This window comes from Vicia villosa, linkage group LG7, assembly GCF_029867415.1.
Source record: "Vicia villosa cultivar HV-30 ecotype Madison, WI linkage group LG7, Vvil1.0, whole genome shotgun sequence".
Taxonomy (NCBI): Eukaryota; Viridiplantae; Streptophyta; class Magnoliopsida; order Fabales; family Fabaceae; genus Vicia; species Vicia villosa.
Genome location: NC_081186.1, coordinates 32,622,423 through 32,694,511, shown reverse-complemented (window position 1 = coordinate 32,694,511; position 72,089 = coordinate 32,622,423). Strand labels below are relative to the sequence as shown.

At 35.5% G+C, this 72,089-nt stretch overlaps 2 protein-coding genes across 2 annotated transcripts; both read left to right on the top strand.

The window, feature by feature from the left end:
• The first annotated feature begins 23,047 nt into the window (after nt 1-23,047).
• LOC131620429 (indole-3-acetic acid-amido synthetase GH3.6-like) lies at nt 23,048-25,518 on the top strand. The gene is made up of 3 exons (XM_058891502.1): nt 23,048-23,489; nt 23,629-24,557; nt 24,663-25,518. The coding sequence occupies exons 1-3, from the start codon at nt 23,185-23,187 to the stop codon at nt 25,247-25,249; spliced, it is 1,821 nt and encodes a 606-aa protein (XP_058747485.1). The 5' UTR covers nt 23,048-23,184; the 3' UTR covers nt 25,250-25,518.
• A 5,315-nt stretch (nt 25,519-30,833) lies between these two features.
• Nucleotides 30,834-31,476, top strand: LOC131618836 (uncharacterized). The gene is made up of 2 exons (XM_058889994.1): nt 30,834-30,908; nt 31,009-31,476. Exons 1-2 carry the CDS (start codon nt 30,834-30,836, stop codon nt 31,474-31,476), a joined length of 543 nt encoding a protein of 180 aa, XP_058745977.1.
• The last annotated feature ends 40,613 nt before the right edge of the window (nt 31,477-72,089 follow it).

The following is a 72,089-nucleotide window of genomic DNA, read 5'->3' as shown; positions in this document are numbered from 1 at the left end:
TATACGACTCCCTACAAATAGTAGAATATGACTTTGAGATCAAACAATGGATAAGCTTTAGTGGGATTTATCCCCTTGATTATTTCTTGAATAAAGTTTAGTTATCTTTAACACTTTCTAAATTGAGAGGAACTTCTTGAATCTACTTCTTTCTTGTTGAGATTCCTTTAGGAGATAACAATTTCCCCTTAGGAAATATTTGGACGAACACTTTTTAGCCTCCTTGCACTACTAGAAAAAGTATATATAACAACACCATAGTTACAACGGTATCCTATACACCGTTGTAATATGTTAAGGTTGAAGTACCCCGTGATTAGAAAAAGTAATTTAATGGCGTTTGTTCTTGAAAACCTTGATGATAAATTATGCGTAACAAGCTTCGATTCCCAAAAACTACATTTTCCCCATTTTTTCGAGTACATTAAGCTTGTGTCAATTAATTCCATTATTGAAAACATAAATTAAAAATGATTTAACAGCGGTATATTAACTCAACCATGGTTAAAGGTTTTACTGATAAATTAAAACAAAACTTATTCTGTATTTCTTTCATAAGATGCCCTAGGCGAACAAGCGAACCAGAAACAACAACGGAAGCGTAGTTTGTATCATTATCATATCCATTCATTTGGAACTCAAATATTCACCCTCTTCATTCATTTGAATCGCAAATCTTCAAAAACTTCATCTTTGTTCTTGTCCTCATCTTTGAAGTACGGTACTATTCATCTTCGGTTTTCATTCCTTTTTGGGGTACATGTTGTCGTTTGTATATGGTTTTGTTTCATATTTACTGTTCAATGGTGTATATTGTACATGTTTCATATGCTTTAGGTTTTTCTATTAGATATAGAAGTGAACAAAAATATTATATTTCTGTTGGTTTTTCTGCTGCGTATTGTATCACAATTTTCCTTCATGGAATTTCAGCAGAAGTACTCATTTTGATTCTTCTTCTTCTCGAATTTATTTGGATGAATTTCTTTTTGTATTTTGGTTCAAAGAGGTTTTTAGCTTTTATATTGTTCTTCTGACTCTTCCACTTCTCTGGTCTTTGAAAGTCTAAAAGTTAAAAGATTTGCACGCATGTCAAGTTTCCTTCTAATTATTGCTTTTTTAAATCTCCATGTTTTCTTCTCTTGGAAGTTGGAAAGATCTTTTGGATGACCAGCTACCTTGAGCTGTTGAATAATTACATCTAATTTGTCTTTTCAAATTTCTTTTTCCCTTCTTTGATATTCCTTTAACTCCTTCTTATGCAGAATTTGATGTTCTCGTTTATACATTGTAGGTTGTTTAGTTCCTAATAGAATTGTGTCATTGATGTAATACAAATTTTGATATTCAATTCACAAATGGGTGTATAATTTTAAAAGCAGACGATTCCTTTTTTAAATAGCATATATTTTGACAACGGTTATAAAAATTAATTGTTGTTGTATATTGAATGCCAGAATAATATAAACTCCAAAATATCGCTGCTGAGAATCGAACCTAGGACCTTTAGGTCTATCACAACGGTTGAGTTAACTAACTGTTATGATATAATGCGTGTTTTCCAATATACTACAACGGTCCCAAGACCATGATTGTAAGTAACGAGTTTACAACAACACTCTACATAATAACGCCAGGACCTGCATGATTAAATATCTTTTCCAAACATTGTTAAATTTATTTTTCGTAGTAGTGTTGATTTTTTTTGCCTTGGATTTAGATTAGGCTCTAGGCATACGAATTTTTGCATCTCTTTTGCTTTTCATTCTCATCCCTTTTCTGAAAAACATTCTTAACTGAAAGGTAATAAAATAATTTAAATGACTATGCATTATAAGTTACCATTTTTTAGAGGATTGATTAGAGATTTCCAATTATTCACCTATATTAACTGTACTACCTAAATCCTAGAGATAACTTAAAAAGACTCCTACTTGAGGGAATGACGAGCAACCGTCAAGAGTTCATTTCCAAGAATCACTTGATACGAGAACTTGCTAAACATCATTTGAAGCAATAAAATCACCTTAGACCCTTAGACTCCAAAACCATAAAGATTATTAAGACTACAGAGCACCACTATCAATGCTAATGAACAACTAGGTTAAAAAAACTTGTCGAACACCACCATCATTGCTTTAACAAATAACTTGATTACAAAGTAATCTTTATAAAAAAATCCCCCTTTCAAGGAAACAACAACATAATGTTGCGTGTTCTTCCTTATGGATCGTTGGATATCAGAGTTAGTTAAACTTGAGATAGATATATCTACTTTAGACTAATCTTGTATACCTACTAAGAGGTTAACTAATCATCAGAGATCCGAGATGTTGATACCATCCTCAACGATGACTTGCTTTAATCATGGTCGTTGATATACACTATCATTGAACATCCTTGGATCAAAAGCTTTAATTCAAAACAAATCCTATTGTATAATCTAAGGTATAGACTCTACTTTTCTACACTTCATTTAATATACACTAAGGCTCCATATATATCATCCTACAAGACACACTATATTTTCACCTTTGGTATCCAAATTTTCTTGGGTCCTGGTGCATTAGTAACTCTAAGTGGTCTTAGGTTATTACCTCTAGACCTTCTCAATTTATCAAAAACGACTTTATATGGCTAAATCTATTGCAGTGAGAACATTTATAAACACATTGATTCACTTTCTTCCTATTTAATTATTTGTTATGTGTTCTCTTGGACTTTTACCCTAATCCATATTTATTTAAGAAAGGCCTTTGATTTGATAGATTTAACTCAAGGTTTTCATTCCCTTTAGTAAATTTACGTGTGGTTTCATGCAAATCTTTTACTTCTTTCTTCACCTAGATACTGGTATCACATGTTTTGGATAGGTTTGTGATATTGGCTATTTTGTGCTTAAGCGTTTCATTACTCTTTTCTAGAAACACTAGATAATCTTTAAGATCTAAGTTAAGCTTCTTAATCTTATCATTTTCTTCGATTAACTTAACTCTTAATTTAAACACCAGCTTGTTTGACAAGTTTGTTACTTCATTATTATCTTCTTCGTGAGATACTTTTAAAAAAACTTCATCTTCTTTATTGCACAAAGATTCTTCGAAGGTTCTAGCTGAGGTTGACTCTTCAAGGTTCCTCCTTGATGTTGAATCTCTATTATTTATAGAGGCTTCTTCTCTCGAAGATTCCATTGGATGAAACTTCTTCTTCACATCCTCTTATAGATGAAGTTTCTTTATTTGATGTTTAATTATCATAGGATTATTCAACCACCGAGAATGTTCTTTCGAAGGATATCACTGGAGTTGAGTTGTTTTCGCAGGAGATTATTGATGAAGTTGCTGAAGGTTCTTTAAGATTTGAAAACATACCATCATCCTTTAGTAATTGAATTAATTCATTCAACTTCTCGAATATTTCTTCCTTCTTATATTTTTCCTGAAATTCATAAACATTCACATCTCTTGATTTAAATATTGAATCTGATTTCTTATTCCAATTATTAATTCTTTGATATTTGTTAGCAATGAAGGTTCTAACATTATTTATGAATAAAATATTCATCTTCTTCGCCTCGCGTGTTCATTTGCTCATGTTTGACACATGGAGAGACTATATATATCATTTCAAGATTGTCCCAAATTTCCTTGGCAGAATTACAATTATAAACATCAAAAAGTTTATGATCATCTAAAGACATAACTAAGAGATTTTTTATTTTGAAATAAATTTCAAACTTTCACTTTTCTTCTTTGGTCCAAAGGAAATATAGTTTATCTTCAACTTCTCCATTTATATGGTGAGTAGGGATAACCGGGTAGTTAATTATAGTTTCCCTAAATTCAAGATCAAGACTTTGAGTGAAAGTTTTATATCTAGCTTTCCATATTTCAAACCTATCACCATTAAATGGTGGAGGTGTGTTTAGGAAAGTCCTCTTGTTAAAAGTAGTGTTGAATTCATCATCCTCCTGAGACAATAATTCTTTGAACGGGAGTTAGGCTCTGATATCACTTGTTAAAGACGTGATTCCATACGCAAGAGGGGAGGGGATGAATTGTGGAGGTTTGAAAAACTCTGATTTAAAACAAAATTATTTTCTATGTCAGAGTTTGAAAAAATTTTAAGAAAAAAGTTTGGATAAGCAGCGGAAAGTAAAAAAGTTAAAACAAGAGAGATAACACCATATATTTAGATAGGTTCGATATTATTGAAGTAACCTACTCCTCTACCTAAGAATTGATCTTGAGAGTATCCAATAATGCTTGAAAGCTTTTAGAAGGTTAAGCCTATGAATCCTCTTACACAAGGAAAATGAAATTTCAGGTGACCTTTTCGCAAAACAACGAACAAAGAAATGTAGCGATTAGTCTTCACGCCAAACCACAAATAGATCTTTGAGCGATTAGTCTCTAATCCATACAAATATTTTTTACATTTAAGCGTGCTTGACTTGGAGCGATTCAGGGATGAGTGACCTTCTGGGAAGTTTCTCGGAAAGCATGTGAGTGAGGTCAAAGCATGCTAAAAAGACCCGTGTTGGTTTGTGGGGTCAGTCAATCATCCCGAAAATAATCTGGGGCGTTACACTACCATTTAAGTTCTCTTTAATCCTAAACACCCATTTTAATCATATGGTTTTCCTGTGTGGTGGTAATGATGTGTAGATCCAAGCAACATATTCAATTAGGGAATCATAATCAATGTTTAGGGGTTTAAACCATTTAGGTTGAGTAAGGGATTATTTTACAGTTGTGGGTTCATATTGCTCTAGAAAGATCTTAGGTTTGGACTTACATGTCTTAGCTCTTTTAAGCATATGGTGAACGTTGACTACAAGAGGAGCTTGAATTGTTGAGTGTGAAAAGATGGTGAGATTAACTCAGTGGAGTTGGTCAAACTTGTTGGAGGATAGGAGGACGATGCAATATGCTGAGGTGCCTTAGAGTTTAATTTACCTATAAATTTAAATTAGGAAAATGTTGGACAAGTGACTTTAAGCACAAGAGAGAGGTGAATTGTGGTATTTAAAATTCGCGATTGTTTTTATGCCTTTCTTGATTAAGATCGTATTAGTAGTTTCTTAAGATTAAATTGCAGCAGAAATAAAGACAATGATAGTAAATAGCATAAATTAAGAGGATAGTGTTAGAAAGATGCATCCATATATTTATACAGGTTTGACTGAACATTGGCCTAGTCCTATCCCCAAGAGGTCTTCTTGAGAGTTTGACTATAAACTTTTAGCTTTTGAAGGTTATGCCCACGGACCTTTATACAAGCTGGTCTTGAGATATTTACAGGCTTATCCCTACCCAAGATAGCTTTTACACTAGGCTAAGCTAACGAACCTACTTAAAAATTTCCAAGTTGATTTTAATAACCAAAAACATAACTATTTCCAACAAAGTTCAATAAACCAAAACAGAGATTTTATGACTGGTTTATCTCAAGAACCAAACTCAATTTTCTCGAGAGAATCACATTCTTAAGAGTTAACCAAACATTACAACCACTTACAATATATTCCTCAGAATCAAAGTTTCACTCAAAAGCACCATGACAAATTTAAGTAAAGTAAAAGTGTTCTTAGAGAGAGAAAGAAGATAAATAGAGAGATAAATTCCAAAGAAAATCTAAAGCTTTGGAAATTGGCGTGAAATAAAGTGGAGGCGGGCCTCCTTTATATAGGATTTGGAAAATTCATAAAATAAAATAATCTATGGGCCGAATTGATGAACCAATTCATTGGAATAATGCTCTGATCGATTGGCTAGGTCATTTTTAACCGATTACCATGCCTAAATAGGAAAATCATTTATATAATGGATTAAGTCCTTGTTGATAAGGAAAATCACCTTGGTGGATGGAATGGAGTAACTTCGTTAATAGTGAACCAGGATAAAAATAACTATGTTATTTATTTTTATTCACTTGTTAACTTTGTGTTTGAGTTGAGAAAAGAATACATTTGGTGCAACCCAATTCAAACCCCCCATTTATTGTGTTTCTAGCACCTTCACATACAACTCATTTATATAATACAACTCAATTATGCAACTCGATGCATATGCATGTGGTACCAAATCAATATTTGGTCCTCTTAGGAACCGGGTCCCCTCTCTGAACCCATGAGCCCCCTCTCTGAGCTTGGGACAAGCCACTAGTCTCCTCTCTAAACTAGCAAACATGCCTCTTTACACAACTCACATGATGCATTAATCATACATATCAATATCAATGCGTTAAGACCCCTATTTGATCCTAACAAAATGCACAGACAACTCTCATAAATCCACTCTCCGGATTACCACACAACAACAATTCATATATGCACAACACAAAATAATTCAAGGAAACTCAATCATACAATAACTCTGCTCAATCAACCCATTATCTCATACATATAACCACACAACAATTACGATTCACATACTCAATGTATCATCATATTATTAAAACTCATAAACCTCTCTAAATACAACATTAAGACTCGTATGAATCGACATTCATTCGATTAAATAATTTAAAATTATTAGTTTTCATCATCTCAGCCCCAACAACGGTCAAACAATCATCTAAAAGTAAAATAATCAAAATCTGCATTTATACTCTAGGCTGAGCATAGTTTGAAGCATCAACAAAAAAATAGAAACTTTCGTGCTAAGCACGATGCTGTGACACAACGACGATGAGCACTACATCCTGGGATGAGCACAGACGTGTAAGACAAAACACGAATTCTGCTATTGAGTTCAGATATGAAACTCCAATTTCTCACTCCCAACACCCAAAATCGATTCACAATACAACATACATATTATAACATATTCATAATGCACGTTTTCATCCATTTTCATACATTAAAACCCCTTTTTCCCCAAATTATGTTCATCCCAAAACCTTTAAAAGTTCATAAATGGAGGAAAACATCAATAATTCCAAAACAGAAAAATCATACATAATCATGCACAAAAATTCATCATCAATTCATCCCAGAATATCATAATAACACAAAACTCAGAATTGATCAACGCAAAATATCCTATTGGAGGTTAAGGACTCCTCTACACTACCCCTTATGCATATACCATTTATTAAGGTTATTCTCCCCCTTACCTTAATTCCTAGCAAGAAAATTTGAATTGGATTGAATGGTTTTTTCTCTCCCAAAGCTCCAAGTTCTCCCTTAGCCTATAGCCTTTTTCTCTCTTCTTTCTACGTACTGACAAAATTCTCCCAATTCTAGGTTTATCTCCTAAACTTATAGTTAGGGTAAATCTCCTTACAATTTTAATTTTGAACCAACTAAACATAAGTCTATCTCCACTAACCCCCTAATTCTCTATTGTCCACTTTTTAACCCAATTCCTCTATTTTTCTTATTTTAATTAAATAAATCAAAATAAACATTATTATTTTAATTATTAAAATAATTCTAAATAATTCTATCCTCCTCTAATTACTTTCCACACCACACCATAAGGTCACACACTCTTCCTATCACCCATATTATTTAATTATTATTCGTAGTAATTAAACAAAATACACAAAATTCAAAAATAATCTAAATGGGGGTGTTACACCCCACGGAGGAGGCCACTTTACTTGCAAAAAAAATACAAATGCGTAACAATCCTAAGCTGGTAGTGGTTGTTAGAGGCTTTAATGTTTTCTATGGGGTAAGAGCAAGCTCACGATGGTGAGAAGCTATGTTTTAGGGGTATTATCTATATGCGTATTAGATTTTTCTCCTCATTTTAGGAAGGATGTATTTATAGAGACTTACGGACCTAGAGTTAGGGTTTCATGGAAATAGAAACCACTAGTAAAAGAGAGGGGACCGTTGAATATCTATTTTTCTAGGGAGTTTGAGTTAATTCCCAAACTCTTTCTATGCACCAACTTTGACTAAGACACATCACTTCCCATGTTTTCACATTCCGAGAGAGTGGTGTCATCCACTCGGGGCGATATCATCCCCTCATATATGTATGATTCTTCGTCCCTTTTGGATCTTATATATATATATATATATATATATATATATATATATATATATATATATATATATATGAATGAGTTAGGAAGTTGGTCTCTTATTGTGATGTTTCAAGTCTCTAATGCTATGGGTCACAGGGGTGAACCTGCAATGTTATCACTCAAACACCCAAGTTACTGATTGAGACCAAAAAGGGGTGGAGTGAAACATGGAAAGTATGAAATGTACCTGTGATTTCACGCGCACAAGATTATTTATCTTTGGATTAGGTCAATTGGCCTTCCTTGAAGCGTTAATGGGATCCTTCTTCCCAGATTGTCATCTAACCCAAAATAGTTGCGCCAAATACTTTTTGCGAAATTTTGAACGAGAAGTATTTCAAAAGTAGTGATGACTTGGATTTGAAAAATTGTCTGTGGGTGAAACTCTTGTTTGCTTTTCTGGCTTGAAATTTTCTTTTGTTTTCTTATTTTTTACATATAGTATCTTGATTCTTATAATAGTAAAATCTTCTCACTTATTTAATTGTTATTGAATCATGAATCACTTTAATGCATTCAACAAAGGCCTTAAATATCTCAAAACGTTTCCAGGTCGAGGCATAATGTTTCACAGAGACTCAATAATTCAACAGAATGAATGCTGTGATGCACATTGTGAATGATGTATTGATACTCGAAGGTTCATTTTAAGGAAATGTTTCTTCCTTGGCAAGTCATTGATCACATGGATAATTGATAAAATTTGACAGGTTCAAGATGATCATTTGAAGCTAAATATCATGTCTTTGCAACCACAACATATGAATTGCAATGGCTACTTTATGTTATGAAATATCTTCAAGTTAAATGTGTAACACCCCATATTTTCTAATTTTAATTTAATCGGAAATTAAATTATTATTTAGAATTATTTAGTATTTTCGTGGAACTAATTGGAGGAATTATAGAAGATTGGTCTTTAGGCCAAGTGTGGTATTTAGTAATGAGGGGGTGTTAAATTGTTGAGCCCATTATTAAATAAGTTATATTTTCATAAAACAAGGAAATAAGAGTAAATTGGAAATAGAAGAGGAAAACCTAAGAGGGAGCGAAGAAGAACTCATGGACAAGACCATTTTCGTATTCATGGTGCAGCCCTCACAGAATGAGTCATAACTTTCTGCTCGTAGCTCTAAATCAGGTATTTCTTAAAGATTCGGATTCTACACGAAATTTCCTTCGATTTGATATATTAATTCGTGTCAGGGAAGTTCTTGATGAGGGAGATAAGCGAGTTTGAAGATTGGAGATTCTTGCTGAATTAGGAGTAAAAGGGCTTACGGGTTTGATGGAGAAGAAGGGGAAAAGTCCAGATTTTTGATTAATTGAGAATGAGACTCACCCTTACTTGTTGACATTTTTCATATTTGAGAAGTAGCGGCATTAGCGCTCGGTGAGGATGACTCGTAGAGTTTATCCGTGATTTTAGTTCGAGTCGGGTCATACTCTGATATTGTAACACTGGGGGAAATGCTAGTATAGAGTCTTGATTATAACTCTATCTATTTGTTTGGATTTATTTTGTGGGATATTGCATAATGTAGCAACCTGCCCTAAAAATTAAGATTTTAGAGTCGCCACCTATTCTACCATGGCGAATAGGAAACCCTACGAAGTTTTAGAGAAATCCGGGTAAGATATTATATTCAGGTCAAGGGAAGGTGTTAGGCACCCTTAACCCTTTCCTAAGGTTTTGAATTTAAAGGCGAAGGTTTATGGCTAAATGTTAAGGTTTATAGCTAAGGAGATGAATAGGGCGAAAAGTGAGATTCGAATGAATTGAGGTTTTGGGGAAGGGGACTCGCCTTGGTTATCCAAATGCCTACGTACCTCCTTATGGAGGATCAGAGTCTACATAGTTTGGGGCAGGGTTGTACGCCTTAGAATGATATGAAGTTGTTGAAGGCATTTTGAGTTACCTTATCGTAGTTTTAGAAATTTGTAATTTGAAGATGAAAGGAGTGTTTTAATTATAGCGTACAACCCTAGTTTAATATGTTTTCGTTAGGTGCGATGATCAATAGGTTTGATCACCATAGTTAACGGATTAGATGAAGGATTTCTGACCATTCTGATCAATAGATTCGATCATCACGAACAGCAAATAAAATGTATTTTAGTTTTAGATAATTAAATTAATAGTTTTATCATTATCTCTCATAATCAATAGATTTGATTATTACATGATAACGAATTTCATTATTGTATTTTATTGCTTTATTTCTCGCCAATGCGATCATTAGGTATGATCGGATCGAAGAGAAAATTAACCAAGGATCAATTGAATAAGAATTAATATTAACAAATAAATTAATTTTTATTTTATTAAAATGGGGGTGTATTTTGTAACTAGGCAGTAAAACTGGGGTGTGTAATTAGTACATGGGCCAGCCCAATTATGTTTCAGGTCCGTTATGATTCAGTGTGGTGCAGGCGCATGGCCTTGTGGCGCATGTTCAGGATCTAGACCGTTCATTCTAAGCAGAGGGCTTGCATGTTCTCTTGATTGGGGGAGTATGATAAAGGTGGCGCACTGAATCATGTTCAGTGGCGCGGACAAGTGGCCATAGGAGGGCCACTTGTCATCATCCTGTGAGGCGCATACGAATACAAAATAGGCTTTCTCTCCGATCCCCTTTCTTCTTCCTTTCTCGTTTCTCTCTCTAACTTCTCTCTTCTCCTCTCGTTTCTCGCCTCTCCTCTCTCAAACCTAGAAACCCACCAGCCACAACCGTACACCACCGTCCAAACACCATCAAACCACCGTGCATCCCCAGTTCCCGGTTGATCTTCAACCGGAGAACTCATCCCAAAACCCAGATTCACATGAACCATATCAATTTAAACCCTAACCCTAGCTTATTAAGAACCCTAACCAGCACAACGATGAACCCTAACCCTCCAATCCAAACAAAAGCAACCAAACAAAGTGCATGCAATCAATTAAACGTCTTAAAGCCCTAAACTAAGTGCAATTTGGTACCTTTTGTCTTGTATTCTGGTTCGTGTATGCTCCGATCCGTCTCCTAATCCCTCTTTCTCTGTGTATTTGCAGGTATGAAGGTGAAGATCCAAGCTTTGACGTTCACGGCGCTTAGGGTTTCGTTCTCCCAAAATTTCTCCTCAAAAGTTCATCCCCTTCTTCTGATTTCTCCTAATCCCTTCTTATGATTTAGTTATGTTTTGTAAAGATTTGATTTGAGATTGTTGTGATGCTATGATCCATGGGCCTGAGAAACATAGGATTAGGGTTTGGGTGTAGCAGCGGCGTAGAGAGGAAGCTATGAGAAGATGAACAGGATCTGGGTCGGTTTGGCCCGGTCCACTACCCTGACCCATACGGAAACAGTCCAATACCAATAACCCAGTTGGCCCAACGTGTTTCCTGGCCCAATCCTTGCTAGTCCGTTTGGCCCACACAAAATGATCCATTAGTTTTAATCAGCTCATTAACTAATCAACCCCATTAATTGACTAATATTAATAATAACACCAATACTTAAAGGTAGTAATAATACTCTTAATAATAATAACCTAATATCTATTAATAATAATCTAATCATAATATATTACATAAAAAGATTAAATCATAACTTGTGCAAGTAAAATAAATGGATAATAATATTAAACACCTAGTTAGCTTAATAACCCCACCCTAATAATAACCCAAAAATGAATTAATCCAGCCATTTAATTAAATAAATAATTAATGATATATAAAAAAAAGAATTGTAATGGACTATCAAAGTGATCAAAAAAACCCTGTAATAAGATAGATTGGGCCATATGGTTGGGCCAGAACTACCTGTTAACTACACACCTAATTTAAATTAAAATGTTCTATAAGAGGTGAGGTTTAACAAATGGATATGTTAAACCCCATAGCCCTTAGTTTTAACACCTTTAATTAAAAGATGTGAATCGTGTCGGGTAAATTTTGGGGTATGACACATAGATGATGTTATGTTTATCTGTTGAAGAATGTTTCGCTGTGTAGAACATGATTATGATCATTTGATGATTTCTTCCTAAGTGTAGCATGACAATTGATTTATGATAAATTGATTTATTTAAATTGTGACACCCTTGTTTTTATGTTTCACTCTGAATTTTATTTAATTGCCGCGGGGTTTAGAAGGGTGTTACAATAGTGGTATCAGAGCAGGTCGGTCCGTCCGGTCAATTGTTGAGTCAGTTGAGTTGCGCGACAGTTGAATACTGTCGGCATATTATTACTTGGTATGCGACATGTGAGTGAATCACTGTCGGTACTTGTTTGTTTCGTTTCAGGAGTTGGTTTGAGCGAAGTGGGGGAGAAGCCTTGCTTCTCGGAAGAGGTTCAGTTGCAAGTTGGCAAAGAGGATTTCTGTCGCGATGCTTCAGAAATCGAACTTCGGAGAAGGAATGTGTCGCTCAAGTTATAAGAAGTTTGAGAGAAAATAGATGTGATAAGGTGCTGTTTGGAATGTGATTGATTTGAAGAGGATGAGTTTTGGAGCGAAATTTCCGTAAGCAAAACGTAGAAAAATTGCTGAATCGTTATGAAACTTCGAAAATTCTTATTTGGAGTTCTGGACATCCAATTTGAGTTCCGTTTGGAGCGTCGGAAAGCTAACAAGATGAACTTTGTTATCAAAATGGTTGCAGCAGCTGAAACATATTTAATTGTTATAGGATGATGTTGGAAAGAGGTGAAGTTGCGGTTACGCTTGTTCTTAGAACTGGACTTGTTGTTGGTACCGCACGAGACGTCAGTGTCAGAGTTGAGCGGATTGAAGGAAAAATTAAAGGCTGTTAAGAAGCAATTTAAGAAATTAAGTATACCATTTGAGGAATTTTGGAGATATCGCTTAGAGTGTCGCTGCATGATGTCGATGTTGCATTTCGAATGACGTTGGAAAATTCATATTTTGAGTTCCGAGTGTCGGATTAATGTGCCGTTTGAACCTATGAAGAGGAGAGATTATGTTCTACCTTATGGGAGAGTTATAAATACAATAGAGGTGATCCTATGAGGAGAGAGTCTGAGGTCAGTTATAGAAGCGTGAAACTTATTGAATAGGAATGGTTATTATCGCGATTGTTTGAAACGAAATTGAGTAGATCGTGTTGTTGATGAATAAGCTGATGAGGTGTTCGGTAATAAAGATGATTTGAGTATCGATGGATTTTAGCAAGGAAAAAATTAGTAGTAAAGGTGGAATAAACTTTAGAACAGTTGAAGTCGTATTTGTGATGCCAAAGTAACGACATGTATAAAAGGAGAATTGTAGAGGATTTCTAACACCTATTGATGTAAGGAAGACTTTGTTGAGATTCCGAGTGGAATGATACTTGGACGCGAAAGATATCATGGGATTTAGAGTAAAACCACGAGTTATGAATGTTGTCGCGGTCTTTTGCTAAGATGAGGATTTTGATTTGGAATGAGATGAATAGTAATGTACTAGTATACTAGCGATTATGAAGTTTGGAAGTACTTTACAAGTGTATGATGCTAAGTGACTATGAAGTGGATTGTGTAAAATGTTTGGACGTTGGCATCTCACCGACAAGATTCAATGAGGGGGAAGTGTGTGAGTTGTAAAGACTCAAGGTGAATTATTGGGCTATGACGATCTTAATGAGTTTGAGTGCAAACTCGGAAAGGACACTATTATGTAGTAACGACGATTTATGCTTAAATATGGTTGTTAACTATCTATTGACAAATTTAGGACTTGATCACCCTAAATCTCTTGTTGTTAGTAGATGGAATCATATAAATGGGATGAACTTGTTTTGTTACCTTAATGGTATAAGTTGTGATGGATATTAAATTGTGAGAATACTCGCTCACCATGTTGCGTGAACTTATGAAGAAGTGAATATGAAAGAGTGCAACATGATGGACAAATGACCTGAGACGGGTAATCAGAGTCGCACAGCGAAAGTGTGATGTGGAGGGGTATTATGAGTACTAATCGTGGGTAGTGAGGAATTAATATGTCGGAAGCCTACGTAGAGAATATGTATTGATCTATATGTTGGATTTAGAATCTAGCAGATGTAAGGATGCCGTGCCGGATGATTAGAACTCTTTTGAATAATTTCCGAGATGATGAGTATGTTATTGTGGTTGTACGTGGTTGACGAGTATGCATTCGGCGAAGTTAAGACGATGAGTTGATACTATATGATGCTATAATAATTTTGTGATGTTGTAAGGTGTTATGGTGGATTTCCAGATATAATGAGGAATTATACTCTATGAAGGACGAAGTTGATTTAATTCTTAGAGAAGAGTGGGACTCAGTTTGAGCTATTTTGTAAGCAATGGTATATTGAGGATGATAAGTGTGATTATAACTACTTGAGTGTACTCGTCCTGATGGTTGGAATGTTTTAATGGATGAAGTAAATCTGGAATTTGTTTTTGGATGCGAGTAAAGCATTGCTGAGTGGTAAATTAGTACCATGGATGGTAAAGAATGATTCTTGAATAAATGAGTAGAGAGAGACATAATTAGGTAAAATTCAGAAATCTAATTGGTGATAATGATAATGAGTAATCAGAATAGTGCAGCAAAAACGGAATGTAACATGGGATAATTGCTGGTGTGAATTGAGAGGAGTCAGATAGTTGAAATTCAATGGTATGGGAATATTATTATTGAGATTCTTGAAGGAAGCAATTGGTGAAAAGTGTAAGTATTATTTTATCACTCAGATGGAAAAGTGTGTCTGAGGTTGGTACGTTCGGTAGATGGAATGCATTATAGCAGTGTTGATCAGGTGTGGTCATACCATGGTTGTGTAATTATGGTATTCAGTTATTGAGCGCATTATATGGGTTGTACCTCAATGTTCTATTGTCGTTAACCTTTTTGAGATATAACGAGCGGTACACCTTTGAGGTGGTCGAATGCGACGTAAGAGCTGAGATTGAATGCATGTGATATGCTTTCTATTGGTTATGTCAGATGAATTTTGAGGATCGACTAAGGAAATGTTACCTGGGAACTGGAGAGTCAGATGAAAGACTTCTATCCGGAACTTTTTGCTTGAAGTATGTTTTCGAGGACGAAAACTCTTTTAGTGGGGGAGAGTTGTAACACCCCATATTTTCTAATTTTAATTTAATCGGAAATTAAATTATTATTTAGAATTATTTAGTATTTTCGTGGAACTAATTGGAGGAATTATGGAAGATTGGTCATTGGGCCAAATGTGGTATTTAGTAATGAGGAGGTGTAAAATTGTTGAGCCCATTATTAAATAAGTTATATTTTCATAAAACAAGGAAATAAGAGTAAATTGAGAAATAGAAGAGGAAAACCTAAGAGGGAGAGAAGAAGAACTCATGGACAAGACCATTTTCGTATTCATGGTGCAGCCCTCACAGAATGAGTCATAACTTTCTGCTCGTAGCTCCCAATTAGGTAATTCTTGAAGATTCGGATTCTACACGAAGTTTCCTTCGAATCGATATATTAATTCGTGTCAGGGAAGTTCTTGATGAGGGAGATAAGCGAGTTTGAAGATTGGAGATTCTTGCTGAATTTGGAGAAAAAAGGCTTACAGGTTTGATGGAGAAGAAGGGAAAAAGACCAGATTTTTGGCTAAGGTAAGGGGGGACTCTTCTGGTTAATTTCTATTATGCGATTATAGGTAATAGGATGGATTAACATATGATTCGATTCGATTGGGTATATTGGAATTTGAAATTGTTAGGTTTAGGGAAACTTGATGAATTTGTATGAATTGATGATTAATAACATGTTTATTCGATGTTTGATGATATCTGATGATGTTCGTGATGATTGTATGTCTGTAAATGACATTTGGAATCGACTTTGGATGAAAGGAGTGTGAAATCGCAGGTCTGTCGCAGACCTGAGAATCTGTAAAATCGCAGGTCCGCTAAGCGGAGGGAGGTCCGCTAAGCGGAGGACCCAATCTAGTTAGCTTCTGTCCAAGGTCGCTAGTGGTCCGCTGAGCGGAGGTCTGAAGGTAGCTCGCTTCTGCCTCACGTCGCTAGTGGTCCGCTGAGCGGACCTTGCTGGGCAGAAAATTTTCCAACCTTGAAAATGATGTATCTTTTGAACCGTTGGCCTGTTTTGAGTGCCGTTTTGAGTATGATGAACCTCATAAAATAACCTATGTATTTGAATGATGAAATGAGGTGCAACTTTTGATTATTTTAAGCCATGATTTGCTTGTTTTGATGAATGATGTGTTGTGGACATATACGATGAGATATGACGATACATGCTATGTTTAAAATATTAGTTGTATGATGATTTGTTTAATTGGATGGTGAAGCTTATAAGATACTCTATGCGAGGATCTGAGTAAGATGTGAATATTTTGTTAGTTTGATGGATGATGTATTGTTGACATATATGATGAAATTTGACAATATAAGATGTGTTTAAAAACATGATTATGTGATGCGATGATTGTTGAGAATTGTATAATGATGATTTATTGTATTTGAATGATGCTAATGTATATAAACATACTTTGATGATGATGATGATGGTTTGAGTATTGGATGATGTTACTCATAGACTTGACAATGGTATAAGTATGTTTCATATATGTTTGCATTCATTCATAATCATTGTTGAGGGCTGAATCCTGATGATGAGGGGATTCAGTGAAGGGCATAATTCCCATTGTGTGGAATTTGTGCTGGCAAGGCTGTATCTTGATGATGTTGGATCGGTCGGTGGGTTATTCCCATTGATGATGTTTGGTACCACATGCATAGTGTCATTTCATTCATATGCATGATTTTATAACATGATTGGATGTGTTTCAGTGTTATGAATTGATGATGTGTTGGTTGCGTGCTTTGTTGAATTGTTTGAATATATGCCAAATTAGGTGAATGATATATTATGATGTTTTATTTCTTATGAGTGCATAATATTGATTAATTGAGAATGAGACTCACCCTTACTTGTTGACATTTTTCAGATTTGAGAAGTAGCGGCATTAGCGCTCAGTGAGGATGACTCGTAGAGTTTATCCGTGATTTTAGTTCGAGTCGGGTCATGCTCTGATATTGTAACACTGGGGGAAACGCTAGTATAGAGTCTTGATTATAACTCTATCTATTTTTTTGGATTTCTTTTGTGGGATATTGCATAGATGATGTTATGTTTATCCGTTGAAGAATGTTCCGCTGTGTAGAACATGATTATGATCATTTGATGATTTGTTCCTAAGTGAAGCATGACAATTGATTTATGATAAATTGATTTATTTTAATTGTGACTCCCTTGTTTTTATGTTTCACTCTGAATTTTATTTAATTGCCGCGGGGTTTAGAAGGGTGTTACAAAATGCATTAAGTCACTAGATAGTTATTGTAACAATCCAAGTGCTTTGCACATTGCAGCCAACCCAATTTTCCATAAAAGAACTAAATGTCTTGAAATAGATTGCCACATTATATGAGAGAAACAAGTAGCCGAATTTACGAAACTTCTACTTGTGAAATCTAACGATCAATTAATAAAAACAAGTTCACAAAATGATCACATCCTCAATCAAACATTCAATATTCTATTGCTCAAGTTCAAGATGGTAGATATATACAAACCTTCAGCTTATGGGAGAATTTTGAAGAATTAAGATGAACAACCAAACAAGTCAATTGAAGTTAGTTAAATTTACTTAGGCTGTAGTTGATTAATTAATTTTTTGTTATAAAACACCTACAATGTTGGTTGTGATAGTTACTTGCTAATCAAGTAATATGATGGTGTTGCATACCTACACTGACTTATGATGTAAGTCACCATCTTTATATATAATTGTTCATCATAAATGGTCCAAAGAGAAAATAGTCATTAGAATATTCATATTTAATCTCTTAATAGTATTAATAGAGGAGTGTTATTTCGTAAGATGTTAAGGTGACATGAGTCATAGATGGTGTGATTTTGTGTTGTATTTAGGGAATGATTAATTGGTTGTTAGGTTTTGTGTTTTGAGGAGATAGAAAATCATTATCATTATTTTTATTATTGTAACAAAATATCATGAATTTTTATGGCTTGAATGGTGATGACATTCCGTCGTAAACAAACTTACAATATCTTTTAAATTATTTAAAGTGGAATTTATTAATCTTTGGTGACTTTGACATAGATAACTTATTGAGTTAGTGTTTAAAAGTTGTTTGGTGTAACTAATTGTGTAAAAAAAATTAATCTAACAATAGTGTAGTATCTTTTGTTTTTTGATTTGAGCTTAACATGTTAATCAACTGAAGCAATAGTCATTATAAAAGTTAGAAAATTACAAATTCATACCAATTATGAAGAAGAAAAAAATTTGAAAAATTAAATTTTCCACTTTTTTATAAGAAAAATGATTAATGGAGTACAAGGGATACTCAATTCCACGATAGAAACAACATTACAATTTTATAAAGTTACGAGGACCTTTGCACCAATCATAAAAACTAATACATGCCCTATGTTTGACTCCAATAATAGTTTAAAACAAAGAAATAAGTTTGATATTCGACACAATATCATCAATAGAAATAATAAGGTTAATATGAACCACAAGCACCGCACGAGAACCATCCATATTACACCAACTTTTGAATTCTTCACTTTTCTTTGTAACGCTAATATGAAATTTTGACAATTTATCAAGCAATCCTCAATCTTCGCCTCCTCCATATCCCTTCAAATGAAAAACGTTCTCCCACACTTTCAAGCTAACTTTACAGTTGAAAAACAAATGAGCTAAAGTTTCTTCTCCATCAAAGCAACAGGAACATACCTTATCGTGAGAGTTATGCAAAATCTCTCTCCTTGAGAGTTGGCCTCTTGTTGGAATTCTGTTAAGCAAAACCCTCCAAACAAAAATTTTAATCTTTGAAGGCACCTTAGTTAGGAAAACCTGCCTCACACATTTAATAGTATCATCGTCCCACTTGTCTTCTCCTTCAACCATGCATAACCTGGGATAACAACTTTTCATAGAATACGAACTGTACGACCTTGGTCTCCAAGAAAGCTCATCACATGTTTTTTTAAAGAAATACCCATAAAAATATTTATTAACTCTAGACTCTGATCGAATGCCTCTATATTGGAAATTAACACATCAGAATTGATAAACTATGTCCACACTTCATGGAACCAATAACCCAAGTCTCTAATTCGTGCATCTTGATCCGTGGACGCCTGAAATAAGGCTGGAACTGTTTACCTCAAGGGTGTGATTCTTAACCATCTATACTTCTAAAATAGAACCATGTTTCCAGCTCTCACTTTATTCAAGATATTCCCAGCGAACCAGTCTTCTTCCGCAAGAGAATTGCTGCCAATTTGTTGAATATCTTTCCACCATGTTGAATAATTTTTGCTAGCTTTGAAAATTGTTCCACACAGAACCTAATTTTGCAAATTACCATACATTGATGTTAATATATTCCTCCAAATAACATCTTGCTCTTGCAACATCCTCCATTTCCACTTTCAAAGAAGAGCATTATTGAAGAATTCAATGTTTCTAACACCCAAACCCCTATCATCTTTAGATTTATAGGCATTACTCCATTATATCCAATTTATACTCCTTTTGTCTTCATTTGCGTGCCAATAGAATCTACTCTGGATTTGAATTATCTCCATGATGATCTTCTTCGGAGCTTTATAGAATGACATAAAGAACAGTGGTAAGCTTGAAAAAACATAATTCAATAACGTTTCTCTACCTCCAATTGAATGACATCTACCTCTCAAAGTCGAAAGCTTACTTTTCATGCTATTAATCAGGGGTCTCCAAGTTTTACACCTTCTTGGATTGCATCCTATAAAAATGCCCAAAAACTTAAACAAAATTGAATCAATATTGGAAGAAAGAAATTGGAATGTAGCCTCTAAGAAGGAGTCCTTAAGATGAACAGCATACAACTTACTCTTGAAGAAGTTTACTGTTAATCCCACCACCAATTCATAACCCCTAAAGACTATTTTCAAACTCCACAAATTCTCCCAATTCCTTTTATTAATTAGGATTATGTCATTAGTGAATTAGAAAATTTTGTGCTCATATTAATTATCAAAACAAAAACCTTCGAACTCTCCTAGCCTGACTGCTTTATAGATCAAGAAAGACAACCCTTCTGCTGCTAAGGCCAAATCAAAAGGACATAGAGGATCCCCTTGTCTTATCCCCCTCTCCACCCTGAAATTGTCAGTTTTACTCCAATTTACCAATATTGACATAATTCTACTAAAAATACTCACTTTTATCCACTTCATCCACTTGACCCACAACCAATACTCCTAAGAACAAACTTGAGATAATTCCAACTTACACGGTCGTAAGTTTGTTCAAATTAAATTTTAACAACATGCACTCCTTCTTCTCTTTCTTTCTTTGTTATGTCTAATATCTCATTAAGCACAAGTACTTCATCCAAGAGTTGTCTACCCGGAAAAAATGTTGTTTGAGAATTTGACACCACCTTGCTTAGAATCCTTTTAAATATTGAAGCCAATACTTTACACATGATTTTATGCAAATAACCAACAAGCAAAAATAGGCCTATAATTCCCTAGCTCTTAAGGGTTTTGAATCTTAGGACAAGCGCAATAAATGAAGTCGTCACTACCTTAGGAAGCTTGCCATTTAAATGAAATTCTTCCATAAACTTTACTAAATCACCTTCCAATAGACTCCAAAACTTTCTCCAAATCCCGGAAACCTGCTTGCCTTCCACCTTGAAAAATTTCCACACCTTTTCCATAAAACTCCTGAAATCTTTGTGACCGAACCAACAACTATTCACCCTAAACGGCTTAGGACCCCAATCTAAGTCATTTTTCTTTATCCACACGGGGGCATGATCAGAGATATCGTTCTTACCTATCTCCCGCTCAACCACTTTCTAGCCCTCAATATGTCAAGCCTGCTTCTAACACTTCCCTTGCTGTCAAGCCTGCAAAAATCCTTTTCTACACAAAGTGACTATACATCCAACCTTACCATATAAACCCCTCGCTGAATTCTCAACCTCTTTATTGCTCCAAAAACCGGTTGCTAACTCATCATTCATAATTTGAATATTTAACTCTTAAATGAAAACCATATCAATTTTTCCCCTCAAGATCTATTGATTAAGTTCCATTTTCTCATATATATATATATATATATATATATATATATATATATATATATATATATATATATATATATATATATATATATATATATATATATAGAGTAAATATGAAAAAGAAGAAAGAAAGAGATCTATCCTTTGCTGTTTCAAATCACTTTTGCTTTACATTAAGTGTTTCCTACAACTTTTTCTCATCTAAGTTGTAATGATTTTGACTATTATTTTTTATTATCTTTAAAAAACCTAAACACCTATATTTTGATAGGTTGGTTCATGGGATTTTCATGAAGCTGTTGAATTAGAATTTGGCCAATCCAATATGAGACAATGGTATATAGGATTGTCATTATTCCACTACTAGTGTGTCTTACGACATATTTTTATTCGGAAAATTCCCTTAAATTAAACTTAGATTGATCTTTTATTTTTCAAAAAAAATATCATTTACACCGCAGCAATAAAGAAAGTTTAGAAAATATAATTCTATTTTTCATTTTTTTATTGACAATTTCATTTTATTACCTTAAAAAAAATTAAGTACATCTAACCAATCTTTGCAGAGGTGTGCAACAATATTATGGTTTATATATATATGAGTATGACATAGGATTGATTTAACAATTTGATAATACAACTAGAAAAGCATTTGGATGTGACTCCAAGCATTTTTTTATGTTGTACATGTATATTCCATTTTATCTATTAATCTTTCTAATATGTCACCATGGTCATTCATGATTAAACAATATCCAAGTCATTTCCAATTGAGACAGTGTATATATTATCTCCTAAAATACATTTTCCCTTTATTTTCAACTACTTAAATCTAATTTATATATATATATATATATATATATATATATATATATATATATATATATATATATATATATATATATATATATATATATATATAAAAATAATTTTAGCTGTTTATTAAATTAGTTTTACAATTTATATATATTTTTAAAAATAATTTTTATTATATTTAAAAGATAAAGCTTTATTTTTATATGTCATGATGTTTTTAAACTCTTATTTTTTATTTCTAGCAATGTCAAAGTCTTATTATAAAAAAATCACTCGAAGATTATTTTTTAAATTGTGCATGATAACGATAAATAATAAAAAACATTTTAAAAAAATTTAATTCTGTTATAAGTAGAGATTATCCCTCGAACTGAGAAAAACCACAACAAACAATAAATTTTTTCTTAAATTTTTTTAACATTATTACGTGTTCAAATTTATATTCGATATTCAAATTTATGAATTTGAATTCTCTACTGCGTTCTCTCTAATGATAACTGTTAGATTCATAATAAGTTTTTCTCTCTTGTACTTAATCGAATTGATTAGTTTTTCTAACCATTAAATATATGACTGGTTGCAAACAACGGGAGATGATTCATTCTCCAAATTCATAGTTAAACTAAAAAACATTACATACCCTGTCATTCAAATTCTCTTAAATAATATGAAAAGTCTTATTTGGCAAAATAAAACTAACTATGATAAAATACTCCAAAAAAAAAATTAAATGTGTTGAAAGATTTAATGTGTTTGAATTAGTTAGTAGTTAAAGAAAAGTGTTGCTTGACTTGGTGAGGAGCATGTTGCTAGCCTGACCATAAATGCATGGAAGTTGTATATGGTTTGACATAATATAAAATTTAGAGATTAGATATTATAAAAAATAGAGAAAACAAAAAGTTGATATAATAAAAAGGTTAGATATTTCCAATTTTACCCTCCATTTTGATCATGCATTTACTCTCTTATCCCTAGTGACAAAACAAACCCAGCTTGACATGTGCCAGTGCCTCTATATATACATCATCTCTCATGTTTTCAACTCACGCCCAACACACTCTTTCTTCACCCTTTCCTTCTCATCTCAACAACAAGTTTTCTATATTTCTATTCTATTCATCTCTCTCTCTTTCTCTTTCTCTCTCACAAGAAAACAAAAACACACATTTCACAACAACACAACAACCATGCCTGAAGCACCCAGAGACTACAACCTTGTTGAACAGAACAAAAAAATCCTCGACTTCATTGAGGATGTTACCTCAAAACCCGACCTTGTCCAACAACAAGTCCTCTCAGAAATCCTGTCCCGCAATGCAAACGTTGAGTATCTCAAACGATACAATCTCAACGGTCACACAAACCGTGACACCTTCAAAAAACTCTTGCCTGTCATCTCATACGAAGATATTCAGCCTGATATCGAACGCATCGCTAATGGTGACACCTCCCCCATCCTTTGCTCCAAACCCATTTCTGAGTTTCTCACCAGGTCCGTCTTTCAACATATAACATATAAACCCAGACACCTCGAAATTTTCGAGGTGTCTGGTCTGCATAGCATATAAATAGAAATATCTTTTAATTTGTAGTAATAAATATTGATGAAGTTGTTTTTGTTTTGGTTGCAGTTCTGGTACATCTGGTGGAGAGAGAAAACTTATGCCAACAATTGAAGAGGAGTTAGGAAGGAGAAGTTTGTTATACAGTTTATTGATGCCAGTGATGAGTGAGTTTGTTCCGGGATTAGAAAAAGGGAAAGGAATGTACCTCATGTTTATAAAATCTGAGGCTACAACACCTGGTGGAATTGTAGCTAGGCCTGTTTTAACAAGCTACTACAAAAGTTCCTATTTCAGGGATAGACCTTATGACCCTTACACAAACTACACAAGCCCAAATGAAACTGTACTCTGTCCTGATTCATATCAAAGCATGTATTCTCAGCTCCTTTGTGGTCTTTGCCAAAACAAAGAGGTACTAAGGGTTGGTGCTGTTTTTGCCTCTGGTTTCATAAGGGCTATTAGGTTTCTTGAAAAACATTGGACCCTTCTTTCAAATGATATTAGAACAGGAACTGTTAACTCTTTGATCACTGATACAACAGTGAGAGATTCTGTTATGAAAATCCTTAAACCTGATCCTAAGCTTGCTGATTTTATTCAAACTGAGTGTAGTAAGAGTTCTTGGCAGGGGATTATTACTAGGCTGTGGCCTAATACTAAGTATGTGGATGTTATTGTGACAGGAACAATGTCACAGTATATTCCCATTTTGGATCATTACAGCAATGGTTTACCACTTGTTTGCACTATGTATGCTTCTAGTGAATGTTACTTTGGTGTCAATCTTAACCCTCTTTGTAAACCTAGTGAAGTGTCTTATACACTTATTCCCACCATGTGTTACTATGAGTTTTTGCCTGTTAATAGAACCAATGGTGTCACTGATTCTCTTCATGCACCGAGATCCCTCAACGAGAAAGAACAGAAAGAGCTCGTTGAACTCGTTGATGTCAAACTCGGTCAAGAATATGAACTTGTTGTCACTACTTATGCTGGTAAGACATTTAATATCATTATTATGTTATGATTTTGATATGTTTATGAAACGAAACCGATTTGGAACAGAACATGAGATGAATTATCATTTTTTCTTCTTTTAGGACTATACCGTTATCGAGTTGGTGATGTGCTCAAGGTAGCAGGATTCAAGAACAAAGCACCACAATTCAACTTTGTATGTAGAAAAAACGTTGTATTGAGCATTGATGCTGACAAAACCGATGAGGTTGAGCTTCAGAATGCAATGGCAAATGCTGTGACACATTTAGCACCATTCGGGGCAGCAGTGTCCGAATACACAAGCTTTGCAGACACAGCATCAATTCCAGGGCACTATGTCCTATACTGGGAACTCACACTGAACAAGTCAACACAAATTCCACCTTGTGTTTTTGAGGACTGCTGCTTAACAATTGAAGAGTCACTGAACAGCGTGTATCGACAGGGCCGTGTCTCGGACAAATCCATTGGCCCGCTCGAGATGAAAATCGTCGAACAGGGCACATTTGATAAGCTAATGGATTATGCCATTAGTTTAGGTGCTTCAATTAACCAGTACAAGACACCAAGGTGTGTGAAATCTGAATCTGTTGTTGAACTCTTGAACTCAAGGGTAATGTCAAGTTACTTTAGTCCCAAGTGTCCAAAATGGGTTCCTGGTCACAAACAATGGATCAACCAGAATTGAAATTGAATTATTAATAATAAGCTACATTATTATATTAATGTGGTTGGTTGCTACTTAGTAGCTTTTCTTAGCAGTTCATGTGAACTGTTTTTTAAGGCCATTATGTTAGGGAGAAGAAGAAGAAAATTTAATCACTTTTTCTTAGGTTAATTTCCATGTCTAAAAACTTCTTTTGTTGTTGTTAGTAACTTGTTGCATAGTGATGTGAACCTAGCCAGTGTAAAAAGCAATTTCTGTTTAAAAGAAAGCTCTTTTGTCTTTCTTTTTAACTATTATTATCATTATTATAATTATCCAGTAAAATTATAGTTTTTATTATTACTAATTATTTTTTAACTTTACAGAACCATCATGATCTATTGGTTTTTTCAAGCCTCATGTGGCTTATTTGGTGTATAAAGGAAACAACAAAAGACATCACTCTTAACAACACCTTTCTTTTTCTATTGTTTTTTGGGAAAGAGCATAACAACTTTTTTCCATAACAATTCCACTATTATATACTAATGTCTGACAAACAAATCATAACCAAGTTAATTATATAAAGTTAAAAAAAAAGAAAAAGAAGCAGAATTATCCTGTTTCTATTCTGGAAAAAAAATTGTCACCAATTATTTTCTACTACTTAGTGGGTAAATCTAGTGTCAATTATTGATTAGCTTCTTTAAGCACTCATAATGACCTTAAATTCTCTTTCTCGGAGAGTTTATTTGTTACAAATAGTTGTTTGTGTTAGATTCTGTCACTAAATCAAGGAACTAAACTAATTCAAAGTTTAAACATGCTTTCTTCAACAAAATAAATCATAAACACAAAAAATGTAACAGAATCCCAGTTCCAAGCAACTGTCTTCTAGAATTAACATATAATGCAAATTCAATTATCATACATCCTTCTACATCTTTACATTACTCGATACCGATAAATATGTCTGCCTTTTAACCCATGGAGTAGGCATAATGGTGAAAGCTTGAGTCTTAAAAATGTGTTTCTCTTAGAGTTTTAAATTCGAATGAATCCTGCTAAGAATAAACAAACAATTTTTGTGTTGGGACAAATCTATACCGAGTATGCTTTGCCTTAAATGAGCTCCACAAATAGATAGATAGATCGATACTTAGATTGGTCGATTGGAAGGTAGGATTATTTAATAAATTTAAAATTTTAAAAATGTTATATTGGTCTCAAATTTGGGACATAAAAATTAAAATATATGTAGAGATTGCCCCCACTGTGTCTACCAATTCAAATATTCAATAAATTTGGAGGCATTTAAACTGAGCAGAATCAGAAGACTAGTCAAAGAACTAGGATGTGTGCAATGCCAAGAAATTTTTGGATTGGAGTGAGTAAGAGTAGATAAGAAAGAATCAGTACAATCACTCACACAGTGATGTTCCCTCTATGTTATTATATTGTTTGAAAACAAACAAACAAAAAAAGCAGTTTCTTTATTAATTTTTTTAAAAGGAATAAAAAAAACAAGTGTTGAAGGGTGTGTCAGACAAGGGAGAAGAAAGAGACAAGAATTAATTTGAGAGACAAATTTGTGTTCGGCAGAGATTGATAAAGCAACAAAAAGCATTAGAGAAGCAGTGTGTGTGAGAAAGGAGATAAGGTTTGTACAATGTTGCAGTGTGTGCTGAATTTGTCTAAGCACAAAATGTTTTTTATCGATTGTTTTCTTTATGGATTACCATTTCTGTTCTGTATATACATTTTCTCAAGTAGTAAAAGAAATATTCAAAGGTAGGTAGGTAGGTACCACACTCAATAATATTCATCGAAATCACATTTTTTTCAATTTTAGTACCGTTGATTATTGTAATCAATACATTGATGTGTCACTTTAATTATAGAATTAGAATCTTTTACTTCAATGTCATACTTTTGAAAAAAATTTCAAATTATTACATTGAAAAAATAATGTCTTCTTTATAGACTTTAAAATAAATTATTTTATAAATCTCTCAAATTTAAATGATTTAATAAATAATTAAATATGAAAAAAATTAAATAATATTAAGTAATGGGTTGAAAGAATACTATTTAACTTTTTTAGATAAATAAATATTTTATCTCCTTCAATTTTTGTTGAGAGGAATTTTTTGTGGTGTGATGAGGTCTCTCCTCGGCACCTCTATTTTAACTTGGGGTTGTCCGATAGTGTTTCTCTGGCTTTTCTTTAGTGTTTTTTTGCGACGGTTGGTCCTTTGTGCTGTCTCCCGTTCCACCCTTCTTGTTTGAATTGGTCGATTTTGTGTATTTTCTACTTCGGATTGGTACCGGCGAAGATCACTCCAGGCGGATCGGGAATCGATTTCCTCAGATCTGGAGTTGTGTATTCTCTTCGGTGGTTGCTCCGACTTTTTGCAAGTTTGTGTTTTTGGTGCTGAGTTGATATCTTGAGGTTTTGATTCTCTGATTGACTTTAGATCTATTGAGATATGCAGATTCTAAAATTTTAGGTTTGTCTATCTGCGCCGACACTATCTTAATATCCACATCATTCTTCGGGATTGATGCGAGATTGGTTTTATATCCGGATCATTCAATTTGATGTTGGATTGTTAGACTCAAAGGAGTCAGTTTGCTTGCTATTTTTTCCAGAGGTTATTGGTTTGTGAATCAGGTCGGGTTGGCGGTTGATTCATACACCACTTTGAAAAGTGATTGCTCACACTAGACTCTTTCTTTTGCTATTTGATTTTGCTCTCATAAGCGGGTTTACTAAATAGTGTTGGTTGTGTGTGCGCTTTTACTGTATTTTTTTATAAACCAGTTTTGTTGTTTCTGGTCTATTTATATACCCTTTCTGGTTAATTTCGTGGTTTGACTGAGTTTCGTTTATTTCCCCTTAGTCATTTGTAATTTTTTATTTTATTTTATATATATTTGACTTATTAAAAAAATAGCATTAATATTTTTTTGTTTATCTATAAAATTTTATTCAAATTTTAAGTAATTTTAGAAAAAAACAGTATTATCTACAAATTTTCTATCAATTTCGTCATGATTCTTAAAAAAATTCTTCAAAGATGTTCCGCAAAAAATTCCGAGTTTTTAAGTGTTTCATACAAAATTATTGTTAAAATGAACAATTATTCTGAGTCGACTTTCACAATAAAAATTAGGATTAAATATGATTTTGGTCCTTATAAATATTTAAGTTTTGATTTTTAATTCTTATAAAATAAAGTCATATTTTAATTCTTATAAAATTGATTTTGTATGACGTTTTAGTCCTTCTATAGAAATTAAAACTACATATATAATTAATTTTGTAGGAATTAAAACATAATTTTTTTATAAGAATTAAAACTTAAAATTAATAATTTTGTAGGGACAAAAATATATTTAACCCTAAAAACTAAAAGTGTGGTATTTTGAATATTATTTTTTTTTAATGTATGATCTTTTATTTTATTGTGTCATTGAAGTAAAAATTCTTAATTATAACAATGAGATGTGGATTTTTTTTCACTGTAAAAACTTTTTGCGTTTTAAAAAATATTATTTGCTTAAAAATTAGTGGTGCACTAAAAAAAATTCTTAATTTAATCTTCCTTTTTGATTATTATATTTCTGAATCATCCTTAAAGACTTCAAAGAGGGGGTACCTTTTGGGCTTTTACATGAACATGATGTGTAATTATTATTCACCAAAAAGAATATTCCTTAATTTACTTAAACTTAACTTGATGATTAAATATTCCTGCTATTTGACTACGTCTAAAGATCTCTTGTAGCAGAAATATTATAGTGAATAAAATGAAATTATCAATTTTATATTAAGACAAACATTTGTCGTAGTGAATTCATAAATAGAAAATTGAAGAAAATTCTTTTTGTCGTATTCTCGAAAACAATAAAAAATTAATTTAAACTAAAACTTATCTCTTAGATTGCATCTTGAGAATTATCTAGAATTTTCTAATTAATTTAACTATCAACACCTACATGTGCTTAGGGGACCTAATAAGATTTGAGGATTTGATATTTGTGGAATATTTTTGCAATAATTGTCCTCATTCATCAATTAGCATTTGTCTAAGTGAATTCTAGTGAGACACTGAAATGGCTCCAATTAATGAGTTATTTGCGATCCTTAATAAGATTCAATGGATTCCTTTTTTATTATAACTTGAATATAAACAATATGTATTCATCAAAAAAAATTTCTTAATATAAAAATATTTTTTAAAAGATGATCTATTTAAATATATTAAAATTGTATGCATTGAGAAAATATTTTCTTGCAAATGAATAAAAATATATCTTTATACAAATATTTAAGAAATTATCTTAAGAAGTAATATAATAAATAAAGTATACCTACCTTAATATGGACTTAAATATGATTGCAGAGCTAGACTCTTACATTTTTTAAACTAAAATATATCATTTTTCTTCTTTTTAACAACAAAATCAACTCTTCTATAAAATTTGGCAGGTCCCAATTAGAGTTTACAAAGTATCTCCAAATCAATTTAATAATTAATATGTCAAATTCAACGGTTGGTTGTGGTCGTGGTAAGAATAAATTAAAAATTTAATTTTATTTCCACACGAAAGTTAAATAAATAAATGAATCTGTATATAAAATAGTCTTAAGATATATAACATATTTATCTATAAAAAATTATAAGAATACTAGATATATCCAAAGCAAAAGAACAATACATAATGATAACAATAATTTTGAAAGACACGAAGAAAGAGAGATGGCTGACGAACACTTATCAGTTTGTAATTCTTTATAAACATAAACTCATATATTTAGGTCTTCTTCAGTTGGGGATAAGAGATAATATACAATTTGCTTATATGAGAGATCGTGATATATATATATATATATATATATATATATATATATATATATATATATATATATATATATATATATATATATATATATATATATATATATATATATATATATATATATATATATATATATATATATATATATATATATATATATATATATATATATATATATATATATATATTATAAATTAACGTTTTTGGTTAGCAACGTGTTGGACCATTTGGATGAATCGCAACAATATCATCTTCAACAATGCTTGTTTTAGCTTTCTGGAGTGTATGTCTGAGTTTGTTTTCCGGTCTTGGATTTGGTTAGAATCGAGCCTTAAGAGTGCTCCGCTTTGTAATTTTAATATTTGGCATAATAAACCGCTTTGTTGTTTTGTTTAGCGGTTTTGTTTTATTTCTGTATTTGGGTAGAGCATCCCTTTTGCTCTAGTTAAATTCAATTGCCTATTAAAAAAAATAAATTAACGTTTTTATTATTTACAAATAGATTTTCTTGACATCCACTTATATTGTGTTTATATGTCGTGCTTTGTTGACAGTGGCAATAATGTTTCGTTTTGGTATGGCTGCTGAACGGACGAGAGGCCTTTATTGGAGCTGTTCCCTGATCTTTACGCGCAGGCAGCGGAGGATGGAATGTCTGTTGCGGAGGACTAGTGGAGATGGCTGGCAGTGACGTTTGGACCGAGTGCTGCAGATTTCTCACAGTAGCAGCAGCACCGTAAGCAACAGTCAGCAGCAGCTGATGGCCATTTTGGATCGGGTTGCTCCTTGTGCTGGCAGCGATGACGCGTTCTGGTGGAAGCTGAATAAGGAGGAGGTTTTTTCAATATCTTCGTGTTATTACAGGTTCTTCTCTAAGCTATCTGGCCCTCCCATTTTTGTTTTGTGTTGTTAAAGCTGCAACTTTTATTTGGAAGATTGATGCTCCTTCAAAATCTCTTTTATTCGGTTGGAGACTAATTCACGATAGATTAGCAACCAAAGATCATCTCTTCAAGAAGGGAATTTTGGAAATTGCCGAGATTAATTGCGCCTTTTGTTCGGTGGAAGAGGAGTGTCTAGCTCACCTCCTAGGTGGTTGTCTTGTGGTTAAACCGATTTGGTTGAAGGTTTTCGATTGGCTTGGAAGCATTACGGATTTCTCGTTGGTAGATTTCATCACTTTCCCTTTCATATCCGATAAGGTTCATTCCCCGGCTAAAAGGAAGATTATTGGAGCTATTTGGCTTGCTACGTGTTGGCATATTTGGTTGATCCGAAATGCGATAATTTTCAAGGATGGTAACTTTAGCTTCCTAGATTGTATGTCGGAAATTATGCACAGTTCTTGGAATTGGTTATGTTCTAGCGGTAAGCTAGTTAAAATCTGTAATTTCCATGTTTGACACATTTCTCCGCTTACTTGCTTCGAGTAGTGGGAAGTGTTCTTTTTGTATCGGGTGAAGCACCCCTTATGCTTCGTCTTCGTTCAATATATCTCTTTGCCTATTAAAAAAAATCAATTAACTAAATATATAAATAATTATTCAATTAAAAATTTAATCATTCATCTTATTTCATTTGATCATTAATCAATTAAGGCTTTCAATTGATAAATAGCATATATAATAACCAAGTCTTATCACAACTAAGTGCAGTTGTCTACAAGTATAAAATTTTGCCATAATATTATATCCAATACTATGTTCCTATCTAATTCACTTAAGCAATGTATGCAAGTTGCTCAGGTCAATTTAATTATCCAATACATCAATTAAAACATTCATAATGACTTATCTATTTTGCCTCCTCATATTATTGAAGACATTTTAAAGATTAACTTGTCATTTGATAATACTACTGCTAATAAACTCATTTGGACAAGAACTACAAATGACAATCTATCTTTTAAATATGCCTACAATTATATTAGAAGGAATCACACTGAGCCTTCTTAAACAAAATCTATTTGGCATCCTTACACACTTACTACTTCATCAATGACTTGAAAACTAATGCATAATGTTATTGCAATAGAAGATAACTTAAATTAAAGGAAAATAAATATGGTTTCGAGGTGCTCTTTCTATAATTATGATGCAAAAACTGTATTCCACTTATTTCTTAAATACATGTACACTTTACTTTTCTAGCATTAGATTGAGCGATTTTTGACGTAAGCATTAATAGAACTAGTTACGAAAGCTAATTCAAACTTACTGGTAGAAGTTGGAGCTCTCAAATTCAAAATCTTATCATGACTCATTATAATAATTATTTAGAAAACTAGTCATTCAAGAAATGATATATAATTTCAAAATGATAACATTGACTTTGACAGAGACATTTTTCATGTTTAATAATTGGTCTATATGATATCTACTTCTTTCAAGGGGCACATGTACTCTTTAATTCAAGAGTTTACAGTTATTAAATTCTTTGATATCAAATATCGACCTCTTCCCGCACCAGAATCATATAAGTTAATTGATTTTTCCTAGTCATAATTGGATTAAGTGCAATATTGATTGAGTTTCAAGAGGAAATCCTAGAATATTAGCTTGTGTGACATATTTAGGGATAATTTAGGAACATCCTTATGATCTTTCTCAGCTAAGATTGAAGTGTGCACCTCCTTTCAAGATTAATTGCATGGAATCTTACTTGCTATCGAATATGCTAACAAGAAAATTTGGAAAAATCTTTGGCTTGAAACTAACTCGATGTTGGACATTCGTGCATTTTCTAATTTAAATATTGTCCCTAAGCTTCTTTTAATTAAATAGAAGAAGAATTTATACACAATAGACTTCTTTAGATTCAACATATCTCACATTTTCAAAGATGGAAATGCATGTGAAGATAAATTAACCAATACACGTGTTTTTGTTGATAATGAAATTTGGTGGGATTCACTTCCTATTTGTTCTTTTGAAAGTTTTTATGAGATAAGTTAGGTATGTTCAACTATCATATTTTTTTGCTAGTTTTTGATGGGTTAGGTTTTACATCCCCTCATCTTATTTTGTTTTTCCTTTTTTATTCAAAAAATATCTTTAATTAAAAATTTTAAGAAGAAAAAAAATTCTAATTCATTAATTTTGAAATCTTTCTTAATAGTTTCTATTATAGTTTTTTTTAGGAATTCTTCTACTTCTAGTTGTTTGACTTCTCTTCATTTGATCTACTCTCCTTACAACATAATCTACATGATTTTTCTCTACCTTAGCCTATTTTTCAAACCACCTTGTCGCGGGCGAAAAATCGTTTTGTTCCTCTTTTTTGTGGGATGAGACACCTGATGCCTTCTTTGGGCTCGAGTGCTCATAAAAAAATGATTTTTCTTTGTTTCGACCAAACTTTTTATTGTTTCCAAAAGAGGAAAAGGAAAAAAGCTGCAATAACCTAAAAGGTGGGGGGAGATCTTGGGTAAGAGGGTTGGTTATACGAAGGGAAGGTATTAGCACCCAACGTATCTATAGTACTCTATAGGATTCTTTATTGTTTTTCATTCTATGTTATGGTGGAGGTTCTGTTGTGAAATAGGTGGGACCTAAGGTGTTTGTTTGATTATGCTCGCAAAGATCATCGCGATCCTCTGCATACATATCCCCTAGAGGGAATCAGAGCATCTGTAGCTCGGGGTCTACGGGTGCTAAGGTTTGAGTGGTTTGAGAGAGAAGTTTTGCTCGCCAAGGATACGACCTTGTGCCTACGTATTCTCAAAGGGATGTTGAGAAAGTCAGAGCAATCGTAGTTCCCACTTATGCTAGTGGAAGCAAAGGAAAAGAGACAAATGTCATCTAAATGTTCGATGTATCTAATCTATATCATCACATACATCTGTTTGTTTTTGTTTGAAAATCTTTTCATTATAAGCCCGGGGCCATGCCACTTATGGTGCTTAGAATGATAAAGATGCTTTTTAGCCAGCCTTGTGGCAAAAACTTTCAATGAAGTCAGCCTTGTGACAAAAAGTTTTGATTAATCAGCCAGCCTTGTGGCAAAAGTTTCAATGAAGTCAGCCTTGTGACAAAAACTTTGATTAATCAGCCAGTACGGTGGCAAAAAGAAGTTTGATTGATTAGCCAGCCTTGTGGCAAAAAAGTTTGATTGAGTGATTGATTATTTGTGATGATATAGAAGAGATACTCCTATCATAGAGATGATAAATGTCTAATCTCCTAGGGTGTTTTGATTTGGATATTGGGGATGCTTATAAGAAGCCCGTGGGTCCTTGTACGAAGCCCAAGAGGAGGCTATCCGAGGGTCCTTGCATTGTAAGCCCAAGAGGAGGCTATGGGAGGGACAATCCAGGGTCCTTGCATTGTAAGCCCAAGAGGAGGCTATGGGAGGGTCACTCGTTTGTACAAAGCCCAAGGGGAGGCGTGGTATAGTTGGTTTGAGCTCTTAGAGCGATTTCACCGGGAAACCATACTCTATGTCCTAACCTAAACTAGTGGAGATTCTTTGCACGAAGCCCAATAGGAGGCTATGGGGAACCTAGTGTTGTACTAAGTTGAACAAGCACACATATCACACATATGAACAAACATGAACAAGTATGAACAAACATGAACAGGTATGAACAATTATATATGACAAAGTGTGTGTATATAATGGAGTTTATGAAGGAAATATACCTGTAAGCATGATCCATTTGTATACACGGGGCTCGGGACTTATACTCGAGGAGAGGTCCACTTGAATTTATTCAAAGCTATGTAAACAGGTATTTACAAAGGGGCTTGGGACTTATACCTACATGGAGGCCCATGATATTTTTGGGAAGATTTAAAGAAACCTTCATTTTTGTTTTTTTGTTATTCAAAGTTAAAAAACAAACTGATCGAGGTATGTACAAAAAAGGCGTACAATGAAATACCTAATTTCATGTACTGGAATGGGTATGTACAAAAGGGGCTTGGGACTTATACCTACATGGAGGCCCATGGTATATTTTATAAAACATGGTTGATTGATTTGAAAAAAGATGCGAGGTTTGAAAAACTGTTTGAAAGTTTGTTTTGAAAGAAAGTTTATTTATTTTGAATAAAAAGACTGTGTAAAAGGAAAAAGGAGTGGGTCTTATACTCTCTAATATTCGAGAGGCCCCACATCATTTTGAAAATCAATTGATCAATTAAAAAGATTTAATCAATAGTTTCAAAAAGAAATGGTTTATTGTCTTTGAAATGAATCGTGATCGCTTGTTTTAAAATGATTTGAATTTTGAAAGGAGTCAAATTAATCAAGATAAACAAAAAGATTGTCTTCAATTAACACTTAGATGATTAGGGTTTATTCAAAAAATATTTACAAGTGATTAGGTTAAAAATTAAATGAAAAAAACAATATTTAAAGTATTAAAAATACCTAAAAATAAGTCATTTTAAACCTATTTAAAAATGTATCAAATAAATATTTTTTGATGATTTTTTTTGATATTCTTAAAATATATATATTAAATGAATAGTGTTTAAAAAATGAAGCAAAAATGAATTGATTTGGTTAGTTAAATGATTAATTAATGTTGTGAAGAAAAATGAAAGAAAATAGGTGCTAAAAAATTGGTTTTGTCTCCACAAGGGCTTGAACCCACGCACCCACGCTTGCTAACCAAAACATGGACCAACTGAGCCACGCTTGTGGCTTGTTTATAATACGCTTCCAATGCATTATATTTTAAAATAAATATTTGAATTCTTTGAACGAAAAAACGCGCCAAGAACACAACCCTAACTGAATTTTGAAATTCTTCAAATCTGTGTTGTTTTGATTGATCAAAGGGTCTATCTCACTCGGTTTTGGACGAGGAACATGATGATGATCTTTAATTTCATTTATTTTTGCTCTAAGGTTATCAATTTTCACATGAACATGAAGAACCCTAAAACTGAATTTGATCGTGAAATGATGTATGTGCAAGTTATGATGCAATTGATTGAGGGTTAATGATCCCCATGTGTGCAGAAACAAGATGGTATATCAATATTTCATTTATGATGCGTGCATGATAGAGTTTGAAGTTCATGAGACTTACCTTCAAAAACGGCCAAAGTGGAGATTGAATTCTTCAGTAGAGGTGTTACAGAAGTTGTTGCTCGATCTGAACAGCTTCAATGATGATTATAGAACATTTCTGGATGCTTGGAGTGGATTAAAAACATCTGGATCATTCCATGGAACCCGATCTGCAGTAGAACCAAGTGTGAATCGAGCCTGATGATTCTGAAGTTTTTGATTGATGATGAGTGTTGGGATAGTTCATATGTGACATATATGAGGTGTTGGAAGTGTTAGTTTGGACAGAAATGATCTTGAATGGATTTTGGCATGATAAGGCTCAATTTTGGTTCATGTGGAAGTGAGGTAGTGATTCTGAGATTTGAGTGTTTTTGGGGTGTGTGGATGGATCAAACACATCATATATGATGTTTAGAAGTTGTTAGAAACATCACTTTGGCCAGAAATTCAAAGGTTTGGAGGTTGAGTTTTCTACCTCTTTGAAAACTATGAAACTTGCAATTCAAGAAAGAAGAGAGAAAACCTATAATTGTGAGGTTTTGGTGTGAATTGAAGAGTGATTTGCACCTCTATTTATAGGCCAAGAGTTCTGAACTCAGACCTTTGCAAGTTGATCAAGAATTGGTGATTTGGCTTAAGAGATAAAAAGGAATCTTTTACATTTAATGCAAAATGGTTAAAGTGACCAAACCATGGTTAAAACTCTAGCTTCTTATCCTCTTCCATTCTGATCTTCTAATCAGAAAATATCTCTCAATTATTGCTTCTATGCATCATTGCTTGAATTATAGGTCATGTAGTCTTGAAACTTAGTGAAAAATGGTGAGAATTCAAGTGAAAAAGTTCACTAATGTCAAAATTCAAAACCATAGCTACACTTCATATTTTTTCATGCTCTTGGACATTTTGGAAAGCTCATATTACACACTTCAAAACCCTAGTTGAAAGTTTCTTCAAGATCCTTAAGGAAGTGGGTGAAAAAGATCCATGAACTTTGAAGAAAATGAAGTTTTAAGTGAAGTTTTCAAAAGATACCAACTTTGAAGCTCCATATCTCTTAAATGGTTGATCTTATGAAAAAAAATTATATGTGACAAAGTTGTTCATTGGATCAAAATCTACAACTTTCATGTTGGAAGTTTTTTTCAGTTTGTAGGTGAAATTTTGAGAAATTCCCTTCCAAAGTTTGGAAAAAACCATGAAAAACACTTAGAAATTTTTCTAAGTATGGAAAGTCAAACTTTTGACTTTTTGATTCTTGATTGATTTTCTTGATTTTTCTTGATCAAATGACTTCTCATATCATATATTGATGATTTAAAACTTCAAAAGTCATGGTTGACCAAAATTCCCCAAAAGTCAATGGTGATCCTGTACAGTTGACTTTTTCAGACGAATCGCGTTTCTGGAGATTTCAAATGAAACAGGCTATCCTCACCAAATGAATGGTATGAATGAATCACATTGAGGCATTAGAGGATATTGAGCCATGGTTTGAGTTGTGGCACCATGTCCTGATTAAAAAGTCAGTGGTTCAGTGAATTAGGTCAAAAACCCTAATTGTCGACCTGATGAAATTGATGACTGTAAATCTTGAATTGAGATGCAATCTCCATTGTATATTGTCATAGGGATTATTTGAAGATGATTGAAACCTTTGATTGACTTCCTGGGGATTTTTAGGGTTTCCCAAATGTGATCCCTGATTTCAGTCCCTGATAGTTTAAAACCCTAATTCTGATGATTTGAAATTTCACTGTTGATCAATCCTTGTGTAGGAGATGTCTTGAGCCAATGGATTAGGTCAAAATGATGTACTTGGGGTCTTGAGGTCATGTCCCAAGCCATTGGGTCACATCCTGAGCAAAAGTCAGGAGTATGCTATCTTCAGTCAAAACCCTAATCTGGTTGGTTCAGAGCCTTTGAGCTTGTGAAGTGAATCTCTGAGGACCAAATGTTGATTGTTGATGAAGATAATTCCTTTGAGATGAAGGGAGAACAAAACCCTAATTGGTTGTTACTTGTACTGATGATGATTTCCTGATTAAACCCTGCTGAGTCACAAGTAACAAACACAAGCTATGCAATTTGTTAGAGATGCAAATGATGCATATGCTATGATATGAGGTGGTATCTTAGGTCAAAAATTGGGGTATGACAGATGCTCCTATTTAAGTTTCTTCAACCTGAGACATGAAGATTGAAAATCTTCGTTTTGATAGGGTGGAAGAGACTTAAATATCAGAAGACGCGAATTTTGGACCTAAGATACCAAAATTGCGAATGATGCAAGGATGTCTTTACCGAGGGAATATCAAGAACTGACTCCACTGGGGAAAAGAGATCGGGAAGGATACCTCAATCCGTTTTAGGAAGAGAATCCGTTTTTTCTTTTCGGGAAAGCGAGTGTATGCTTCACCGGGGAATGATAGCTTTGTAAGAAAAGCTTACCTATCGACATTATCGACTATCAGCACAGGGATAGACTTGTTAATAATGCGAAGGTGAAAGGTATGAAACTGTATTACCGACTATCAGCATGGTGATAGACTTGACAAGGTAAAAGAGTTTCAAAGGTTCGGTTAATATTACCGACTATCAGCCTTGTGATAGACATGTTGAATAATATAACCAGAACAAAAGGTTACCGACTACCAGCCTTGTGATAGTGGTTTTGAAGACATGATCAATTATCAGCCAAGTGATAAAATGATTCTGGAGACTTTGCTAGGGAAATTACTGGTTATTCAGCCTTGTGAACAGTAATAAGGCCCTGATTGTCAAATGGTCTTCATGATTGATTTCCTAGAGAGGAAAAGTCTTTTGAAAGAGACATAAGCTGCTCGGATGACGAGGCTATTGCTTATTGTTTATTTTTCACGACTCTTTTTGAGGAATCGGAATTTGAATTTTTGGTAAAGACAAGGCTCTATCCATGAATGAACTTGGAAAGAAACAGTCAAACAAGACTTTGTACCCATGAGGAATGAACTCGAATGGGAATTTTCTCCTTTGTTTTGAGAGGAAAAACTAAAGAAACCTTCTTCCACGAGGAATGATCTCAGTGAGGAACTGGAGAAAGAAAGGATGTTATTTCTGCTTATGGGTGACAACCTACTGGAGAGATGACACGCCCATACTTGTCTCTTTTTTCTTTTCTTTCTTCTTTTTTCTTTCTCTTCCTTTTTTTTTTTGTTTTTTGGATAGATATATCCTAAACAAGTGATTTTGAGGCAAACATTGAAAAATGCAAGAATGCATAAATGATGCAAATATGTATGAATGATGAATGTCATGAATGTAGCATGCATACTGACGATACTGACAGACAATGAAGTATATACTGGAGAAGGACCGACGTCGCAATGCAACCAGATACTTGGCAAATGTTCTTCAACACAGTGTAGATAACACGGGTGATGAATGGTAATGCATGTTTTAAACTTCTCTGGGGAAGATAAGCATCTTTTCTTATTGAGATGGAAGAATCCTTTCACTGGAGATGGAAAATCTTCGTTACTGGGGATATGAGATCCTCTTCACTGGGGATAAAAGACCTTCTTCACTGGGGATAGAAGAGCTTCGTCCTATGGAGATAGCTGTTGATGTTCCTTCTGTTGTTCACAACTCAAAGGAAAGTTTCGCTTTTATTTTGAAAAAGGAAAGTAAATTCATTTAAAACTTTTTTTCTTTTCTTTCTCTTTCAAAAATGAATAACACAATTAAAGCGTCATTTTGCAAGCTGAAAGAAATTAAAGATTGCAAACAAATGGGCACAAGGCTCAAATTTATTTAATAGGATGGTAATCAGCTAAAGGCGTGATTCCATGGAGTATTTACAAAAGTTGGAAATGGTAATTATGCGGAAAAGGCTACATTGAAAGCAATAACCACTATTCCCTTACAACTTTGAGTTACAACTGTGCTTGTCGCTTCAGATTGGCGATGATTTGATCGAAGATCCTTTGATGAAGTACAGACTCTTCAGGTGACGAAGTATGGACTGATGCAGTTACTTTGTCATTACTCCCTAATTTTTGCCTAGATTGCCCTTTCAGGTTTTCAATCTACCAGGATAATTTTTTCTGTTTATTGTCTCTAATTTTTGCCTGGACCGCCCTTTCGGGTTTTCAGTCCACCGAGACGCTCATTTTTGCCTAAGTCGCCCTTTGCGGGTTTTCGACTTACCGAGCTGTTCTTTTGTATTTTTTAGACAAAGTATTTCTTGACTGCATCAGCATTCACAGGATGTGGGAGTTCATCACCATCCATGGTTGCAAGAGTCATGGCGCCGCCAGAAAATGTTCTTTTGACAACATACGGGCCTTCGTAATTAGGAGACCATTTGCCCCTAGAATCTGGTTGAAAAGACAAGATCTTTTTAAGCACGAGGTCGCCTTCTTGAAATTCACGAGGTCGAACCTTTTTGTTGAAGGCTTGTTTCATCCTTGCTTGGTATAACTGTCCATGGCATAGAGCAGTCATACGTTTTTCTTCGATTAAGTTCAACTGATCGTATCTGCTTTGACACCATTCAGCCTCCGATAACTTAGTCTCCATGAGGACTCTCATTGATGGTATTTCAACTTCTACGGGGAGCACAGCTTCCATGCCGTATACTAGAGAAAAGGGAGTTGCCCCTGTTGAAGTACGCACTGAAGTACGGTACCCATGTAAAGCAAATGGCAGCATTTCATGCCAGTCTTTGTAAGTGATGACCATTTTCTGGACAATCTTCTTAATGTTCTTGTTGGCAGCTTCGACGGCGCCGTTCATTTTTGGTCTATAAGGAGAAGAGTTATGATGCTCAATCTTGAATTCCTCACACAGTTCTTTCATCATCTTGTTATTCAAGTTTGAACCATTGTCAGTAATGATCTTGCTGGGAATACCATATCGGCAAATGATGTTATTCTTGATAAACCTCACAACCACTTGTCTTGTAACATTGGCGTAAGATGCTGCTTCGACCCATTTGGTGAAGTAATCAATTGCTACCAAGATGAAACGATGACCGTTTGAAGCTTTTGGTTCGATCATTCCAATCATGTCGATACCCCACATGGAGAAAGGCCATGGAGATGAGAGAACGTTGAGTAGAGTCGGTGGCACATGGATCTTATCTGCATAGATCTGGCACTTGTGACATCTTTTCACATGTTTGTAACAGTCTGTTTCCATTGTCAACCAATAGTATCCTGCTCTTAAGATCTTTTTGGACATTGCATGCCCATTTGAATGAGTTCCAAAGGACCCTTCATGCACTTCATGCATTAACATGTCTGCTTCGTGTCTATCCACGCATCTGAGCAAAACCATGTCGAAGTTTCTTTTGTATAGCACATCTCCGTTCAGGAAGAAACTGCCAGAAAGTCTCCTTAGAGTTTTCTTATCTTTGTTTGATGCCCCAAGCGGGTACTCTTGAGTTTGAAGGAAGCGTTTGATGTCGTGAAACCACGGTTTATCATCGATGACTGCTTCAGTTGCAAACACATAAGCGGGCCTTTCAAGGCGCGTGATTCTGACTTTAGGCATATCATTCCAGTGATTGACTTTAAACATGGAAGATGGAGTAGCCAAGGCGTCTGCCATTCGATTCTGATCTCGAGGTATATGATGCAATTCAACCTTGTTGAAGAAAGTCAACAGACGTCTTGCATAATCTCTGTAAGGAATCAAGCCAGGGTGGTAAGTTTCCCACTTGTCTTTAATTTGGTTGATCACGAGGGCTGAATCTCCATATATGTCGAGGATCTTGATCCTTAAGTCAATGGCTTCTTCGAGACCCATGATACAAGCTTCATATTCTGCGATGTTGTTGGTACAATCAAATAGTAATCTGGCAGAGAACGGGATATGAGTACCCTTGGGAGTGATGATTATTGCCCCAATTCTATTGCCAAAAGCGTTTACTGCTCCATCAAAAATTAGGCCCCATCTTGATCCAGGCTCAGGACCTTCTTCAGGTAACGGTTCGTCACAATCTTTCATCTTCAAGTACAAGACATCTTCATCAGGAAAGTCAAACTTGAGAGATTGATATTCATTAATTGGTTGATGCGCCAAATGATCGGCGAGAATGCTTCCTTTGACGGCTTTTTGAGCACGGTATTCAATGTCATATTCGGATAATAGCATTTGCCATCGAGCAATCCTTCCTGTTAAGGCAGGCTTTTCAAAGACGTACTTGATCGGATCCATTTTGGAGATTAACCAAGTAGTATTGTTGATCATGTATTGGCGGAGACGTTTTGAAGCCCAAGCCAAAGCACAACACGTTTTTTCGAGCATGGAGTAACGGGACTCACAGTCTGTGAATTTCTTACTTAAGTAATAGATGGCATGCTCCTTCTTACCGGTTTCATCTTGCTGTCCAAGCATACAACCCATGGATTCTTCTAACACGGTAAGGTACATGATTAGTGGTCTTCCTTCAACCGGAGGAATCAATATCGGTGGTTCTAACAGGTATTCCTTGATACTGTCAAACGCTTTCTGGCAATCTTCAGTCCATACAACCCCTTGATCTTTGCGGAGAAGCTTGAAAATTGGCCCACAAGTAGCAGTCATTTGAGAGATAAATCTGGAGATATAGTTCAATCGTCCGAGAAATCCTCTTACTTGTTTTTCAGTCTTTGGTGCAGGCATCTCTTGAATAGCTCTGACTTTGTCGGGATCCATTTCAATTCCTCTTTGGCTGACAATGAAACCCAAGAGTTTTCCAGATCTAACCCCAAAAGTACATTTGTTAGGATTCAAGCGAAGCTGATATTTCCTTAACCGTTGAAACAACTTCAAAAGGTATTCAATATGTTCTTCTTCTGTGCTGGACTTGGCTATCATGTCGTCCACATAAACTTCAATTTCTTTATGCATCATGTCATGAAAGAGAGTAGTCATTGCCCTTTGGTAAGTTGCGCCTGCATTCTTCAATCCAAACGGCATCACTTTGTAGCAAAAGGTACCCCATGGGGTGATGAAAGATGTCTTCTCCATGTCTTCAGGAGCCATCTTGATCTGATTATAACCGGAGAACCCGTCCATGAAGGAAAAGACGTTGAACTTAGCAGTGTTATCAACCAACATGTCGATATGTGGTAATGGAAAGTCATCTTTTGGACTGGCCTTGTTCAAGTCACGGTAGTCAACACACATTCTAACTTTACCATCTTTCTTCGGAACTGGCACTATGTTAGCCAACCATTGAGGATACTCAGAGGTGACAAGAAAACCTGCGTCGAGTTGCTTTTGAACTTCCACTTTGATCTTGTTAGCCATATCAGGGTGAGTCCTTCGCAATTTCTGCTTAACCGGCGGACATTCTGGCTTCAATGGCAAGTAATGTTGAACAATATTGGTATCCAACCCAGGCATGTCTTGGTAGGACCAGGCAAACACGTCAACATATTCTTTGAGAAGGTCTGTCAACTTACTCTTGATATCAGCATCAAGCAACGATCCAATAGTCACTTTTTTTTCGTCTTCTTCAGAACCCAAGTTGATCTTTTCCAGAGGCTCTTTGTGAGGCAAAATGGCTCTTTCCTCGTGCTTAAGTAATCGAGAGATCTCGTCCGGGATCTCCTCTTCTTCGGCTTCGAACACAGGAAACTCAAAGTTGGGAGAGGGCATAGGGTTATTGCATTCAATGGGTTTATCAATAGTAAATCTGCACATGTGATTTATATTTGTTTCAGAAAATTTATGAATGCAAGAGTGTATGCAGATTTTTTTTGAAAATTTTTTTTTTATTTTGTTTTTTTTAGGATTACCATTTCCAGAAAAAGCAAAAAATAAAACATATAATGTAGGGAATTCAAAATGACACTTTATTTATGATTCATTTTTGAAACAAAGCCCTAAACACAAACTCATTTGTCTTGGGCAGGACAAAGAGGGAAACTTTTAAAACAAAGCCCTATACACAAAGTTATTTGGGCGGAACATTTAAAAGCAAAGCCCTATAAAACATCTCTCTGCTTTGGGCAAGGCAGGAGGTCAAAATAACAGCGAGGTGATTACTTTGAGCGGCGAACAACATTCGGAACGTCGACAGCTTTCCAGTAGCAACAAACTCCTCTGTGTATTATGTATTCAGGAAAAATCTCCTCAGAATTATCTCCAGTATTGACATTGATTGCTGGTCGAGCAGGATTTGAAGGTCCTGGTTTGTCAACCTTGTTCTTTGTAGAGTTGAAACGGTCTTCTTCTACTTCTTGAAGAGCATATGATGAGTCACAATCTTCAGAATTTTCAGGATGTATTTCCCAGTCTTCAGGATGAAGAGACTCATTGTCAGCGACACTTTCTGAGTCAATTGCGGGACCATCTTCCCCTTCATCTTCAAAAATGGCATTTATGTGATAGTAACCATCTTCAGGATTATAAATCTTGGCAGATGCATTGAATCCGAAATCTCCAGTAATTTCAAGCTGCTGAGAAAATTGACAGTATTGATAAGCCTCTTCTGGTTGACTGTTATATTCACAGGAATCTCCCCATCCAGTTGGTTGGATATCCTCAATCGCAATTTTTGAACTTTCAGGCGCAGTATATTTCACCATATAATCAAATTTTCCACTTGGTTGTCCCAAGGTATCCCAGATTTCTGCAGGAACAGGCTCAGTTTCTTTAGCACTTGTTTTCTCTGAAGGAGGATATGGTTCTTCCTGAGATATGTATCCCGAGTCATTGAGATAACATTTCCATTCTTCTTCAGGATCGGGTAGACCTTCTTCGATACATTCTTCGATAAGGACATTAACCTCTTGAGGAATTGGGTTAAGGAATCCTCCACTAATGAATGTTTCTTTGATCGGACGAAGGGTTTCATCCTTCTTGGTGCAGTTTGAGAATGTTGGTGAACATCCGAGACCTGCTCTAGTTTCATTCTTGGTAGGGATCACAACTTGTCCCCAGCCAATGGTAGTTCCATCTTTCACTACTTTTACCGCCTCTTTGTAAGAAGAGATCGATGCTTTCTTCTTGGAAGATTCGTCTTCTAAAGAGAGACCTTGGAACTGCGTTCCTTCCACATCATCAGCACTGATAAAAGAGAAATTGGACAAATGGCTCACCATCAAGGCTTGTTCTCCACTTATTGTTACCAATTTTCCATTTGTTACAAATTTTAACTTCTGATGGAGCGTAGAAGTTACTGCCCCTGCTTCGTGGATCCATGGTCGTCCTAACAGACAGCTATAAGCAGCTTGAATGTCCATGACCTGGAAGGTGATTTGAAATGTATGCGGACCAATTGTCATGGGAAGGTTGACTTCGCCGATAACTGATTTTCGCGATCCATCAAATGCTTTGACAACTACACCACTGAACTTCATAGGCATTCCTTGGTAAGACAAGCGAGCAAGAGTCGTCTTTGGCATCACATTCAAGGAAGATCCGGTGTCTACCAACACATTGGATAAAGAGTCTGACTGACAGTTCATAGAAATGTGCAAAGCAAGATTGTGATTTTTACCCTCCTCGGGGAGTTCTTCATCACAGAAGCTTAAATTGTTACAAGCTGTTATGTTGGCTATTATCCCATCAAAGTGATCAACAGTCACATCATGGTCTACAAAAGCTTGATCCAAGACTCTCATCAGGGCTTCCCTGTGGGCTTCTGAATTCAACAGCAATGAAAGTATTGAGATTTTTGAAGGAGTCTGCATAAGCTGATCCACAATCTTGTATTCACTTCTTTTGATAAGCTTCAAAATTTCATCAAAGTCAGGATTGACATTGGTTCCACTGGATTGACCAACATCAGTGTTTGTATTACTGACAGGAGTTTCCACAGGATTCCCCACTGATGTATTGACAGGATTTTGTCCGGCTGCAGGAACAACAGGCTGCTTTGGAGGTAGTGGAGTATACACACGTCCACTTCTTGTTACTCGACTCACATCAGCGATGTTTACGACAGATGATAGAGTTGGTAAAGGAACTTCTTGTCCATTCTTTATCATTGTTGCATTGTAGTTGTATGGAACTGCCTTGTCAGAGTCATAAGGAACAGGTCCAGGTAGGCAAATGATCAAAGGAGCAATAGGAACCCTTGGCTTGTTGTAAGTAACTTCTATGCGCTCGGGCATGTTGAAATGAGGAATGATGACGTTAACTTTAGGCATTTCCGAGTTGATATCTGAGACTAAAAGCTCATGCGGATAACATCCTATCATGTTAACTTCATTTTCATCCCTATTTCGGTAGATCTGAAGAGTACCATTATCCAACAGAACTTGGAGATCTCTTCTCACAATCGAACATCCGTGAGGATCTACACAACATATGCTACAGGAACCGTATTGATGCTGGCGAAAACTCGGGCCTCGACAGAGAGTGGCGTGCATTTGTACCAAATCTGCTCTTGAGTAATTGATATTATAGACTCGGTATGGACCAGGACATCCATACACCATGTTTACAACATGCCCTCCATGATTGGGTAGCGGATTTGCTTGCACATTAGGATTCAAATTTCTGAATGAGAGGAGATTAGATTTAACCAACCTCTGAACTTCATATTTCAAAGCTATGCAATGCTCAAGATCATGGCCAGGTGCTCCTTGATGATAAGGGCATGAGACCTCAGCTTTGTACCACCATGGGAGTTTCTCAGGTACTGGTGGTGGTGCTCTAGTTTGAACGAGACCTTTTTCAACCAACGCAGGGTACAATTCTGTGTAGGTCATTGGAATCGGATCGAACTGTGGAGCTCTTTGCACACGATTCTGATTATTGTTGAACTGCTGAGCCTGTTGTCGAGGCTGTTGTTGTTGAAACTGCGGGGTAAATCCCGGATTTGGTGCTGTATTAACGACTGGCGCAATAGCAGCAATCTGTTGTCGACGATTGACGTTTCCTCTTGGCTTCCCTTGGGATACCATGTCAACACTTTGTTCTTTCTTCTTTTGGAAACCACCTCCGAACTTTTTGGTTCCACTCGAAGATCCACCTTCTTTAGTCAGACGTCCGGTTCGGACTCCTTCTTCTAGACGCATCCCCATGTTTACCATCTCGGTGAAATCACTTGGAGCACTAGCAATCATGCGTTCATAATAAAACGGACTGAGAGTATTCAAGAAGATCTTTGTCATCTCTTTCTCTTTTAACGGTGGATTAATCTGAGCAGCAGTTTCTCTCCATCGTTGGGCATATTCTTTGAAAGCTTCATGATCTTTCTGAGCCATGGATCGAAGCTGATCTCTGTCTGGAGCCATATCCGAGTTGTATTTGTACTGTCGGACAAAGGCCTCACCTAGGTCATTGAATGTTCGAATATTAGTGCTATCCAAGCCTGTGTACCACTTCAGTGCGGCACCAGTCAAACTGTCTTGAAAGTAATGGATAAGCAACTGATGATTATCTGCATAAGTAGACATCTTTCTGGCATACATCACAAGATGACTTTGTGGACAAGAACTAGCTTTGTACTTCTCAAAGTCAGGGACCTTGAATTTAGCTGGTATTTGTACACTGGGAACCAAACATAGCTCCTGGGCATTCTTTCCAAACAAATCTTTGCCACGAATAGCTTTGACTTCCAGTTGAATCTTGTTGAACTGTTCTTGGAGATCTTCCATAAGATTACGCGGATTTGTGCTATCACCTTGATCATGATAAATCTCATTGCCATCATAAGGAACAGTGTGAACCGTAGGGGTCGGAACTGTTATAGTGGGTTGAGAAAGTGCCATAGTGATTTGGGAAAAAGTTACCCCCTGATTTGGAATAAACGCCGAACCTTGTGCAGCAGGCGCTTCAGTTGTAGTTGTTTGAACCCTAGAGAAATTATGGCGGAAACCTGTACCAAAGCTGAAAGGCGGGCCCCAACCTTCTGGCATGGAGAAAGATGGAATGCTGAATGCAACCGTAGAAACTGGAGTAGTGACTTCAGATGTCACTGTTGCTTGACTATTGGGTGGCGGAGGCTGATTCTGTGCAGCCATTAAGGAGTCAACCAGAGTAGTGAGACTTTCCAACTTTTCCTGAAGGGTGGTCACTGTACCACGAAGCTCAATATTCTCTTGTTCAGAACTTTCCATTATTCTTCTTCTGCTTGAACGAGTATTGTATCTGTGATCTGATTGCGAGCGCGGTCGAGAAACTTTGAGACGCGACAGCTTGACGATCTATTGGAGAAAGATCCAAAAGATAAAACTCTATACAACAGACTCGATATGCAGAATGATGTATGCAAAAATAAATTTATGATTTTTTCCAATTATTTTAAAGATTATTTCCTTGCAAACATTTGAACACAAACAATTCTTTTATTGAAATAATGGGAAATGTTACAACATTGGAGCATAGCTCCTTACAGAAGCAAATGATACATGAAAATCTAAACAAATCCTAAACATCTTCATCGGACGAAGAACCAAATGCATTGTGCAGCTTGAGCTTCAGGATTTCTTTCCCATAGTAAGCTTTCAACTTGGCCTTTTCAGCTCTCAGCTTGTCAACCACATTCTTCCAATTGTCAGGTATCGGAGCGTTGCTTGTTGAGCCTTCAAGCTTTTTCTTGCTTTCTGATTGCGGCATCTTTCCGACGGATCTTCTCATCTTTGTTCATGAGCCATCCGTCTTGATAATAGAGAGTTTCTTCATGTTCTTTCACTTGTTTCTTCAACTTTCTATTTTCCACATCAGTTCTTCGAAACTTTTCTTTCCAAGCGTCTTTTTCTATCCTCATCTTGGTCAAAGTGTCTTGGTATTCCTCCATAGCGGGAATGTTGGGTCGTTGAGGTACCACAGGGAACATGGGTTTTTCATAATCATAAGGCATTTGAAAATCCTTTGCTCTTTTCTTTACCCAACAGATGTAGGCGTTTGTAGCAATGCAGTTCCTTATCTCACCTTTTTCTTTCCATCGGATGTCGTACCAGGCTTTCACCATTTTTGTTTTCAACCCTTGAGGATCATTTCCTTCCTGATAAAAGTAGCTTTCCACTGTAGGGCCAATGGGTTTAGTTGAATTTGCATACCCGAGTTGTCGTCGGGCTAGGACCGGATTGTAGTTAATTCCTCCTTGTGTACCAATGAGGGGTACGTTGGCGAATTCTCCACAACTTTCAATGGTTTCTGTACCGCAGCGAGCCAAGGTATACCACTGAATATCATTATTAGTAAGAGACATAAGTCTTTGAGACCAACGTAAACCTTCCCGGTTTTCCGTGAAAATGGGAGACTTAGGTAAGTGTGAAACAATCCATTTAAACAACAGAGGTGCACAACATACAATAATTCCACCACCTTGGTGATTCCTATGATGGACAGAGAAATACATGTCACCAAGCAGAGTCGGAACGGGATTTCCATTCAAAAAGACCTTTATGGCATTGATATCAACAAAGTCGTCGATATTGGGAAACAGAACCAACCCATAGATGAGCAAGGCTAGTACAGCTTCAAAAGCTATCATGCTACCAGTCTCGATGAAATCAAAGGCTCTCTTTATTAGAAACTGTGAAGGCAAACCTGGAAGGTTTCCTTTGGTAGTCCAATTACTCTCTATTTCAGATTTCTTCAAGTGGATACCTGTTGCAATGACTGGTGACTTAGGAATGGCTTCCAAACCATTGAAAGGTATTTTGTCAGACACAGGAATACCCAAAAGATTGGCATATTCTTCCAAGGTTGGTACCAACTGATAGTCTGGAAAGGTAAAACACCGGTAGACGGGATCATAAAACTGAACCAGAGTTTTGAGAAGTCCTTCATCAACATGAGTGTTCAAGATAGGCAAAAGCTTTCCATGGCTTTTCCTAAAATCAGAAGGATCTTGTACAAAAGACGCTAACTCTTTCAGTCTTTCCACATTAGGCTCTTTGAAACCGTACTTCTTGGTATGCCTTTTTACCCACTCCATAACCTAATCCTATAATGTTTGCAAGAAAATTCTCTAATTGTTTGGAAAAAATCATGTTTTTATGGGAAAAGATTTTTTTTTATTTTTTGATGGATGTATGAATGCATGGATGCCACATATTCAAACATGGTAAAGCGAACATGGTAACGCAAACATGGTACTGTAAACATGGCAATACAAACATGGTAACACAAACATGGTACACACAGGTTCAAAGGTCCAGCGTCACGAGCATGAGGTCAGAGAACCAAACATGGGATAGTTCTAGTTAATCACCTGTACAACATGTTCTACTGATACGTCAGAGTCTACATTTTTCTTTCGGATATTACCGGCTTTCCACAATTAAACTCATGAGCCAGCAATATTCTCAAGAAAAACTCGTCTAAGTGTGGTTCTCCGCATGACAACTAATCCAAGTCTTCACCTGAATAGTTTCTGCACCACAACCTAATAAGGCCAGGATGGGTTGGGGTTCTACAGCCAACTCAGCTTCTACAGTTCAATGAAAGCAATAATGTCTTCGCAATTAACTCGCTAAACATATATTACAAACAAGGAACCTCCACTGAGCGGAAGGATTCTCACGTGCGCCTGCACATGACTATACCCTCCACCTAATTTCTTATGTGTACTTAATCCGGGTTAGGATTTGTCCATAATGTATCACTTGTAACAGAACCACACAAGTAACAGAACCAAAGAACCACACATATAACAAAAAATGAAATGAAAAATAAAGCAAATAGAATTAACCCTTCCTTTGGAAACAATAAAAAGATGGTCCCCAGTGAAGTCGCCATTTTTCTGTCGCGGGCGAAAAATCGTTTTGTTCCTCTTTTTTGTGGGATGAGACACCTGATGCCTTCTTTGGGCTCGAGTGCTCATAAAAAAATGATTTTTCTTTGTTTCGACCAAACTTTTTATTGTTTCCAAAAGAGGAAAAGGAAAAAAGCTGCAATAACCTAAAAGGTGGGGGGAGATCTTGGGTAAGAGGGTTGGTTATACGAAGGGAAGGTATTAGCACCCAACGTATCTATAGTACTCTATAGGATTCTTTATTGTTTTTCATTCTATGTTATGGTGGAGGTTCTGTTGTGAAATAGGTGGGACCTAAGGTGTTTGTTTGATTATGCTCGCAAAGATCATCGCGATCCTCTGCATACATATCCCCTAGAGGGAATCAGAGCATCTGTAGCTCGGGGTCTACGGGTGCTAAGGTTTGAGTGGTTTGAGAGAGAAGTTTTGCTCGCCAAGGATACGACCTTGTGCCTACGTATTCTCAAAGGGATGTTGAGAAAGTCAGAGCAATCGTAGTTCCCACTTATGCTAGTGGAAGCAAAGGAAAAGAGACAAATGTCATCTAAATGTTCGATGTATCTAATCTATATCATCACATACATCTGTTTGTTTTTGTTTGAAAATCTTTTCATTATAAGCCCGGGGCCATGCCACTTATGGTGCTTAGAATGATAAAGATGCTTTTTAGCCAGCCTTGTGGCAAAAACTTTCAATGAAGTCAGCCTTGTGACAAAAAGTTTTGATTAATCAGCCAGCCTTGTGGCAAAAGTTTCAATGAAGTCAGCCTTGTGACAAAAACTTTGATTAATCAGCCAGTACGGTGGCAAAAAGAAGTTTGATTGATTAGCCAGCCTTGTGGCAAAAAAGTTTGATTGAGTGATTGATTATTTGTGATGATATAGAAGAGATACTCCTATCATAGAGATGATAAATGTCTAATCTCCTAGGGTGTTTTGATTTGGATATTGGGGATGCTTATAAGAAGCCCGTGGGTCCTTGTACGAAGCCCAAGAGGAGGCTATCCGAGGGTCCTTGCATTGTAAGCCCAAGAGGAGGCTATGGGAGGGACAATCCAGGGTCCTTGCATTGTAAGCCCAAGAGGAGGCTATGGGAGGGTCACTCGTTTGTACAAAGCCCAAGGGGAGGCGTGGTATAGTTGGTTTGAGCTCTTAGAGCGATTTCACCGGGAAACCATACTCTATGTCCTAACCTAAACTAGTGGAGATTCTTTGCACGAAGCCCAATAGGAGGCTATGGGGAACCTAGTGTTGTACTAAGTTGAACAAGCACACATATCACACATATGAACAAACATGAACAAGTATGAACAAACATGAACAGGTATGAACAATTATATATGACAAAGTGTGTGTATATAATGGAGTTTATGAAGGAAATATACTTGTAAGCATGATCCATTTGTATACACGGGGCTCGGGACTTATACTCGAGGAGAGGTCCACTTGAATTTATTCAAAGCTATGTAAACAGGTATTTACAAAGGGGCTTGGGACTTATACCTACATGGAGGCCCATGATATTTTTGGGAAGATTTAAAGAAACCTTCATTTTTGTTTTTTTGTTATTCAAAGTTAAAAAACAAACTGATCGAGGTATGTACAAAAAAGGCGTACAATGAAATACCTAATTTCATGTACTGGAATGGGTATGTACAAAAGGGGCTTGGGACTTATACCTACATGGAGGCCCATGGTATATTTTATAAAACATGGTTGATTGATTTGAAAAAAGATGCGAGGTTTGAAAAACTGTTTGAAAGTTTGTTTTGAAAGAAAGTTTATTTATTTTGAATAAAAAGACTGTGTAAAAGGAAAAAGGAGTGGGTCTTATACTCTCTAATATTCGAGAGGCCCCACATCATTTTGAAAATCAATTGATCAATTAAAAAGATTTAATCAATAGTTTCAAAAAGAAATGGTTTATTGTCTTTGAAATGAATCGTGATCGCTTGTATTAAAATGATTTGAATTTTGAAAGGAGTCAAATTAATCAAGATAAACAAAAAGATTGTCTTCAATTAACACTTAGATGATTAGGGTTTATTCAAAAAATGTTTACAAGTGATTAGGTTAAAAATTAAATGAAAAAAACAATATTTAAAGTATTAAAAATACCTAAAAATAAGTCATTTTAAACCTATTTAAAAATGTATCAAATAAATATTTTTTGATGATTTTTTTTGATATTCTTAAAATATATATATTAAATGAATAGTGTTTAAAAAATGAAGCAAAAATGAATTGATTTGGTTAGTTAAATGATTAATTAAAGTTGTGAAGAAAAATGAAAGAAAATAGGTGCTAAAAAATTGGTTTTGTCTCCACAAGGGCTTGAACCCACGCACCCACGCTTGCTAACCAAAACATGGACCAACTGAGCCACGCTTGTGGCTTGTTTATAATACGCTTCCAATGCATTATATTTTAAAACAAATATTTGAATTCTTTGAACGAAAAAACGCGCCAAGAACACAACCCTAACTGAATTTTGAAATTCTTCAAATCTGTGTTGTTTTGATTGATCAAAGGGTCTATCTCACTCGGTTTTGGACGAGGAACATGATGATGATCTTTAATTTCATTTATTTTTGCTCTAAGGTTATCAATTTTCACATGAACATGAAGAACCCTAAAACTGAATTTGATCGTGAAATGATATATGTGCAAGTTATGATGCAATTGATTGAGGGTTAATGATCCCCATGTGTGCAGAAACAAGATGGTATATCAATATTTCATTTATGATGCGTGCATGATAGAGTTTGAAGTTCATGAGACTTACCTTCAAAAACGGCCAAAGTGGAGATTGAATTCTTCAGTAGAGGTGTTACAGAAGTTGTTGCTCGATCTGAACAGCTTCAATGATGATTATAGAACATTTCTGGATGCTTGGAGTGGATTAAAAACATCTGGATCATTCCATGGAACCCGATCTGCAGTAGAACCAAGTGTGAATCGAGCCTGATGATTCTGAAGTTTTTGATTGATGATGAGTGTTGGGATAGTTCATATGTGACATATATGAGGTGTTGGAAGTGTTAGTTTGGACAGAAATGATCTTGAATGGATTTTGGCATGATAAGGCTCAATTTTGGTTCATGTGGAAGTGAGGTAGTGATTCTGAGATTTGAGTGTTTTTGGGGTGTGTGGATGGATCAAACACATCATATATGATGTTTAGAAGTTGTTAGAAACATCCCTTTGGCCAGAAATTCAAAGGTTTGGAGGTTGAGTTTTCTACCTCTTTGAAAACTATGAAACTTGCAATTCAAGAAAGAAGAGAGAAAACCTATAATTGTGAGGTTTTGGTGTGAATTGAAGAGTGATTTGCACCTCTATTTATAGGCCAAGAGTTCTGAACTCAGACCTTTGCAAGTTGATCAAGAATTGGTGATTTGGCTTAAGAGATAAAAAGGAATCTTTTACATTTAATGCAAAATGGTTAAAGTGACCAAACCATGGTTAAAACTCTAGCTTCTTATCCTCTTCCATTCTGATCTTCTAATCAGAAAATATCTCTCAATTATTGCTTCTATGCATCATTGCTTGAATTATAGGTCATGTAGTCTTGAAACTTAGTGAAAAATGGTGAGAATTCAAGTGAAAAAGTTCACTAATGTCAAAATTCAAAACCATAGCTACACTTCATATTTTTTCATGCTCTTGGACATTTTGGAAAGCTCATATTACACACTTCAAAACCCTAGTTGAAAGTTTCTTCAAGATCCTTAAGGAAGTGGGTGAAAAAGATCCATGAACTTTGAAGAAAATGAAGTTTTAAGTGAAGTTTTCAAAAGATACCAACTTTGAAGCTCCATATCTCTTAAATGGTTGATCTTATGAAAAAAAATTATATGTGACAAAGTTGTTCATTGGATCAAAATCTACAACTTTCATGTTGGAAGTTTTTTTCAGTTTGTAGGTGAAATTTTGAGAAATTCCCTTCCAAAGTTTGGAAAAAACCATGAAAAACACTTAGAAATTTTTCTAAGTATGGAAAGTCAAACTTTTGACTTTTTGATTCTTGATTGATTTTCTTGATTTTTCTTGATCAAATGACTTCTCATATCATATATTGATGATTTAAAACTTCAAAAGTCATGGTTGACCAAAATTCCCCAAAAGTCAATGGTGATCCTGTACAGTTGACTTTTTCAGACGAATCGCGTTTCTGGAGATTTCAAATGAAACAGGCTATCCTCACCAAATGAATGGTATGAATGGATCACATTGAGGCATTAGAGGATATTGAGCCATGGTTTGAGTTGTGGCACCATGTCCTGATTAAAAAGTCAGTGGTTCAGTGAATTAGGTCAAAAACCCTAATTGTCGACCTGATGAAATTGATGACTGTAAATCTTGAATTGAGATGCAATCTCCATTGTATATTGTCATAGGGATTATTTGAAGATGATTGAAACCTTTGATTGACTTCCTGGGGATTTTTAGGGTTTCCCAAATGTGATCCCTGATTTCAGTCCCTGATAGTTTAAAACCCTAATTCTGATGATTTGAAATTTCACTGTTGATCAATCCTTGTGTAGGAGATGTCTTGAGCCAATGGATTAGGTCAAAATGATGTACTTGGGGTCTTGAGGTCATGTCCCAAGTCATTGGGTCACATCCTGAGCAAAAGTCAGGAGTATGCTATCTTCAGTCAAAACCCTAATCTGGTTGGTTCAGAGCCTTTGAGCTTGTGAAGTGAATCTCTGAGGACCAAATGTTGATTGTTGATGAAGATAATTCCTTTGAGATGAAGGGAGAACAAAACCCTAATTGGTTGTTACTTGTACTGATGATGATTTCCTGATTAAACCCTGCTGAGTCACAAGTAACAAACACAAGCTATGCAATTTGTTAGAGATGCAAATGATGCATATGCTATGATATGAGGTGGTATCTTAGGTCAAAAATTGGGGTATGACACACCTTAGCCTATTTTTCACCAGTTTTCTATTGTAGGTGATATCATAAAACTCTTTCTAATATTGTCATTTCTAATCTTATATTGTCTAATTTTACCATACATTGAATGCAACATCATCATCGTTGTTACGCTTAATTTATTGTTGTGTTGATTCTTAACCATCTAACATTCTGTCTTAAACAACATCGCAATGTTGGTCATGTGACTCCAAACACATGAGGGAGAGTGAATTGTGCTGGTTTAAAAAATGTTGGTGAAAATCATATTCATTGCAAAAACTAGAGTTTAAAATAATTTTATAATAAATGGATAAATAGGAAGTGGAAAAAGGAAATATATGGAAAACCAACAAAATTAAAATAAAGTAAAAGATATAAGGGATAGAGAAAAACACCAAGAATTTATAGAGGTCAGACCTAATCATTTGACCTACTCTAGTCTCCAAGCACTCTTCTTGAGAGTACCAAATATGTTGAGAGGTTTTAATAGGATATTCCCAACAAAAATCCTTTACCAGGATATGAAGTTTAATGATTAACATCTAACCAAATAACAAAAAGATTTTAGAGTGACTGTCCTCTAAACTAAAAAGATATTTCCAATAGGATGATCTTGAACTAAGATGGAATTTTACACTGGCTATCCAATGAAATGAAATGGATTTTATATTGGTTACTTTGCGACCCGAACTGAGGTTTTAAACGGGATAACCTCAAACTGAAATGAGATTTTACACGGGTTAATCTTAAACCAATGGAGCTTTTACAACAGGTTGAACTCAAGAACCAAGATAAGATTTTACATAGGATAATATCAAACCAACAAAGCTTTTACACTAGACGGAGCTTAGGAACCGTTATGGAGATTTTACTAGCTAATCTTCACGAGCTAAAAGATACCTTTTGTTGTAGGTGAATCTCACAAACCAAAAGAGATCTTTTGCTGCAAACGAAACTCACTAAATAAATAGAGAATTTCTAAGATCATCCCATAAAATAAACAAGAGCTTTTACTTGTTTAGACTGCAACCAAACAACTTCTTACAAAGGTTTCTTTACTCGAGAGATAATATACTATTGGGTAAATTACAATTATGCCCTCACTTTAAACAATGATCCTCACTAAGAACTAAAACAATCTCAAAGCACTAAGGTAAAATATATGTGAGAAAAGAGAGATTCATAAAAAAGATGAGAGAATGAGAAAGTAGGATCAAAGATTATTTTCTGAGTGGTTTGAAATGATAGAGAAGTTCTCTCTTTATATGCTAAAATTTAGTTTAAATTTGGAAACAATCAATGGGAGAATTAACTTCCATAATCGATTATGCTATTAAATTTCTACCTATGAGTAATTGATTGTTCAAGCCACAAATTAAAGGCTTCGATAGTCAGCTGTTCCCAATCATTAATAGATTGTCCCAATCAGTCAATTGTAGATGTTACAAACTTAAAATAATCCATTAGAAATTTAGGGCTAATCAATTATCCAATTGTAAAATGGACTCCAATTGATCAGACAGTTCCCTAAAAAGTGGCTTCTCAAAGGTTTTTTGTGTGATTGTGATTTTTCCTTTGTAATTCCATAAATACCCTCCTGCCTTTACAAGATATTAGTCACTCATACGAACACGGTCACTCGAGCTTTCACAATTTCTCCCTTTCACAACTCTTAAGCCTTAAGTCTTGGCATCATCATATATGATTTTATCATCACATAAGAACCTTGAATCTTATTAATGGGGCTAGAGCTATATTTGTGTTGATTACCATCATCTAAGAGTTGATTGTCAAACAACTAGTGAACCTTGAAATATAAGTCTTCTCATGAATGTTATTTGACCATATTGTTGACTTAAAAGAGATGACTTGATCTTCAATAACATCTTTAAGAGCATAACTTAATGAGACATCTTGAGCATCTTTTATGGAGTTGTGTGCCTGCAAGTTTAATCAGGAAGTGATCAAAGCTCATAGGTAAGCAAGATATGTTTAGCCCTGATAACATCACAGTTTTGATTATGATAACTCATGAAGATGTAACATCCTTTTATAAAAACAACAAGCAAGTACTAAATTTAGTTCAAGAGTTTAAATATGCATAAGAAATATAATCAAGTTATTCCTTTGAATGAAGCTAAAGAGTTAGGGTTTGATGATCACCAATAATATCCTCTGAGGATGGGATCTAATCGGGACTTTATAAGTCTGTCGGGATACTAACTGCAATTATACAGTCTAGTCGTTTTAGTTTTAAAAGATATCGAACCCACAGAGACTGAGGATCAATATAGTACGATCTTATGTCACTGTGTTAGCTAAAGCTATCGATTTCTTGGTTGTTGGAAACGGAAACTAAATATGATTTTAAGAATGAAATGTTAAGAATACTGGTATGTAATAGTCGGATGTCCAGGTTCAATAAATCATCGGAATAAATTAAGTATAGAAACACTTTTCAGAATACGTTATTTGAATTAAAAACCCTCTTCTCACACTCTCGTGTTTATTGATTTAGATTATAAAATCAGCTCTAAAAACGGAGGAATAGTTCATGTAAATTAAGCCTAAAATGCGATACGATTTCGTGTTATCAAACTCCCCTACACTTGAACCTTTGCTTGTCCTCAAGAAAATAAATCAATATGACAATTTATAAAGAATGGATTAAACGCAATTGACACAACATCGAATCATATGTTGTTGTATCGTAATTTAGTTAGAACGAATAAAGCTCAATTTCACATAAAAGATACGGTAAAAACACTAGACAACTCCACTCATGCAAACCATTCCAAATCATGCTATTACAGCTTTAACCTAGTTCTTTTTACTAAATTTCACCCGTTTTCATTCGAGCGCAATCACATTAAGCCCTTTATCTTTACACGCACATAGTAGAGTAACCGGTTAGTGACTATGATCCACATAAGCATGGGGTTCTGGCACGTATTTGTGGTAACCTCTTTTTACCTTAGTTGTAAGTAGTGGGGGATCAAACTGTAGTCCTCCCTACCAACTTCAGTACCAGATACTTCTGAATCAATCGGTAACAAGTTTCTCGTTATATTTTGCAAGATATGCATCCTTCGGATTAAATTATCGGGTGAGGGTCACCTAACTTAGTCGGCACATTTTTTTAGTAGCTTCAATGATAAAGCATGTAACATTTTCAATTATTCGGGATCATTCACTTATATTCATCAGTTCTCTATGTAGTTTGTGCTTTAGAAGGTGCAGACTGCTAAATAAACTACTCGGGGTTAATTTAAAGTTAAAGTTCAAGGTTTTCATTATAATAGGTACTCAAATCGGTCTTGCATAATTAGGAGTCCAAAAGTGTCAAGACCGTAGCGATTTTGTTTAATTTTGCTTAGATTTCTAGCGTATTTTAAATTTAGGCAACCAACAAGCAAGTTGAGTGTGTCGGTTCATGCGATAATAAATTTTTTTCGTTATGGCTCAAGAATTTAAAGAAAGCGGAGGAGTCCAATAATAAACAAAAAAGTTGCATACAAGGACTTAAAAGTACATGAATTTTTATGGAAGGGAAATAACAAAGGAAATGACTGAAAATTACATCTACTTAGAAAGCAATAAAAATAAAAAGCGATAAAGTTTCCTCCCGCACACTTAAATCTAACATTGTCCTTAATGTTTCGAAATAAGGTGAGAAAAGAAAGTAAAAGCAGAAGGCGCTCTACTCTCGTCCTTGTCCTTGTGCTCTGCCTCGCACTCTGCCACATCCTTCATATCCGGGTACATCCCCATGGCTAATGATCTCGTGGAAATCATCCATGTGAACACTGAGGTTACCCATCTCTTTAGTTAGGCTAGCCATTCTTCTTTCGTTCCTCTTGCTGTATTCTTGCTATTGCTACTGCATTTGTTGCATAAGTTGCATGATTGCAATTTGTTGAGTTTGCATCTCCAGCATTCTGGCACCTTGTTGCAAAATGGCTTCACCTCGTTGCATGATGGTGTCACATATATCCTCATCGGTGACACCTCTTCTTCAGCGTCTCGAGGATGAGATTTCTACATAAGGAGATGCTTGAGTGGAGGGTTGTTGGTGATTAGGTTCTGGGTTACCTTGCTCCATTTCATCATCCATAGGAGGAGGTTGGTTTACTTGTGCAGCTAGGTTAGGCTCAGGAGCATTCAAATCATATAAGAACCTTTGGATGTTTGTTACATCGGTGAGAGCGATGTTTGGCAAAACAACACTTGGTACCTCTTTATTTCTCACCATCAGATTGTACCTACCACCCCTTATATTCTTGATTAGGAGAGTGAAGCGATAGTTTTCCAAGTCCTTAAACATGGGTGGTAAAGGTTGTAGATTCTCAAGTTGGCCTTGTAGATTTAGGCCGTGTGCTATAGTAGTAACCAATCCCCCAATTAGGAAAGTGAAACTCTGGTATCAGGTATGAGATGTCGAATGAGATGTCACGACACAGATATATGAGAACTAACAGCTATGAAACAAGTTGATCGTGGTAGTAAGACATTACATAAAACTAGATGACACAAGGAATTGTTTACCCAGTTTGGAACAACCTTCCTACTCTGGGGGCTGCCAAGCCAGGGATGAAATCAATATACGATAATATTGATTCAAAGTTAAACTTCCCCGTTTACAACTTCTCACTTAATCACTACCCTTCCTATGACTTCTACCTAAGACTCACCTATGTATGAGGCCCTCCTCAAATTCCCACAGTCACAACCCATGACAAACACCACAAACAATTAAAATTAGAAGACACTCTTCCAAGACACACAATTCTCAATACTTAAAAGCTTATGAGAAGACACTACTCTCCTTGCTTAACAGCTTCAGAGATTAAACTTCATTCAACACCTACAGGTTTGTGAATGTACAAAATACACTCAATTTAAAATACTCTGACTCTAATATCAAACCAACATTAGATCAGATTATAATTCACAATAAAGGACCCTAAAACCTAATGCTCGGTAAGCACAAAACACAGTGTCCAAAAAAAACCACCCAACAATTAGGATTAGCAAGAATTTATATAGTAGTAGTAGCAGCAAGTACGAGTGGGCTTGGGCCAACAAATAAAGTAGGGTTCAATCTTCTTGTAGACACCTCCATGAAATCAGGTCATAATTACTCTAATATTAGTGGAGTAGCTCAAGTAAATTATCCTGGAATTATGCAAACATAACGCACAAACAGACACCTGAAAAATAAAACCCTAAAAAAGAAACTGACACTCAGTTCAGTTTTAGAAAATGATGTTATGATGGTAAGACATCTGCTATGACATCTCACAGAACATCCCAATATTATGTTTTACCAAAATTGCTTCCAACACCGAACCTACAAAAAGGTTGATGTCCTCTCGCACAAAGGCTTTCAATATATTGGAGGAGGAAACGACTAGCATTGATCTTGGTGTTCATGGAGAGATTGCAATGCAGGAAGAATAATTCTTTTGAATTTACCTTATTGTTGAATCTTCCAAAAATTGAGTTTGAGAAGATTTTGAAGAAATACCGGATAGTGGGACTGTGAATGTGAGAAGCGAGAAGTTCGTCCCAGCTAGTAGTTTCCACACCGGTAATCAGTCTCCACAGGTCGAATAGCGTAACTGACCAATCGGTTTTCGTAGGAATCCTATAGTGCATCGTTTCAACCGAGTTCGGTGCTTCTTCGCGAGAGAATTCCAACATATCTGTGAGTTGTTCTTGCATCAGAGCATATTCAGTATTGAACATGCGGAACTTAGCGGTTCCAGTAAGATACAGACCCTCGTCTCCCAGAGTTTCATATGAGTATGAACTCAAAAACTCCAATGTCAGCTTTTGGTAGGTGGGGTGGTTCTGGGTGCATGCAAATGTGAGGCCAGAGAGTCGGAGCAGCCATTAAACTTCTTGTAGAAGACCCAGCTTCCTCAAACATTCTTCATCAGGATACCTCGTGGCTATGACTCTGCGTTTGAAGAATTTGAGGTATTGCTCTCTTTGGTACCCATCATCACCGTTTCTGAAAACGATGCCAGCAAGGTCAGGTTCACCTTGTTGTTGGTTCATGTTAGCCATGGGGTAGCACAAAGAGGAAGAGTTTTGAAGATTGAGTGAGAGAATAGAAGTGGTGGTGGTTGGTTGGAGAGGGTTCACGTGGGTTTTATAGAGGGAGAAAATTGAGTGGAGGTAGTGGATAATAGTGGGGATTGAAGGGAATTTGAATGGAGAAATTAAAGATGGTAATGGGGGTTGAATGTTGTTAATGGGTATTAAAGGGGGAAAGAAAGGTTGGAAGAGATAAGAGGGAAAACGTTTATGGTTTAACAGCCTTCATGTATTATGCCCATGTCGGGCGTAACAAGTACTTGTGCTGAGGGGCACAGTACTGAAGTCAAATTTTTCCAGAGGCATGGTTCTTCAATCTATTTGACAACAAACTTTAGCAATTTCATATCAGTAGGCTTTAATGCCTTCAGTAAATTATAATTAGGCGCATGTTCATATAGTTAAGCATAAATTGGCATTGCATAACAGTAAAAAAACACGAGCAAAGTAATTGACTGAATGATGCATCAATGTAAATTCTCTGTTAGTAGCTGATCTTGTTCCAAAGTCAAAACAAAGTCATATTAAAACTACCAAAATGAACCAATACCAATAGAAAATTTGAAAATTCTAGTATAGAAAACAAAATTAAGGAAACTAAGCTAGAAAGTAGGAAATCATAAAATTAGAAAGCAATAAACTTCTAAGTCCTACCCCCATATTAACATAAACAGTGTCCTCACTGTTTTATATGTGAGAGTTGGCATAAATGCAAAATCTTCGAAAACTTCAGCCACGATGGGAGGAATATAGATGTTGATAAATGTGATCAAGTTTCTCAGTCACCACATCCATAAAGCCATGAAAATCCGCGCGCAAATTAGTGAGTTCTCCTCGCATGCCAACAATTTTAGTTTGTAAATTAGCAAGAGCAGTAGCATGATCAACCGGTTGAGGAATTGAAATCATGGGGTGGTAGATTCACAGGAAGGAACAAGTCATTCAAGAGGCTCGGGTAAATGATGATACATAGAAGGTGTTTCAGGATCAAATTCAGCTTCAGAGATGGGTTCATCTAAAATCTCATATCTTTGTGTAGTTTTAGAAGGAGAGGGTGGAGTAGGTGGATGATTTAGATCAAAGACCCCGTTGTTCCTATTGTGGACACTAGTTATAGGATTAGGTAAGACAAGTTGGAACATAGTTTCATGATTAATTAGCAATTCAAATTCACGTGGGCCAATATTTCCTATAATATTAGTGTTAAAACAAAATTCAATATTCATGGGTCTTATTCCACCATAAGGGTTTAATCCTAACATCGGTTGTCTCAATCCAATAGCATTTGCAATCACGGTCACTAGGCCTCCTATAAGGATCGGTGCATGTTCAGTCTGAACGATACGATCAAGGTTAGCTAACATATAGGTAACCCCATTAACAGGCCGGTTTTGCGAAGCAAAAAACATGATGAAAAGCTCATCACGTGACACAGTATTTATGTTTTGCTCCTTTCCAAATATGGTGTGGGCCAGGATCTTATTGAAGTAACGAATAGCAGGATTATGAATACTCTCAGAATACATCTCATTAGGCTCATGGTGGTTATTATCGGTTATGCTACCCTAGAAATAGTTAGGCTTATGATTCAAAAGGAGTTCTTCTTGGGTAATGGTAAACACATCAAGTCCACTAGGAAAACCTAAAAGGTTAGAAAAGTCTCTAATGGTGTAGTGGTAATCTATATCAAACATCCTGAATAGAATTAAACCACGGTTAAATCCAAGTCTATGGTTAGGCAGATAAGTCAAGGAACTCAAGAATTCTAAGGTAAGCCTATGATATGAACAGTACCTTCTCCGAATAGGAGAGGTATCCCAACCTATTTGGTTCAGCAAGTAAAGGACACTCTCACGAATGCCTAGTGCATTCATGGCACGATCATCAGCATAAATGGTTGGGGTTATCACTCTCTCAACCAAATCCTCAAACCTCCTCCTCTGAAAACAATATTCATATGATCTACTCTTGGCATTGTGATAGTCAGTAACTAACTAAAAATTAGCTTGGAATTTTTTAAGTAAATCATGAAAATATTGAGTTAGATTTGGCCAAATGCCAAAGATAAAAGAAGAAAAGATTAAAAATAAAAAAATAAGAGAAAGATGAGATTTTAAAAACAAAAAATATGAATAAGAAAATAAAAGATAAAAGAAATACGAACAAGAAAAGAAAAGAAAAAATAAATTTAAAATGTGGGTTGCCTCCCACTAAGAGCTTTGGTTAATGTTGATAGTTCGACACATGTCAAGCATAGTTAGTTCAGGGAATGAGCAGGAAGCTCGGTAAGTTTCAAACAAGTGGAATATTTTACGTTATCCACACAATTGTTAGTGCTTTTATTGGATTATTGGCATCTATGTTTGACTAAAACATAATAGCAGTAAAACATAATATTGATGTGAATCTTGCAAGTTTATAAAGAATAAAATAGGTACAAGCTAAATGTTAGATGGAATGTCATGAAATCAACTCATGACATCGCGCCTGCAGAACTGGAAGGAAGATTCAGTTTGTACTTAACAGATACAGAATATTCTATGTGAACATTATGTAATCATATGTGGCGCATATTTAAAGGTCAAAAGAATAATTGAAGAATCAGATCAGAAGATTGAAGATTCAGGAAGAATCAGATCAGAAGATTGGATTCAGCAATTTCTAATTTAGGAAACTCAGGATTGAAAGACCTTATTTGCAGCAGAATATTTTCTGCATATTTGTAACAGCAAGAGTGCTCCGATTTGTAAGCCCAAGTCCAACTGGGATCAGGTTATAAATAGGAAACTTTTGTAACCTAGAAAAAAGAGAAAACCTGGTTTTAACGATGTAATCATTAGGGTTTCTATAGGTAGACCACCCAGGTTGTGGGATGGATGCCTTGTCCTTCTCGAAACTTGTAGGTTAAAGAAGTGATTGTCCTCACTCGAAACCTGTAGGTAAGAGTTGAGTTTTGTAAGCTTAATTGAAGCTGGGAAGCAAGATCAAGTATGTGTTCATTGTTAATTGTGTAAATAGCTGTTGTAGTGTTGTAACAGTTAGGTATCACCAGGGAGTGAGCAGAGGTTTTCTTATCTTGGATGGAGTTCTGAGATAGAGATTGCATTGGGTAGTGACTAGTTAAACCAGAGGTTGTTTATCTGTAAATCAGAGGTTGTTTATATAAAATAGTACTACTAATAGTGGAATCTTCTTCCTGGCTTGGTAGCCCCAAGAGTAGGTAGTTAGACCGAATTGGGTTAACAATTAATTGTGTTATTTATCTTCTGCATTATTTGTTCAGTTATGGATGTTATGACTTTGTTTATAATATCAGGTTCATAAGTGTTATCTGTTCCTATACAGAACCATGTAAATTTATAATCTGGTTATGTATGTTGAACATGTGTGATCCCAGGTCTCATTGACTCTTCTCTAAGAGTAATTAAATAATGGGGGATCCTTCTATTCTGCTTGTGCTATATTAATAACAGATTAGAAGTCTTGACATCGGGATTGACATCCGAGTCTGTCATACCAGAATTATCAATTGGTATCAGAGCAGGCATCCTGTCTGTTTCTGGATGAGATCCATAAGGGATAAATTCTGGTTGTGGTAAAAGTAGAAGAGTGTTTGAACAAAGAATGTTCATATTGTATGGTCCCTTGAAGTGGAGGATGGACCTATATGATTAGACCAACCTGACCTAAGAGCTGTGATGCTGGAACGAGGAGTGCTAAGTCCAAGGACTTCATGCGGGAGTGAACAACTTGAATTTAAAAACAAATTCAACTGGTATCTATGAATACAAAAGAAGCTCATCAAAACCTTCATGCGGGAGTGAAGATATTGATAAGGTAACCTCTGCTGTTTGTAAGTTTGTCAAGTTAGGATTTTGGTTTGGTCTAATCAATTGCTTGGTGCAGAAGCAAGCATTGTGCAAGATTGAGTAGCAATCAATCTGTAGATGTCATGCTTACTACTAACACTTAAAGTAAGCATTGTGTGAATTCTGTTGATATATGACTATTTTCCGCTGCATAGTCTCTGAGAAACCCTAGGGTTATGAAGGTTCAACAGAATGTATGGCAAGTATTGACAGCTATAATTAAAGTGTCAAAGATACTTGAGTAATCTCTCAAGTCCACTCATACTGACATGGTTTATTAGAGCTGATGAATGTCAACTGATCAATGATATTCATACTTATCTGCAAATGTGTACCTTGAAATCTTCAAGGTTGAAGTGTTCCTAGAAGGAGGAACAAATTTCCTACTAGACGTTAGGGCATCAAGAACTGGTATGCAGCTACCAGTTGAAGAACAGATGTTCTGGTGCTAAACTAATGAAGTGTGAGAACATTGGTTTGGAACCTACTCCTGGTCTAGAAGAGGAGACATATGACTAAGTTAATCAGGACAAGATTAGCATGTGCTCAGTTCCACTAAGAAAAACTCATGAAGGTATTCCTTTCTAATCCTTTATGTTATACTTTTGAAGAGCCTATATCTGTAAGTTTCCTCTGATCAACGAAACCAGATAAGTATTCATAACCATAGAGCAGTTGTAGGAGCTGAATACTGTGTGTCTATCATAGTGAAATATGGTTTAAAATGCATACTGCCCTAGTTGTTATCCAGAAAGGGTAGTATGATTTGATATCAAGGAAGTCAGATGGACCTGACTAATTCAGTGTCATGCTATGACTAAGTCTGTTCCAGAAACCTAGCTGAGGGAATCTCCTCTATAGGTACAGACCATGGCATCCTTCATCTCAAAATCAGAATTAAAGTCTGAAGAAAAGGTTATTGAGATACTGGCTATTTTATTCCCTGATGTGTCTGGATATTGCTGATAATCGAATTATTCAGTTACTACCCTGAGTATTGACAATTGACATTAAAGATGTTAACCAAGAATCATGAAGGATGATGTCACATCTGATGTTACAACATCTCAACATCTCAAGATCTTCAGTTTTTTTTTTATTTTGCCTAGAACAGAAAAGTATAAATGTGAAAAGGTAATCAGTCAGAATGAACTAGTGTGAGTAGAAAATTCTAACTGAAAAACTGGTAAGGACTTTGACGGTAGACTTAGTACTTATTAGGTTTAGAACCTGGATGCTTAGAAAAAGTTCTTACAACCTTGAGTTCTTAATTATCTTCACACATCAAAGAAGAAGGCAAGAGTCTCTGATGTGGGATACTGATTCTGTTAAATATCTTGATGGGAGCTGGATATTTACAAAGTTTGTATAAAACAACTCAGACGTGTATATTGAAGATCAATTTATGGTTATAAAATCATAGTTTCTTCTATTCCAAGTTACAGAATGTGGCAATCTGGATCTTGTGTAGCAAGCAAACCGAGGTTTATAAACTTGGAATCTGTGGCAAATTCCAAATGACGGGAACTTCAAGGACGAACATCAAATATTTCCTAAAGTTGTATATCTTAGGGGGAGTAAAAGAGTATGAAGATCAGCAAAGAAAATGTTTTTCTACTTCTTTTCATTTGAAAAGTCTTTCAAAGACTAATCTTGAAGAAAGAAGAACAAAGTCACACAAAAACCTCAGAACATAACTCAAGTTATTCTTATTCTCAAAGACCAGCAAAGAATATTCTTTGCATTATCATCTGATGACATGAATTGATGGTGTGTATCACTTGTTCTGATCTAAGTGCATGATCCAACCTATGCACGAGTCCACCTGGTGCAATTTGTTCTCAAATAACATTTCTTGATTAAGACTTTGGGTGAAGTCCAGGTATGTTGTTTAAATTGCTCAGGATTATAGAGTCTTTTCGTTTTGTTTGAGTCTTGTTTGAGTCCCTCATGTTATTCTTTTGAATATGAGAAATGTCTAGAGTCTAGGTTATGATTGTCTAATTGAGTCAATCATAGGGTTTAAGGGTAGTGTTGAGGCATTGTTAAGTCTGAGGTCATTCTTTACAACTGTTTGGTAAAGAATAAAGAGTCTTGTTTCGAGTCGTGAACACAATTCGTTTCTTGTGTTCCAAGTCCTCTATAGAGAAGTGTTATCTCTATGGATAGTCAGAGTTTGTTTGAGTTCAGATGAACTTGTGTCTTAGGTATCAACATCATAAAGTACATATTTCCTGGTAGAAGGACTGGGAATATATAGAAGTTTGAAAAAGCAACATTATTGTCTAGAGTGGAAGTTTGGACATAATGTGGATTAGAATGGGCAGATTCTGATCTGGATGTAAGTAATGTATTATGGCCATACATAATTACTTTCATGATGAAGACTTCACTTAGTGAAGATGACTATGAAGACAAAAGTTCTATGATCGAATCAACACAGCTAAGGATAAAGGAGAATCTCTTCTATTCAAGGAGTATGTTTATCAATGTGTGAGATTGAAAAACACCTTATCAAGAAGGATTTCGAAGTGTCTTAAGCATACCATGATCTGATTCAAACATGGTAGGGTTATGCTCAACAAAATTCCAGGAGTGACATTTCTGTTTGTTGAGATTGTGGAAACCTCTCTGTGTGTGATTTTAGTATCAAGGGGTCATCTGTTGATCGTTTCTGAAGGAGATAAGTTCTTAGGCAAGGGTCTGTTCAAAAGAAAAGGGGATGAAACTTGTGGAGAATACTGGTATTACAAATGTCAGATACAATGTTATGACATTCTACTTCTGGTGTAAGTATTTATTGTGAGGAACAAATTTGCTATAATGAGTGTGTTCAGCAGGATTGTTGAACAGAGGGTGCGGCTCTTGAAGATATGAAGATGAGTCTTATATTTTCCATTCATCATTTCAAGCTTATTCCGTTTGGGGAGATCAGACTATCTCGGATAGGGGCAGTAACTTCTTTTGTCAAGAGAAATTTCTTGGTTAAAAATACTTTTACATCATGAAGAAAATGCGATACTTTTGTCAATTATTTGAATGGTTCAAGTCAACCATGTGCAACTAGTAACCATTATTCCTTCTCTACACTAATGAGGTAGCTGTGTGCTAACAGTCTCAAGGTGTCAAAAAAACAATAGAAGTCTATGTCTTTGACTAGTGAGTAAGTAGGGAGTCTGTTAATTGGTCCAAATGATGCTCTGTCCTAATCTTTTACGGAATCTCGGGCTATGTGCCTGAAGGAAAGAATGAAGGATAGAAAAACACTTAGAAAGGGGGGGTTTGAATAAGTGTAGTCTTAAAAACTTGAACGATAAAAAAAATTGCACAGTTATTTTTATCCTGGTTCGTTGTTAACTAAACTACTCCAGTCCACCCCCACGGAGTGATTTACCTCACCTGAGGATTTAATCCACTAATCGCAACAGATTACAATGGTTTTCCACTTAGTCCGCGACTAAGTCTTCTAGAGTATCCTGATCACAACCTGATCACTCCAGGAACAAATGCTTAGACACAAGCTAAGACTTTCTTAGAGTATTCTGACCACCACGTGATCACTCTAATTACAACTGCTTAGACACAAGCTAAGACTTCCTAGAGTATCCTGATCAACACTTGATCACTCTAGTTACTTACAAATAAATGTAATCAAATAAGAGTTTTACAATGCTTCTGAAAAGCTATAATCACAACAGTGATATTTCTCTTAAAGTTTAAGCTTAATCTCACTAATATATTACAACAGCAATGTAGTGAGCTTTGATGAAGATGAAGTTTGAGAGCTTTGATTTGAACAGCGTTTCAGCAAGTTAATTATCAGCAGATTCGGTAACCTTGCTTCTCATCAGAACTTCATATTTATAGGCACTTGAGAAGATGACCGTTGGGAGCATTTAATGCTTTGCGTATTCCGTACAGCATTGCATTTAATGTTTCACGCTTTTGTCAACTACCTAGAGCCTTGTTCACGCTGTGTCTATTGACGTTGCCTTTAATAGCTTCCAACGTTCCTTTTGTCAGTCAGCGTAGCCTGCCACCTGTACTTTCTTCTGATCTGATGTTTGTGTATACAACGTTTGAATATCATCGGAGTCAAACAGCTTGGTGCATAGCATCTTCTTGTCTTCTGACCTTGAAGTGCTTCTGAGCGTGATACCATGAGAACTTCAGTGCTTCTGCTTCTACTCTCAAGTTCTTCTGATGCTTCCATAGACCCATGTTCTGATTCTGCCTTGACCATCTTCTGATGTCTTGCCAGACCATGTTCTGATGTTGCATGCTGAACCTTCTGAGACAAAGCTTCTGAGCGCTGATTTGTGCATACTCTTTATATATTTCCTGAAAGGGAAATTGCAATGTATTAGAGTACCACATTATCTCACACAAAATTCATATCCTTGTTATCATCAAAACTAAGAATATTGATCAGAACAAATCTTGTTCTAACAATCTCCCCCTTTTTGATGATGACAAAAACATATATAAATGATATGAATTTGCGATCAAAAAAACAGACGGCTAAAGACAATTACACAGCTAAATCATAAGCATGTGAATATGTCTCCCCCTGAGATTAACAATCTCCCCCTGAGATGAATAATCTCCCCCCTGAAATTAATACTAGAAGAATTTTAATAATAAAAGACTTCCCTGAGTATTTTAGTAGAGACGTTCACAGTGCTTGATCTACAGAACATTCATGACTTTTGATTTCTGATTCCATAGGACAGCTTCAGAACATTGAATTTCTTTAGATCCTCAGAACATTCACAGCTTCTGACTTCTGCTTCCATCGGACAACTTCAGAACTTGAATTTCTTTGATCTTCAGAACATTCCTAGCTTCTGACTTCTGCTTCCATTGGACAGCTTCAGAACTTGAATTTCTTTAGATCTTCAGAACATCCACAGCTTTTAATTCTTGCTTCCATTGGGACAACTTCAGAGCTTGAATTTCTTCTTACATCACTTCATGCTAGATTGTATCAGAACATTGTTGAATGTACCAGAGCTTCATCAGAGCATCTCTACATCCTGAAATGTTACAGAACAAAACTAAACGACAAAAGTCAGCATGAATGAGTCAGAACATAGAATATGTTTCAGAACACATAATATGTATCAGAGCCATATAGAATGTATCAGAACAAATAGACATAATGTTTCAGATCATATTCTATCATCAAAATATCTGAACATTCTTCCTTCTTGCTTCTGCTTCTGATTCTGAAGCTTCATAGCACTCAGCTTGCTTCAAGAATCCAAGAGCTTGATTCATCTTGTTGCTTCTCATGTTGATCTTTAAAGAGAATTTTCAATTCCTGCAACAACACAACTTAAAGCATAGAACTTTGCAAGTTCTGTTAGTAAAGCAACTGATTAAATCAGATCATTTATCACATATTTCTCCCCCTTTTTGTCATAACATCAAAAACATAAAAGATTCAAATGAAAAACAAAAAGAAACACATGGAAGAAAAAGATAATTTTCATTGAAGTTCAAGCAGACAAAAGTAAAAAAGTACAAGAAGATAAGGAAGAGAAGATGCACAAAACAGATGCAGCAAAAGCAAAAACAAAACAACTAAGACTCAATCTAAGATGACCCTAGCCTCGACAAGATCTTAGCCAGCATCTCTTGAACCCCATTGTTGTGCTCATTCTGCTTCTCTATGAAAGCTTTAAACTTAGCATTGACTGAGCTTTGCTCATCCTGGTTCTTCTGAAGAACTTCCAGAGTCCTTGCAAGACAGGAAGGTTCATCAGAAGAAGCTTCACAGCTTCTATCCAACGGGATGGCATTGTGATCTGTAGCTTCTATTGATAGATCATTTGCAGGGATTTCCTCAACAAGATTTGATTCAGCAACATGATCTTCTACATCTGCTTCTTGCATAGAAGCATCTCCATACTCTGCAGCAGGAACCTCAGAATCTCCATTCTCAAGTGCCTGAAGAATGGCAGCTAGGTTCCTGGGGGCAGAAGGACCTTCAACTTCTGGTGGGTCAACAACTTCTGGAATGACCAAGCTTGGGTCTTCCTTAGAAGGGTTTTCCCTCAGAAAGTCAAAGAGGGTCTTGAAATCCCCGAGCAGAATTGGATATTGAGGTCTCCAGATTACAATTTCCCTGCAAGGATTAGCTTCCAATGCAGCAGCCAATCTTGCTACTTCCAATTCATCCACAAAGGGCTTTTCTTCCAAGGTGTATCTTCCTCCGAGACGAGCAAACCAGAAGTCTTCATGGCTTCTTAGAATTCCACGAGGCCGTGGAGCAGCTTCTACACAGGCTTCCTGAAGTTCTATAAAGAGAGCATCTGATTTTCTGCGTAAGATTCTCCAGAACTTCCGCATAGCGACGTCATTTAATCCAGAACTTTCAGCAATTCTGAGAGTATCAAAGA

What these genes read in the sequence shown, in the direction of transcription:
- LOC131620429 (XM_058891502.1), top strand. Translation starts at nt 23,185, where the DNA reads ATGCCTGAAGCACCCAGAGACTACAACCTTGTTGAACAGAACAAAAAA. An exon ending in ATTTCTGAGTTTCTCACCAG is followed by an intron (nt 23,490 to 23,628) that starts GTCCGTCTTTCA and finishes TTTTGGTTGCAG; the next exon opens with TTCTGGTACATCTGGTGGAG. An exon ending in TGTTGTCACTACTTATGCTG is followed by an intron (nt 24,558 to 24,662) that starts GTAAGACATTTA and finishes TTCTTCTTTTAG; the next exon opens with GACTATACCGTTATCGAGTT.
- LOC131618836 (XM_058889994.1), top strand. Translation starts at nt 30,834, where the DNA reads ATGGCCATTTTGGATCGGGTTGCTCCTTGTGCTGGCAGCGATGACGCG. An exon ending in GGAAGCTGAATAAGGAGGAG is followed by an intron (nt 30,909 to 31,008) that starts GTTTTTTCAATA and finishes TTTATTTGGAAG; the next exon opens with ATTGATGCTCCTTCAAAATC.